This window comes from Nesoenas mayeri (genome assembly GCF_963082525.1).
Source record: "Nesoenas mayeri genome assembly, chromosome: 15".
Taxonomy (NCBI): Eukaryota; Metazoa; Chordata; class Aves; order Columbiformes; family Columbidae; genus Nesoenas; species Nesoenas mayeri.
The window spans coordinates 341097-402044 of NC_137559.1; the positions used below are offsets into that span (position 1 = coordinate 341097).

A 60948-nucleotide genomic window follows, 5' to 3' on the forward strand; every position below is an offset into this window, starting at 1 on the left:
CGGCGTGGCGGCTCCGCGGAGGGCCGTGTCCTGCCCCGCGGCCCCCAGCCCGGCCTGCGCCTGTGAGGACCCGTGCTTTGGGAGCAGAGTGCTGGTGGCAGCATCCCTGCAGGGAGCCACGTGCCAGGAGTGCAGTCCTGTAACTGCCTTCTGATTGCTTCTAGAGGAGTTATTTTTTAATGGATTTTTTGGCCAGGGCTGTTTCAAAGTGCTCCTTTGTGCTCATTATCTGTTTAAAGTATTATTATCTTTTTCAACCAGCACAGGGGCAATCTTATCATCTCAGTTTTCCCTCCTGAACGCCGTGGCTCGCCGGGGGAAGCGCCTGTCAGCCGGGGTGTCGCCCGCGCTCGGGCGGCGGCGCGGGGCAGACGGGCCGTGCGGAGGGCAGCGCAAGCTTGGGGAGGGCTGGGGGGCTGGCGGCGCGGCTGGCGTCACGGCTTCAGGTGCCAGCACAGAGTGTGTCCCAGTGGCGGCAAGAGTGTCCAGGGGCCTTTTCTCAGGAGCGTTTCCCGCTAGGATGGAAGGCAGAGCCAGCCAAGCACTGCAGCCAGTGCCTGATGAACCCGGGGGGCTGCGGGGGCGGCCGGCGGGAACCCGCGGGACCGCGGCGCGGCCGGCGGCTGACGGCACTGCGTGCGGAGCCGCGTTCCGCCGCTGCCCACACAGAAACGTAAGAGAAATCATTGCTTTTCAGAAATTCTACATGTCCGTCATCCGCAGAAACGTTTCAGGCACAGACAGTCCCTGTGAGAGGAGGAAGCCCTGGTTAGGGTGGCCGTGGAAGATTGCAGCTTTCCCAGCTTTCTGAACGGGTTGTTCACCAGCTGACGCTGAAACATTTCAAGAAGAATGCGATGGATAGATATTTAATACTGGCTCTCATTGCCGCTAGTGACATCTGGCAGAAGGGATACAAATACCGCTTTCTCCCCCTCAAACTCTTCTAAGAAATTACCTTTATTTTACATGAGAAAAAACTTCCCTCTCCCGTGTGCACCCAGCACCGTTTTGTGCCCCTGCGCTTCGGAACGTTGCCTACATAGTGCCGGCAACTGATGGGACCTCGATGGGGACTCTACATGGAAACTGGTGGCAGGGTATGACCTAATGAAGCTAAGTTAGGAGGAAGGCCACCTTCTGCTGAAACCCTTGGGCTGCAGGAGTCGACATGGGAATTTGGGCTCTGGTGTCTGTTTCAGAGAATGCATTTGATTTTAGATGCAATGGCTTCTCATTTTGCCCAGAGCTAATTCCACATATGTTAACCCCTCGCCCCCACTCTTCCCTTTAAAAATAGCACTGATTGCTGTTATTTCCCTTAATGCCTGTGGACTCTTGCCATTAGTTTGAACTTTTGTATGCGAATCACAGAAGGACGGAGTCTTTAAAAGTCTGCTTTGTTTTCTAAGAGGCTTCAACAAGGTGATTCCTTTTGTCTTCTGAAATGTTAAGGATAGACCGTGAACGTCAGGTGGTTTATGACTGTAGTCTGTGGGGCTGCATTCAGACCCCAGCAGCTGCTGGAGTCCCGTTTGCGCGGGACTGGGGCGCTGGGACCCCGGGCACGTGCGCTGCGGGCAGGATGGGTGCACGAGGACTCTCCAGCTGTTGACAACCGTTTCACTTTCAAGCCCTACCTTAGAGATTGCAAAAGCATCTGTCTGGTCAGTCTTACGTTCTTAAATACTGTAGTAACTTTCCAGCTGCCATCCAGCTTATCAGGGAGAGGAACTGGGGAGGTACTAAAATGTAAGGAGAAGATATCCCTGCCAGATTGTGAGGTTACCACTGGCAGCAGCTTAAAGCCGGGACTCGAGCGTGTCGCTGCAGTGGCGTGTCGGTGCCTGCTAGAGGGCTCTCTGATGGAACGCTCCTTTCTGCTTATATTCTTCCCATGTTTGATCTTAACTCTGCTAACGCCTGAAGTTACCTCCCCAGGTTGAAAAGCATATTAGGTCATCATAAGTTCTGTGATTGTTCTATAATATATTCCTGTCATTCTTCTTCAAGTGCTGACGTGAGTCGTGTGCAATAGCATAACAAAGATACACTAAACATTTGTGAATGCCCACTTTGATTTAAACAAGTGTGATTTACTGCCCTTCTATATGCCCGAGGTTGTTTCCCCGAATGCTTATGACAGGGATATCCACAGTCCCCAGTCCAGGAACAGAAATTACCTTCTATAACGTGTTGAACCCATTGTTAAATGACATGTGAGTACTGGAAGTGGAATATTCATTCAGCTTGTAATTGGTTTTGGGAATATATGACATGAAAGAAGTTGCATGAATGTAACTTAGTGTAATTGTATTAATGCATTGTGCTCCTGTCATTTGAGCAACAGAAGTCTTGGAGAGATCTGGAAATATTAGAGAGTGGTTTTAGGTTCATATTGCTTAGCCTGGTACCTGCAGACACCTCACAGCTGCCCCAGGGAGCGCTGGAGCCTGAAGGCAGCTCTCAGGGTGAGGAAGCCGTCCATGACATACACCGGCTAACATCGTTTGCTTTCGCAAACTTGAACACTCACAAAAAATGGAGTAATTTCTTTTTCAGCCGTTATTCTCATATCAAGCGGCCTTGACCTCTGAGGTGGATCTTCAGAGAGTCTAAGAATTTACAATGTGCTTTCCAACTCAGATTCCCCTTTCAAGTGCTGATTTACAAAATCTCTTCAGTCGTATTTTTCTTGCACGTGTGAAGCGTAATTTTTAAGCCAAGTGGATTGTTTGCATAAATCAGACATTTTGTGGTTCTGCACATCTGAAATCTGCAAGAGAGTTTCGATTCTCATTCCAAAGTGTGAAAGGAATATGATCCAGATGTAAGATGGATGCGATTTCTCAATCTGTAGCTTGAGATTCGTGTTTCTGAATTGAAACTTTCCAGTTCGCTTCCATTTCTGTTTCTTTCTGAACATGTTCATGCATCGATGCAGAAAGAAAAGGCTTCTTTTGAAGTTCCCATGGAATGGTTCTGAAAGGAGGGGCTCCGGGCTCTGTTCAGTCTGATGCAGTCGTTCATGAATGGACAAGGTACCTGAACCTCCAGAGGACTCTGTCCGTACTTCAAAAACTACATGCGGCAGGTGTCAGAAAGCCTATAGAATAGAGATCTTCCCTGCTTCAGTTCTGAAGCAAAAAGCTTACTAGATTTGGAGATATCCTAATAAAATTGCCAATAAAAAGGTATGTGTGGGATAATAATGTTTTTTGAGTAGAAAATAACATCAGTTCTGTCAGGGCAATCTTCTCTAGCTAAGTTGGAAGCGAAGGTATATTCTGCAAACACAAGTTCTAGTCAATACTTGGTCTATGTTCTGGTTGTGAGCTGTCTTCTTCAGCTGCGCTGCGGCAACATCCCTGAAGAGGGTCCCGTCACAGGAGCCGTGGCCTCCGTCCGTGTTCGCGCTGCGTCGCTCTGCTTTGTGAGCCCTATAAATAACCGTAGGTCGCAGCAAATATAGATATCTTGAAATTAAATCAGATGTTTTTCAGCCTGAGAATCCTGTACAGTCCTTATCACACCATGTAAACTGTGTGTCTCACTATAAACAGAAACAACTCCTCGCAGTTATGTAATTGCAGGAGCGTGAATTAAGAACTGGGTCATTATTCATGCTTACACTAATCTAGTATTGATATTGCTGAATAAAACAGTGCTTTCAGTTGTTCTGCTGGAGTCGCACGCTAGGGATATATATATTTCAAGGACAGATAGGTTTCAAAAACCCCAAATGCTGACTGACATGACCCTGACTCTCAGAGGCGCCCGGCGTGCGGGGCCGTGCCCGCTGCGGGGCCGGGAGCTGCTCCAGCCGTGCGGTCCGGAGCCTGGCGAGGGCTGCGTGTGTCGGCGCGGCCCCCACGCGCGGTTCCTGTCGCCAGGGCACGCAGGGGCGTTCCTGCGTCCCCGTCGGGCATTGCCAGCAAACGGCAGAGCACTGACAGCAATTACAATGAGAACTGTAGAAAAGTAAGCTGCATGAATATGGAAATTGGCACTAAAGACATAATGGCGTTGGATATGAAATCGTTAACTCTTCACAAACAAGAATTCATTGAGTATTTGAGAGCTAAGCCTGGTTTAATCAACTGGCGCATCAATAAAGTGATTCCACTGTTCAAATATTGCAGGGATGAGCGGGATGAAGAGACAGAAGCGGGCACTGTTCTTCCTGCACAGTGCTGCGTTGGTGCCGTAGCTCCTGACTCACACCGGAGTCCAGACAGTCCAGGGATTCCACGCTTCATTGTACAGTATGGAACAACACAGACAGCAACTGTGAGTTCTTATTGTTCTTTTATGGACAAAACACATTATGTTCATTATGGATCCTGTTAGCGAATTGCTGCAGTTGGGTGTGAAGTATTGTATTCTAGTGCTACATTCACATAACGGTGTTTCCTTGGATTGCGATGGCCTCCATCTAAGGTGGATTATAGCACTGATTGCACTTTACTAAAAGGATGCGCTTTAACTGGAAGCGGCAGGAGGAAGAGGCTGAGTGAACCTCAGGGCAGGGCCCCGTCCTTCACAGAAATTCAAGTCTGGCTGTGGCTGGTTGAAAGTTATAGCAGAATGTATCCTTAAATATCCAGAAATGGACCGCGAGCCCTTGCTCGCACAGGACGGGTCCTGCCCACGGTGAAGGGGCATCTGCTGTTCCCTGGGACAACTCGCTGGGTGCCGTTATAACACAAGATGACAAATTAGTGAACAACACTCTGGATACTGTTGGGCCTATCTTACCATTTTTGAAGAATTTGACTCATTATTTTTAACTTTTGCATTTGCATATGCTGCATAGCAATGTCCAGATTTTAAAATCCAGAAGGTGAGAGCAGAAGGTATCTCGCTGATTCCTGCATTCTCCATATTGGCGTGTCCTTCCCTGGCCAGAGGTGGGTGGAAGCAGGTGTTAAACAGAATATGCGCCTAAGTGCTTTGCTGAATTAGGAAATTAAGCCCATTTTGCGAAGGTATTGTATGTCCTACGCAGTGCTGAGCGGGGCTGTACACGCTGTAGTTCCGGGCAGAATTTGGCCCTTAACATTTTTGCTGGAATGTTGAGTACTTGTGTGCACAGTGTGATCTTACTGAAATTTGATTCTCACATGAAACGTGAGGCCTTTGCTAAGCAGTGCTCCAAAGCTGTTATTTCAAAATACCATGGCAGGGTAATTTCAGAATACCAAATCCCAGCCATTTCCTGAAAGTTGCAGCTATATAAAACTTTGTGTAACAGCAAGGTTGAAAAATGCACGCTAATCAGTGCAGAAGATCTTCCCCCTCACATAACCTTATAATTGATGGTGTCAGCAGCAGCAGAGACAGTCATCTAAATTATGAATGCTTCTGGTGATGAATGATGGATTTTCTTGGCACAGAAATTAAAATGAGTGCATTATTAGAACTAGTAGAAGAATTAAAGTCATACTTTGGAGAAAAGTACAAAGTTGGGCATGGTTTAACATTCATGAATATTTGAGTAACCAAATGCATTTTTCTATTAAATATGTGGGTATTAGAAAACAGATGTTAGAGAAGCATCCGTTGAAAATGTTTGCAAGTTGCCTAAGCCTTGTTGAAGTTGGTACAAAAGGCCATCTCTCTTAAGTTAAAGTATCTGCAGCCGTTCTGTGTGTGCAGGCAGCACGCCCGCCCAGCCGCTGCCTGCAGCGGTCAGCCCAGCCGCTGCCTGCTCCCTCTGGGGAGCTGCTCCTGCGGCGGTCAGCCCAGCCGCTGCCTGCTCCCTCTGGGGAGCTGCTCCTGCAGCGGTCAGCCCAGCCGCTGCCTGCTCCCTCTGGGGAGCTGCTCCTGCAGCGGTCAGCCCAGCCGCTGCCTGCTCCCTCTGGGGAGCTGCTCCTGCAGCGGTCAGCCCAGCCGCTGCCTGCTCCCTCTGGGGAGCTGCTCCTGCGGCGGTCAGCCCAGCCGCTGCCTGCTCCCTCTGGGGAGCTGCTCCTGCAGCGGTCAGCCCTCCCGCTGCCTGCTCCCTCTGGGGAGCTGCTCCTGCAGCGGTCAGCCCTCCCGCTGCCTGCTCCCTCTGGGGAGCTGCTCCCTCTGGGGAGCTGCGCCGGGGCTCCCCACGGGCCGTGGCTGCGGGTGCGGGGCAAGCGGCGTCCTGTGCAGGAGTGAGCGGCTGCTCTGAGCGCCTGCCCTGCTCACCTGCTGTGCACAGCAGCTCCAGAAGGACAGGGAGCTGTGCAGAGGGTCCAGCGCAGGGCAACCAACATGATTAAGGGCGTGGAGCACCTGAGGGGTGACCTCATTAATGTTTGTAAATATACAAAGAGTGAGTGTCAGGAGGATGGAGCCAGGCTCTTCTCGGTGACAAACAATGGTAGGACAAGGGGTAATGGGTTTAAACTGGAACATAAGAGGTTCCACTTAAACTTGAGAAGAAACTTCTTCTCAGTGAGGGTGGCAGAGCCTGGCCCAGGCTGCCCAGGGGGTTGTGGAGTCTCCTTCTGTGCAGACATTCCAACCCGCCTGGACACCTTCCTGTGTAACCTCATCTGGGTGTTCCTGCTCCATGGGGGGATTGCACTGGGTGAGCTTTCCAGGGCACTTCAACCCCTGTCACTCTGTGATTCTATGATTCTAGTTAGACCCTGGGTCTAGGGACAGCGTTCAGCTAAGTGTTGTTAGCCAAAAAAAACGTGGGAACTCATCTTCTGCGGATACAGCCAGCGGGTCGCCTTCCAAAAGGAGGATTTCCTTTGGGTGATTGGAATTGGATTTCACCCACTTTTAAAACTAGAAGTATGAAAAACACTATCTGATAATCAGGCATCACTTTGAGTGTATCTGGGTGTCCTAATTCTGCCAGTTCTTCAGCAACCCCCTCGAGCTTTCCCATAAAAACTGTGCAAACAATGACAACGGCAAAAATAGCAAGAGCTCTTAGAGAAACAAGACCAGTCAGTGGAATGGAAACTAAAAGTGCAGGCTTAGGGGTTGAAATGCTGTAACTTCCTTTCCACAATTGCTTTTATGCTATTCTATTGAGAGAAACAGCCGTAACTCCTGGAGATTGTGCTCTGGAGCAGCCCGTGTGGTGATCGCGGCTGGGAGGCGGCATTTGAGAGCTCTGACTCCAGGATGCGGCCACGGCGCTTGGGCCCTTGGGTCTCAGCCTCTGGTGAGCGCGGCTGGAGCCCGTGGCAGCGCCTGGAGCCCTTGGCAGCTGCAGAGGCTGCAGGGGCAGAGGCTGCAGCGGCGGAGGCTGCAGGGGCGGAGGCTGCAGAGGCTGCAGAGGCTGCAGCGGTGGAGGCTGCAGAGCCTGCAGGGGCAGAGGCTGCAGAGGCTGCAGTGGCAGAGGCTGCAGCGGGCACAGGGCAGCCAGCAGCCGCCGCTCCCAGCCTGACTCAGCTCTGCTGAGGAAGAAGCCTGAAGTTCAGCCTTCTCCAGAGAGCCCAGTCTGCTTTGAGCTGCTGCCTCGTGACATCTAACGGAGAAGAGTCTGAGATTTTTCTTGTTTCTGTAAAATAATCCGGGTGAGCCCCTTGAGGCAGAGCAGTGATTTCCCCGAAGCCATCCTGCGGTGGGTGCTGCAGAGTGCCGGCAGCCACTGGAGACCAGTTCCTACATCGGTTCTGCAGCCCTGCTGCGAGCAGTAGGACTAGCACTAAACATCCTCATCTGCTGGCTTGTGGTGACACGGGCTTGGTGTCAGGAGTGCAGAACTGAGCTAGCAGAGTTCCTCAGCCCCCTGTGTCCGGGGAGAGCTCAACACGTGGAGCAGATGGGAGAGGGTAAAAGAGCACAGAGTTAGAGATGAGAAATGTTCGCAATGAAAGTGACAGACATGCGATTTCTATGTATGTCTCTCTCCTGATTACTTTGAAGGGTGTTAGGGTGAAAAAGCCTTAACATACAAAATTATTGTTAACTCCATTTGGAATCAAATTAATTACACTCAAAGAATGCTTTTCCGAATGATCTTTGTTTCCCTGCACTCCAGCCTAGCAAAAGCACATCAGTGCGTTTAACTCTACCACTTAATTTAGGACCATTTAAAGTTGTCTGATGAATTTGGTAATTCAGCTTGGCCTCTACTGTTTCAGCTACTAAGGAAATTCCAGTTGGGACCTGCTGGATCAGATATCCTGTGTCTCAGCTGGCCCAGAATCCCCATGATGGCTTTAGCACCATTCCTGGGAGAACCACGCAGCCTTAGCGACTAACAGACTTGTTTATCTGGCCATGGCAGAGGATTTAATTGAAAAGATAAAACGGCATCAATGTTAGAAACCTCTGAATTAAAGGATAGTGTCTTGAATATTCCTTTTCTTTTTGCTGCTATTTAGTGCAATTCATTAATAACAATGAATTAAGCAGAAAATAAAAGAAGCTTAATGGATCCCTCTTGGTGGTGGGAAATTCTCTCCACCAAAATTGCGAGTGAAAAGCAAAAGTCTCGCTAGGACCCTTACATGTCTGTCCGACGCTCCGTTCTGTCAGGACCGTGTACCTGACTCACGTGGCTTCCCTGGGCAGAGCCGAGCGACGCCGCGGGAGCATCTGCCCGCGCTGGTGGGTGCTGGTGGGCGCTCCCGGGGCAGCGGCAGCGCAGAGTTGAGAACGGCCGTGGATGGTACCCAGGGTGTTCTGAAGGACGGGCTCTCGGCGAGCTGAACAGACCTCGTTCATGCTCAGACTGTTTGTTCGGACCCCGACGGGGTATAAAGTTACAGGCTGGTCAACGCAGATAAAGCTGACACATGCTTTCAAGCATAGCAACAGTTTGGGGCTATATTTAACAAAAACAGCGAGTTCTGTGTTGGTGCAATACGCTCTGCCTCCCCTCCCAACAGAGCCGCTGCAATCCAAATTCTCCCCAGCTTCTGCTGTTGACTCCGTCCTGCATACCGATTTCACATTTTACCAGGTCATGTTTGTTGGGGAAGGAGGTATGGTTTTGAGGTAAATACATGGAAGATATTTTCTTTAAATGCATCAGGTTTTTGACCCTCAAGGACTTAGTCTCCTCCATAGCACTGGTGAAAATGCAGCATTGTATTTCCTTTCTTTCTCATGCAGGTGAAAAAGTGCAACTTTGACAAGCCAGGGAGAGGGGACAAGTGCTGCAAGTGAAGTGTGTGTCCTGCACCGTGGGCACAAAACCCCTTTGGCCTTTGCCTCGTGCTTGATAACATCAGGCTGCTAGAGAAGTCTGTAAATATCACAGCAGAAGCTGCTGGTACAGTGGGAAACTTGAGCAAAGTGACTCTGAACGCTGAAAATCAAGCCCACTCCCCAAATGAACGTAATGCACTGTCTGTATTGTGTCAGCTTCTAAAGATATGCCATTAATGTTGTAAAGCGCGCTTCTTTGAATCGTATGTGACAGGAATGTTTCCCGGCTGGCACCAGCTATTTCTGCTCTGAGGAATGCCGAGCGCTTTGCAGATCTTTCTGAAATAGTTTGCATCATCTGGCACTTCTGCAGGTGGCGTTTGCTCAGTGGTGCATTGGATTGTGGGTTCAACAGCTGGGCAGTTACAGGAAATTCCTGAACAGCTCTGGTGAGGAGTCAGTGGGAATTTAATGAATACAGACTGTGGAATCAATCTCCTAATTTGTTTTGTGTAAAGTGCCTATATAATAGGGTTTTTGTATTGCATTAGCAAGGATTACAACAGTGAAATTTATTACATGCTCCTATTTATATTATTTTTCTTTGCTTTTCATTCTTATAAAACTTCAGGGTTTCTCAGCATTGGGATTGCGGCCTGTTAACTTAGTATTTATTATATATCTAAGTCCTCCCAGCTAAACAGCTTCAAAAGAAAGGGTCTTTTGAAGCCAGTGGCGCTTGGAAAGGATTTTCCCCAGTGCGTGAAAAGACGGGCTCTGTACGTGTGTGGTAGCTGTGTCAGATCTTTCCTTAGGATTTTGTAGCTTTATTTGGAGAGGATGCCGAGGGGATCGCACTTTATCGGTGTTTTTATCCTGCGGTAAGAAATCCCCCGACCAGAAACGGCTCTTCTGGGCGAGCGCCTCTGGCTGAAATGGCCACGCGTCCCGGCCGGTCCGTGCGCGCTGCCCGTGCCGGTCCGTGCGCGCTGCCCGTGCCGGTCCGTGCGCGCTGCCTCTGCCGGTCCGTGCGCGCTGCCCGTGCCGGTCCGTGCGCGCTGCCTCTGCCGGTCCGTGCGCGCTGCCCGTGCCGGTCCGTGCGCGCTGCCCGTGCCGGTCCGTGCGCGCTGACCCTGCCGGTCCGTGCGCGCTGACCGTGCCGGCCCGTGCGCGCTGACCCTGCCGGTCCGTGCGCGCTGCCCGTGCCGGTCCGTGCGCGCTGCCCGTGCCGGCCTGTGCGCGCTGACCCTGCCGGTCCGTGCGCGCTGCCCGTGCCGATCCGTGCGCGCTGCCCGTGCCGGCCCGTGCGCGCTGACCCTGCCGGTCCGTGCGCGCTGCCCGTGCCGGTCCGTGCGCGCTGCCCGTGCCGGTCCGTGCGCGCTGCCCGTGCCGGCCCGTGCGCGCTGACCCTGCCGGTCCGTGCGCGCTGACCCTGCCGGTCCGTGCGCGCTGCCCGTGCCCGCCCGTGCGCGCTGCCCGTGCCGGTCCGTGCGCGCTGACCCTGCCAGTCCGTGCGCGCTGCCCGTGCCGGCCCGTGCGCGCTGCCCGTGCCGGCCCGTGCGCGCTGCCCGTGCCCGTCCGTGCGCGCTGCCCCGGCCGGTCCGTGCGCGCTGCCCGTGCCGGTCCGTGCGCGCTGCCCCGGCCGGTCCGTGCGCGCTGCCCGTGCCGGTCCGTGCGCGCTGCCCCTGCGGGTCCGTGCGCGCTGCCCGTGCCGGTCCGTGCGCGCTACCCGTGCCGGTCCGTGCGCGCTGCCCGTGCCGGTCCGTGCGCGCTACCCGTGCCGGTCCGTGCGCGCTGCCCCGGCCGGTCCGTGCGCGCTACCCGTGCCGGTGCGTGCGTGCTGCCCCTGCCGGTCGCGGCGGCGACGCGGCGCTGGCGGTGGAGCCGCCCCGTGCCGGTCCGGGGACCGGGGCTGCGGGGGGCAGCTGGCCGGCCCTCACTGCGACAGGTACAGCGTGCGGCCTGCACAGTGACCTGGGCCCGGCACGAGCAAACTCCATGGCTCTTTACGGGGACTGGAGTAAGATTCAGTCTTCCAAGCAGAGCAATAAATTATAGGGGCAAACATAAGACATTTATAAATGCCGACTATACAGACACTTCCTGTTTCCATTGAAGTCAATGGCAAAATTCCCATTGACTTCAGGGCCAACAGAATCTGGACCACAATAAGACAAATGTTTTCCATTAAAATTATGATATAATTAGCATTGGTAAGCTGCTTAATGAGCTGGATCTGATTGCGACAGAAGCTGTGGGTCATTAGGATGAATTGAATGTTTCTTTGTTTCTCTACTACTTCAATTTAAAATTAAATAGTGTCCCTGTTTTTACCAAGCTCTATGAATTTTTCATCCTATACTCGTTGTGGTTAAAGCCATCCTAGTATTATTATTAGTGAAACATGCTTTGTGGTCTCTGTCAAAAGAGATGGAAGGTTCTGTTAAGGCGAGGTGGCTGTTGTCAGTGCTGTTTTCAGAACAGTAGCTCTATTCTTAAATCACTTTCTGCTCAGAAGAGGAGCGTTCCGAGCTGTGCTCAGGAAGAGGCGGCAGTTTTCAGTGTACAGAGGAAGCTCTTGAGACAGCGACGGCTGCAGGATCCCCAGGAGCGGCAGCGGGTTAATACCGGGCTGAACGGTTCGCGTGGGCTGAGTTTAGGAGCCGGAATGTGCTCTGTTAGGGATCGACAGCAAGCACAGGACTGGACCCACGACTCTGCGTTCTGCAGGTGTGCCACGTACCTCCTGTCTTTACAGCTGAATCATTCACGCTTTTCAGAGAGACCAACGAACACGGGGATGGGCTGTCTGAACCGTAGTTCTCACCTGGGTGCGCAGTCTCCCTGCGGCCCTGCAGAACGGCTGCTCCTCGTGTGCTGAGTCAGCCCTGCCCGTGCAGTCTCGCCCGCGTTTACGTGATTCGCTTTGTTCCCAAAGGAGCGTCAAGGAGAGGGGCCAGAGCCAAAAGGGCAGTGGAGATCCCGCCTCAGTGTGTGTTGGATAGATTCACGTGCTACAAACTGCCTCAGGACAAGGCAGGTGAACGTAGGAATCACATCCTACCCAGTCCATCAGACAGTTGTTCCTATACGTTAGTTAAGATGCTGTTTCTCTCTAAGTTAAATGTGTTTAATTTCTTTAATGACTTAAAAAGGTGTTGTGTGAACTTGCTAGTTACCATTAGTTCTGGAGATGAAACACTGTGCTGAAGAACAGGCCAGTCCTTCTAGTTTTCTGTAAGTTCTTCATTCATTCTAGTCAAAGCAATTCGGCTTGCCTTAGTCCCAAATCCATGCTTATCCCTGGAAGTCAGTTGAACTTTTGCCTGAATTAGGGCTGATTTATGATGGATTTTGTCCATGCATGAATTTTCCCAGTTACCAAGATGATAGGTGTTTTATTTTAAACAGAAATAGTCCCATGTGCTCTGACAATAATAAACAGCAAAATACTCAGTTCAGAAAAATAAAATTATTGGTATGTTTTTCTGGACTTAATTTTGCGTGATACAGTTCGTCTTGGGTTGGGGATTGAAACAAATATTGTTATGGAGAGCAAGAAAACAGTGCAAATATATTTACTATTTCTAATTTTGTCTTTGAGTGTTGAATTGCCCTGGGTTAAGTTGCATAATGATAAGTAAAGCAACTGGACGCAATCCAGTGCAAAGTGATGTGTGAAACCAGCACTTTTCCCCCCTCGTGTGTGAAAATTTGTATCAGCAGGAACCGATAGTCTAACTCGTATGTAGTTGGAGAACTGCCTGCATTTTGATACCTACGTGTTTGTACAATGACTCATTCTTCAGCGCAGACACAGGATCCCCATGTTGACACCGGGCTGCCTTAACCCTCCGTCTTCCCAACCTTCCCCGCACTAACGTGACCTTCAGCAGCGGTGACCCAAGCGGAGCCGTGTTCCAGCGCAGCACCGCGCTGTGCGCGGCGGATCCGGGGCTGGGCGGGGGTTCGATCTCACGCCCGCTGCCGTCGGGTCGCGGCCCCGGTCCGCGCTGCTCGTGCGGCTCCCTTGGGGGGAGCCGGGCGGCCCAGCTGGCCATGCTGTCCGACCACGTTTTGCCCAGAAGATGGGCCGGAGTGGCGCCGTGTCCTGGAGGGGCCAGTCACGGCTCCTCTGCGCAGAACGGGATGTGTTAGGCGTCAGAGGATCAACAACAACCACGAATGTAAATGCTTCGGGCAATGATTTTGTTTAACTTGCTTTTAAAACAACCCACCAGCATCAGATAGAGAGGAATCAGAATAATTTCTCTGTTTGTCCTTTTTATGTAAAAAATTTAAGGCTTCCTATTTTTAGGCAGCAGCCCAGCAGCTCCTTTCATAGAGCACAGGATAACAGTATTTGTGTGCAGAGGGAGAGGCTTGGTTCTAGAGCTAAGCTCCTATTTGGATCTGGCGGGTTTGGGTTTTTGTTGTGGGTTGTTTTGTTTTCAAAACCCACGTTCTCGGGGGCAGCTGTTGTACTGGGGCTTGGAGCAGTGCACGAATAAGTGTGTCAGTAATTCAGATTAGTCTCGGGATCAGGATAAGTTTTAAGTGACATCACAGACTGCGCCAGTGTGGAAATGCGGGTGCGGATGGGGCGGCCCGCTGCGCTGGCGAGGGCAGTCGCACCGGCAGGGGGCGCTCGGCAGCGCCGCTCCGGGGCTCCCGGGTCCTGACCCAACACACTGAATTAGCGTAAACCGAATTTTCTGTCAGCGATTCGAAAGATGCCCTGCCGTATTTCTCAGAGATTCGTGTCTCCGTCGGCAAACTTTAGCGTGTGTGGGGAGAAATGAGAGTTCTGTTCTAAGCCCTTCTTAGAGTGACAGGCACTCGGGAAAACACGGACTCCAACAGGCAGGTCTGTTGACCGGTGGTTGTAAACCCGGGTTTCTTCAGCTGTTTTTCCTCGGGAGCTGCAGTGTTGGAGCTGGGAAAGGTGCCTCCAGCTCTGTAGAAACTCGGTTGGGTCACGTACAGCTGAACGTGGGGGTTAAAAGCAGTGGCATTGGTTTGTCTCTGTCAGGTGGAGAAGCAAATGACTTTGTTAAATATAAAAAGACAACACAGAGGGAAAGACAAGGTTAGAGGTGAAGGGGTGAGGGACTGTGCTGCGGAGGGGCAGAGCGGCGTGTCTCAGCATTCTCACACACAGAAACTGATCTTGGTGCTTAAAAGCGACCTGGAATGAAGACCTTGGTTCTGTACCCAGCCCTGTTCTGATGCTCAGTGGCACTCTGGTTTGTAGTAAGCAAATTGTGCATCTTTTGGGGCTTTATTCGCAGTTAAATTGAAGACCTTTAACACCCCTCTGGCAGCTTGCTCAGTCTGCTAGACAATATTCCTTCCGCACCAATAATGTTATAAGAAATATTGAAGAAAACCAACTGAAAATAAAACCATCAACATCCTTTAGTTGATCCAATTATCTGCCTCTAAAAAAAGGTTTTAACACCTCCCACACGGAACAGCAGCTTCAGTAATTTGGCAATGATAACAGCGCATAATCAAGAGACGTGAGGCCGTGATACGTGGTGATACATCCCATTTTGTGTACAGGAAGAGTTGTGTTTAAGTAAATATATTTTCTTTTTAAGTACCTTTTGGATTACTTGGTGCTAGGTTGCTCATCCCATAGTTACTACAAATGTTTAACTGCACAAATTGTAAATGGGTGAATGGTAACCTTGCTGATGACGGCGGCCAGATTAGGCGTCTTTGGTTTTGGGGATATTCGTGGTGCATTTGAAGATCGGGAGGAACTGTGACTAACATGGGGAACAAAGGGCTGGAAGGTTTGGTTATTAAGCTTCTACCAGTGACTAATTCACAGCTAACCTAAGCGCACCATCGTTACCGACTGGTGCTCTGACACGTCCCTTGAATGACATACGTACTGCCATGCCTTCCCACAGGCCGTTACAACATGGTGCGTTATCGGCAAACGGCGTCAAAGGCCTAACACGCAATGATGGTAGGGTGGGTTGGGAAATAAAGCAGTCTGCTGTGTTTAAAATGCAGTGGGTTGTTTTCACTGTTGACATGAGAGCACCATTGCATTGCAGACCCGCTCATAGGCTACAAATGAAGTTTATGTCGGTAGCTGCTGTGAACCTTGACGTTCTTTGTGTCTGGAATGTGCATGAGGTCAGTGACAGGTCTCGGAAGTACCGCAGACCCCACACGCTGTACTGATGGGTAGGTTTGCCCATGTGGTTACACCACAGAAATACAGAGTACTTTGAAAAACCATCATTTAAAAATGTGGCTGTGATGTCAAGCAGGAGACACGTTCACAGCCAGAGGCCCCTGACGCCGTGCTCAGCGGAGGAGACCCGGCAGAGGGAGAGCGCGGGGCTAGCGGGGGTGGCTAACGTGGGGTGGCTAACGTGGGGTGGCTGACGTGAGGTGGCTGCTGTGGGGTGGCTAATGTGGGTGGCTAGCGTGGGGTGGCTGACATGGCGTGTCCGCCGGGCGTTTGCGGGTGCGCGGGCAGACCTGGCTGCCCAGCGCCGGGCTTGCAGCGGTACAGAGCTATTGAGATTGGGATGGTGGCTGCTTGTACATGAAAAATCCCAATGTGTTACATATTGCATATGACGTATCACTGATTTTAAAGGGAAAGGGCCACATTTTGCCTTCCCAGTCCATAAAATGTACAGCCAGATAGACAAGGAATGCTTTGGGACTGTATTGGTTTATATTGCTTTTAAAAAATAATTCTCAATAAGCAGCATAACGCATTGACAATAGTTTACTGAAATAATAAAAGAGGAGATTGTCTTCCATATCTTTATTCAAGTAAAATATTTCCCTTGGAAGAAAAACTAATTAGGACTTTTTTTTTTAAATGGGTCATTTGGTAGTACAATTAGTGTCTTCAAGCCAGAGAGAGGACAGGTGGGGCAGACAGACGTGGTGAGGAAGGTGCTTTGGTGGCAGAGTGGGACGGAGCCCCCGGCGCGTCAGCCCCAGCCGGGCGTTCCGCGCGCTCCCTTGGACAGCCTGCGCTCCCTGGACAGACAGCCTGCGCTCCCTTGGACAGCCTGCGCTCCCTTGGACAGACAGCCTGCGCTCCCTTGGACAGCCTGCGCTCCCTTGGACAGACAGCCTGCGCTCCCTTGGACAGCCTGCGCTCCCTTGGACAGACAGCCTGCGCTCCCTTGGACAGACTGCCTGCGCTCCCTTGGACAGCCTGCGCTCCCTTGGACAGACAGCCTGCGCTCCCTGGACAGCCTGCGCTCCCTTGGACAGACAGCCTGCGCTCCCTTGGACAGCCTGCGCTCCCTTGGACAGACAGCCTGCGCTCCCTTGGACAGACTGCCTGCGCTCCCTTGGACAGACAGCGCTCCCTTGGACAGACAGCCTGCGCTCCCTTGGACAGACTGCCTGCGCTCCCTTGGACAGCCTGCGCTCCCTTGGACAGACAGCCTGCGCTCCCTTGGACAGACTGCCTGCGCTCCCTTGGACAGACAGCCTGCGCTCCCTGGACAGCCTGCGCTCCCTTGGACAGACAGCCTGCGCTCCCTTGGACAGACAGCCTGCGCTCCCTGGACAGCCTGCGCTCCCTTGGACAGACAGCCTGCGCTCCCTTGGACAGACAGCCTGCGCTCCCTGGACAGCCTGCGCTCCCTTGGACAGACAGCCTGCGCTCCCTTGGACAGCCTGCGCTCCCTTGGACAGACAGCCTGCGCTCCCTTGGACAGACAGCCTGCGCTCCCTTGGACAGACAGCCTGCGCTCCCTGGACAGCCTGCGCTCCCTTGGGCAGCCTGCGCTCCCTTGGACAGACAGCCTGCGCTCCCTTGGACAGACAGCCTGCGCTCCCTGGACAGCCTGCGCTCCCTTGGGCAGCCTGCGCTCCCTGGACAGACAGCCTGCGCTCCCTTGGACAGACAGCCTGCGCTCCCTTGGACAGACAGCCTGCGCTCCCTGGACAGCCTGCGCTCCCTTGGACAGACAGCCTGCGCTCCCTTGGACAGCCTGCGCTCCCTTGGACAGACAGCCTGCGCTCCCTGGACAGCCTGCGCTCCCTTGGGCAGCCTGCGCTCCCTGGACAGACAGCCTGCGCTCCCTTGGACAGACAGCCTGCGCTCCCTTGGACAGACAGCCTGCGCTCCCTTGGACAGACTGCCTGCGCTCCCTTGGACAGACAGCCTGCGCTCCCTGGACAGCCTGCGCTCCCTTGGACAGACAGCCTGCGCTCCCTTGGACAGACAGCCTGCGCTCCCTGGACAGCCTGCGCTCCCTTGGACAGACAGCCTGCGCTCCCTTGGACAGCCTGCGCTCCCTTGGACAGACAGCCTGCGCTCCCTGGACAGCCTGCGCTCCCTTGGGCAGCCTGCGCTCCCTTGGACAGACAGCCTGCGCTCCCTTGGACAACCTGCGCTCCCTTGGACAGACAGCCTGCGCTCCCTTGGACAGACAGCCTGCGCTCCCTTGGACAGGCAGCCTGCGCTCCCTTGGGCAGCCTGTGTCAGCCCCAGCGGGCGTTCCGCGCGCTCCCTTGGGCAGCCTGCGCTCCCTTGGGCAGCCTGCACTCCCAGACCTGTTACGGAATCTTGACATAATTAGCCTTTTTGCTAAATTCTTTGGAAAATGGAAACCTAGTTTCTCACATTAATGGTATTTCCCTATTTCCTCACTATAGAGAGACCCTGATTCCTTAGAATTAACACTCCCATTTATGCTACTTAAAACCGTCACCTCATTGTCACGTACGCTCAATTCAGCAGAATCACAAACCTAACCCCGAATAACCATTCTCTCTGAATTCTGCGCTTATCACTCATTTACCAAGGTCATTTCCAGCCTTGGACTCGCACGGGCTGCGGAGCGCTCGTGTCCATTCCGTGCCCGACCCCCGGACTGCCCTCGGCCTGCGGGCGCGTTCCCTGCGGGCGCGTTCCCGCGGGCCCGGCGGGCGGACGCCGCGCCTGCAGGCGGCGCTGTTCGCGCTCTCCCGCGGGCCCTGCGCACGGGCTCAGCCAAGCCCCGCCTCCTGCTCCCGCCCTCGGGAACGGCGTCGCCAGCCGGTTGGCGGAGCGCGCCTTCAATCAGAGGGAAACTCCGTCCTCCTCACGGCGTTCTCGCGCCCGCAGCCTCCGCTTGCCCTAGCTGGCCTTGTGCGGAGTGACTGGCTGATCTAGCTGTCAATCACGGATTAGCCCCGTCCCAGCCAGTGGTCCCCCCTCCTGAGCGTGAGGCGCGCGTTGATTGGCGCATCAGGCTGTCGATCAGCAGCGCGCTCCACCCCCTCCCGGTCAGGTAGCCCGGAAGATGGCGGCGGCGGCGGCGTCCGCAGGGGCTGGCGGGGTCCTGTGAGGGGAGCGGGGCCGATGCCGCGGGCGGCCGCGCCGCGCAGGCGGGGAGCAGCGGCTGCCGCGGGGGCTCACCGGAGACGCTGAGAACCTCGGGCCCCTCGTTCGGCGCCGGGCCTCGGGCCGGGAGCGGACGGCATGCAGCAGCGCGGGGGGCTCGGCGGGGCTGCCGGGCGGCGGGGGGGCGGCCCGCCGCCCCTCGGGCCCCTGCGCCCGCTCGGGCTCGTCCTGCTGCTGTCGCTTCTCTCGGAGAGCGGCGGGGCGGCTCCGCTTCCGCGAGCAGGTGCAGGTGAGGCGCGGGTGGGGGCGGCTCCGCGGCGGGGCCTGCGGGGGAAGCGCGGAGCGGGGCGGCTCGGGCCCGGGCGCGGTGGCGGCGGAGCGGGGGCACTGCGGGATTCGCGGTGCCCGTCCCTCCCCCGTGCTGCTGCAGGGCTCCGCGCCGGAGCGCCGGGAGGGGCGCGGCGGGGGACGGGGCTCCGCGCACGGCGGGGGACGGGGCTCCGCGCACGGCGGGGGACGGGGCTCCGCGCACGGCGGGGGACGGGGCTCCGCGCACGGCGGGCTGCGGCTGCCGGCCTGCGGGCACGGCCGCTGCCTGCGAAGGGGCGATAGCCCGCCCTGCGCATCTCGGTTTCCTTCAGCTGAGCTGCTTGTGCTCTCTCCGTGTCTGCCCGCGTACGTTATTTCTGTAGTGGCTTCCGCTCTAACCTGTACGGACCGCGGCGTGGTTTTCCGTATTTTGACAGTGAATCACCGGGACTCCCGTTCCTGGGTGGAGGCTCCTCAGGGCACACGGTGCTTCCCCGCTTTCCGGTCAGATCAGTCGGATTCCACCCGCCCCCCTCTCCCAGTCTCTCTAAATAGTCATGTAGTTCACATTTATTTGTCTCTTATGTTAGGTAACGCTAACTTCCTTCTATTTTCTTGCTTGTTTTCCTGTTTATCTTCAAAGCACAAGCTAAAAAATACGTCCTCTCAATTGTAGGAGTTACTGATCAGAGGTTTATTAGTACTGATAGTTAACAACCATAAAAAGAGTTCTTTTTGGTATTTCATTGGGGCATGCACACACAATATGGTATTGGGACTGAGGTTTGTTAGGTTTGGTTTGAATGTGTGCTGGGGTTCAGGTCTGGCCATGAGGAGCAGAAGTAGACAATGTGTTCAGGAGGAGGTGCAGTGAGGGATCTGAAGCGCAGAGATTAGGCAATTTGGCTGCTGTTCCACGGAAAGTATCAAAACTGGGAGTGGAACCCTTGCTGCCTTTATTTTTGGACCTATGCCTCTCTCCCAATTATTTTTGTTCCCAAGAACAATTCTGAATTGTTTAAGGGTTCCTCCCTCTGTCAGCCTTCTCTTAGGTCGTTCGTAGTTTCTGTAAAAGTGCTCTGAAAAAAGAGAAAACTGTCAGTTAAATCTGTATTTCCTTTGAGATGAAATGATAATTTTCTCGTGTATTTGTATTTACTTAAAGTTTGTTGAAATAATATTAACATGTCATCAAATTGCAAGTAGCACAGCAGAATCCGTTCTGTGTCGACGTCTTTTCCACCTTTTCTGTGTCTTACTTTTCCTGAAATGTGGTTAATTTTTCTGTTTACAGGCTGATGTCAGAGTATCTGCATCAAATAGTCTCTTTTAAATCTTTTTTAAATAAAAACTCCTCTTTGCTGTGAGGATGATGCTACATACCTTACAAAGCTGGGAGATTAAAGCATAACATCCATGACACTGGTAAAACTGAGTTCTCAGAATGAAAAGTTGATTGGACAAAAATGCAAGAGGTAGAATTGAAGTGTTGTGGGTTTTGTTAATTTATTTTTTTAGAGACCGAATCAGGTATGTTAAGTGCAGTACTGCTAGGAGAAGTACCTGTGATGTTGTAATACTGGACCAGTACAAAATTAATGAGGTATTGTAATTTTATGTGTTGTCTTGGCTTATAACTTTAGCCCAAAGCATGTATACAGGAGATGTTATCTGAAGTTCAGCAAGCTGTGCCACATCCTGTCATTGGAAACCCACTGAACTCTGGGAAATGGAACTGCCACTTTCTACTGTATCAGTGTCCATATAGTAAAAAACTATGTATTTGGATTATTTTATTTACAGATATTTAGAATTTAAATCTTTAAGACCTCAAGAACCTTGGCAGCTTCTCCAGTTCACCACAGTGCTCAATCTGATAGATAGGACTTGTAAACTTATGAATAATTGAATGGGCTTTTTGCAAAATAATTAATAACTGGTTTCAGAATTACTTCAGTATCCCGCAGTTCTTCACCCAGCAGGAAAGGTTGCTTCTTGACCATGGAAAACCAGCTCATTGCCCTGAGCTGGTTACAAGAAAGGTGGGAATCCACAGAGAAAGAGGAAGATGGCTGTAGTTGTTGTAGTGAGCTTTGCAGAATTGTTCATGGAATGTACCCATAGTAAATTAACTTCTCTTTTGAGGAGGAAGCTGGAAAGCAGGAAGGGGTGGTGGGCAGGTTGCAGCAAGGCTGCACTGGATTCTGAGCTCAGAAATGCTCCGTGTAAGGAGAGGAGGTAAAGGAAATAAGGCTTTAACTGTTCCCCTGGTAGGGTTCATAGCAATTATTGTAGAAAATAAGAAAAACAAGATGCTGAAGATGCTAGGAGCTAAAAATACTTTGACCAACTTAGATTTAATTTATTCTGTGAATGGAAAAGGGGGCACTGCTATGTACTGTGATCGTTCTGAATTCAAGGTTTCACTTTATGCGGGAGCTGGGAGCTGAGGGCAAGTGTACTGGGAAGTGGTTCGTAGAATGCAGTGTAGTTATTTTGAGCCTGTGGAGTGTTAGTGATTTTCACCTGAATGCACCAGGCTGAGGTGACTTCCACTTTCAGAGCTGCGTGGCTGAAGGGGGCCGTTGGGAGCCCGTCTTCAGCAGTGGCAGCTGCAGCCAGACGTAGTGCATTATCATCTGCCATGTCTGCTTCACTGTGCTAAAGCTTTGCATTTACATTCAGGCTCTTGTTCTGTTCTTCTGACTTGGATTTCCATACTTGACCTTAGTTCAGTTGCCTCTCTCAGAAAGCTGAAAATATGAATCAAAGGTGTGTGATGTCAGCCAAAGTATTTCCATCATTTCTGTGCTATATGAAGTTTTTGCAAACACAGAGTAACAGGGACTCAAAAGTACTCGTTTTCCTGTAAAGCGTGAATGGTGGTAGCATTTTTAGCAAGCATGGTCACTTTTACGTTTGTGGTGAACTCCATAGCCTATTCGTTGAAGTTGAGGCAGCTGGACTGGTGCCTTTGTGCTTTCTTGGTTTGTGCTGAGAACCTCAGTTCTGGGACTTCTCTCCTGGACCAGTTGAGTGTCGTGGCAGAGAGTCCTTGGGGCTTGGTTGTGTATGATCCAGGAAAAGATGCTTATGAATTGGTACATAGTATCTGGATCATCTAGATGTTCATGCAGCTATATCTAGCATAGTCAGCTGGCCATAGATGTCAAGTTAAAACACTGAGATTAAGAAGTAATCGCTTCCTTTTATTTGTTAAGGTGAGTTCTGTAGCCTATATATACTCTTGGGGATATTGCTGCTTTTGAGTTGCTTTGGCTTGTTTCAGTTGGAGTTCTGTCAGACTGGTGCCCTGTTGTGGTTGTGGCCTGTGGCTTGGAACAATGTAAATAAATGTCTGTGACACTTGCACATAATGAGAAAAGCAATTTTCTAAGCATATGCAAGTTAGTGACTCGGGCCACTTGAAGTTAAGAAAAATCTTGCCTGTAAAGTTGGGATTTTAATTAGTGATTTGTACTTTTCTTGGGAGTGGTCTGTTCTTCCTCGCCCTTTCAAACGTGAAACTTGTTTACTTCGCACTGTATTTCTTTTTCTAAGTTTCCATCCCAGACGCCTAATAATTGCAGAGCTGGAGCTGCCCGGTTGTCTCTTGTCTTTCGCTCTGTGGGTGAGTCTGTGCCTCTGTCGGGAAGCCAGCTGTGGCGCTCCGGCCCGCGGGGGCGCTCCACGCCAGGCTTGTTCGCAGGTTGCTCCGCTTCCTCTGGCTCTGAAGTGTCCGGACTTTGCTACAGCCAAACAGCATTATAGGAGGAGGTCATTTTCTGAGGTCGTTTCTCACGTCTCGAGTGCTTGGGTGTATTGGATCATTCCCGAGGTGTCACTGCAGCACAGTAAGGTAGCGCCGAGCAGGGACGTCCAGAGCTGTGCAGGTGCAGGTCATTAGTTTGGAAGGGCCCATTAGTTAGTGCTGATGTTGCCCGGGATCCTGTATCAAAAAGGAGCGTGTATTACACAGTGAGATCCAGCCTTCTATTTGAAGAGCACAGAAGGCAAATTTATACTTTTGGGGGCTACTGACCTGCTGTCAGGCAAGCAGGAGCAGCGGTGGCTTTCTGCTTTGGTCTCAGTGCTGTCCAGTGTGGTTTGCCCGCGCAGGATGAAGGGCCCTGCAGTCAGCGCGGTGCCGGAGGCTGCAGGAGTTGTAGTTCTCTGTCTCACTCCCAGTGCTCCGGTTGTGCAGCAGGACAGCACATGGCGTACTGGAGTCTTCCCTAGACTTTATTTTGGGTCTGTCTTTGTTCAGTGTGTGTATCTCGTATCGGGAGCGTGATATGGTTCTGGATACAATTTGCAGTATCTTCAATGCTTTTATTGCTCTGTATAAGCTCTTTGTTTTCATTATACTGGTGTTATGAAAAATCTTGAGCAAAGTCAGTGATAGTAGAAACATTTTGAGACACTTTTACAATGGGAAATGTCCAAAGTGTGTCAGGATAGCTGTTGCCATCTACATCCATAGTTTAAGCACAACCTGTATGTGTCGAGGTGTTGTGCCACATCTAGCTCAGGCACGGTGATGGTGCGAAGCAACTTATGCCAGTGAATTGTCTTCTGAAGGATTTTCAGTATGAAATGCCGGTACAAAGCAACACCTTGTCCAACACTACTAGTCTTACAAAATCTTCCTTAGTGCAAAGGAAACATCACTGAAGTGACTTAATAGTGACGTGGCTTTTTTTAGGACTATCTTTGCAACCAGAGACTTTTTTGGTATGAAAGAACTGTAGAAAGTGAAGCAGTAGACTTTTGATTCCTGACTTTTAAGCTTTCAGCCTGTAGACTAGATCCAGCTCTCCAAAATCAGTCATCCATCCTGGGGTCCATTCTTCTTCCCAGGGATCCTTCAGCTATGAGTAGGGATGAGAAATAGAGCTCAATGAGCTCATTTGGCAAAATGCTGCTGCTTGCTTTCTCACATTTCTCAACCCAATCATCCATCAGTTGTAAATGCATCTGCTGTAAAACCAAGATTCTAGAAAATCCCATCATATGAAGGTTACATGTATGGATTATTTTCACATGAACAGAAATACATTGGTCTCTTCAAAACCAATGTATCTTAATAGGTTGTATTCCTGCCAAAGGGTGAGGGAAGGAGATACTGATGGCTTGCTTTCCATACTGCAGGTACTCCCTATGGTTGGAGATACCATGACGTGTAATCTTCTCATGTGTCTTTAGATGGTTTAAAAAAACGCACAACTCCCGTGGCTCACAGTTGGAGAAATGCTGTCGTGGATGCGAGCATGCCGAGCTTGAACAGGAGCTGTCAAAACCAGCATCCAGCAGTGCACTGTGCTCTGCAGAATTGGGGGGTGTGTGTGTATATATATGTATATATACACAGGCACACTTAAGAATCAGATCATACCTTTGCAAGATGATAATGCTACCCAGATTTTCCAGAAACACTGCCATGAAGGCATAGGATACATAATTATTTAGCACGTGTATTTTTTACCTTGTCTTAAGATGCCTTTGTGCAAACATGAGACTCTGACACTGAAATTTCAAACAGATCTCACTCTGTAAACACTTGAAGTACCAGCCTATATTTAGTCCTTATTAAAATTGAGCAGTATGCTGTTGTGTGAGTAATTCTTTGACATTAGTGGGAAGGCTTGTAGCATAATAGGACAGAAATGCAAAACTAGCCCCAGCTCCCAGCTTTGCTGGCTGCTGACTGTCCAGCCAACACTCGGGCCAGGACAAGCGTTCAGAACGGACGAGGGCCGGAGCTGTGCTGTTCCGGGGTGCTGTACTGCGTGAGCATCCGCTGCTGCCCGGCTGTTCTTGCCGTAGGGTATGGAACCTGTGCCGCCCTGACGTGCGAAGCGGGCTCCAGCAGCTGTACGAGCTCATTTGAAGCACACTGCAAACTTAGGGGAGCAGGGGCTGAAATAGTTTGAAAAAGCGTTGGCTTAGATTGCAGGACAGGCTTCTTGCATTCTGCATGAGGACTGAGATTGTTTGCCATGAACTGTTGGCTTCCGGAGTTACACATCAGGTTGTGATATGAAGTATCTAATGTTTCTTCCTGACGGAATCGTAACTTGCTGCATCAGGACAGTAATGATTTCAGGGTCTCTTGTCCACAAAACACATTAACTACGAAACTGGCTTCTGTCGCTTTAGAAACATACGCAGAACACAAGGTGGGTTGCAGGATTGTGCTGGGGCGGGTTCTTTATTGCTTCATGGGGAAGATCTGCAGGAAGCTGCCGCTTGCTGTCCTCATTACCTTTCCCATTGAAGATTAACTGTCTACAGAAGAAAAGCGGGTGTTTTTTTCGCAAGAACTGTCTGCACACGTTGACCTTTCATCCTGCCCACCTTCCTCTGAGGGACCTCGGGGATAAGACAGGATCGCCCTGGGCGTGTGGAATAAAGGGGTGACATGTTTCACAGTAACAGAGTAACCTGTGTGTGATTTTTGATTTGATTTGATTCTTTTGTGTTGCTGCATGACCTCTGAAACTCTTGTCGTCTTGCCAGTGTCTTTCTAAGCGTTTGATTTAGGCCATGTAACACAATTCAGATGTAGGCAGGAAATAGTTTTATTGACTGTTAACTACTACTTCTTGTATTCAGAAAGGTCAAATAGCGATGTGCACAAGTAACTTGGCCAGCTGTAGTTTTAAGTACTTGAGACTCTACCTGGTAATTAGGATTTTCTGTAGCTGTAAGGAAGAAGGAAAGATAAAAATACAATTTTGCATACAGATACATGTGTAATATCCATACTGAAGGTTACTTCTCTTAGTTATGCAATCTTTGCATTATCCAGTAGAAAGATAATAATGTCATGAGATTATAGGCTTTTGAAATAACTTTCTACAATTAATAAAATTATCAATAGCTTATTCTGGATTTTTATTTTTTTCAAGCTTTATAAACACTTCTGTTTTCTTCGAATGGAAGTAAGTATGGTACTAAAAATGTGAAACCTGAAGCGTTTGGGTATGAGCTGAGGACCTCACTGAAGTTCCTTCAGACGGCTGGATGTGTGTGTCCTTAGGGATGTGCTGGGTGGCAGAACACGTCCAGTCTGCTTGAAATGCTTCGGGCATTTGGAAGGTTCGTTTTCATTGAGGTGCTGGTATTATGTTAAGGACGCCAAGTCACCAAGAGTCGTCTGGGATGTTGGGAGCGTTGTGCGGCCTCGTGCTGGCGGCGGCCGTTCCGATCCCAGCGCCGGCTGGAGTTCGGAGCGCCCCCATCCGGCATTCCGTGTTTTCCAAAGAGTGTCTGAAGTGCAAACAGCACTGCTCAAAACTTGTGTTAGTTTTTGTTTGCTTGTGCTGTGTTGATGGTGATTTGAATGCAGTTGTAATATAGCGTTTTAAAGCCTATTGTAATACAGCATTGCACAACTGAATGATGGTACTGCACACTTCTCTGCTGAAACTTATTCTCAAAAATGAGTCTGTTTTCGGCTCAGTTGTTAAATGAAGCATAGCAGGAAAAAATTGAGATGATGGAACGAGGTAGCTAATGGAATGTGTTCTTTAGGGCTTTTTTGTGGAATACAGGAGCTACAGTGCATGTTGTGCTTTACTTTGTCACACGAGTCAGCCATTACCCGACAGATGTGCCTGAAATTGCTTTAGTATTCTACTGTTACCTGTAGGCTTTCAGAATTTACAGACCTGCTTGTATCTCTATTGGGTTTGTGCCTATTAGCAGCAAATCTCTGCAGATTTCAGGAGTAAATAAATGCAGGAGAAATGCTTTGTGGAGAAAAGATAATGATCTGAACCTGGCTGGTGAAGAACCGGGTAGGAGTGGAGAACGCTTTCCCACTCAATTGCTAGCACAGGAGAGAATGGCAGCATGATGCAGGGAAGTCAGGATGGCTTCTAAAACCATCCTAATAAGGGTGATATTACACTTTTTAATTTGGTTACATTAGTATCTGCTGAACGCAGAGTAAGTGATGAAGCTTATGAAAGATACTGCAGAAGTGGCAAGGGAGCAGAGTTAGATTTGGTCATTCCTTATTATTTTAAAGGCAGCTCTGTTCTGCCTTGGTGTTGTGAGCTAACGTCTCAGTTCACGATCATATAATTTGCGGGTGTCCAAGAGACAGTTCAAGTGATTGCTGTCACGCTCGGTTTGTGCGGGAAGCAGTTGCAGCTGTCAGTGCAGAAACGCCGTCTAGAGAGCTCTGGATTGAAGAGGCGCTTTGCAGCGGGGCTGGTGTCGCATAGCAACTGCTGTGCTCAAAGCCTCACGTCAGATGCTCCCTTGAAGTTCACTGTTCCCTAATCATGCTTAATTTATCTGGGCCTTGCACTGCCTTTATCACAGCAGTGAACGTCTTTTGGGGGTGTACTCAGTAATGTCACTCACGTACAGTTACTTTTCTTTTTCCTCAAGCTTAGAACTGTATGGTGTCATGCATTATTTAGCCCTATTTCCTGAAGGCTGAGACCTCAATAACATGATTGATCACATTGAGCCAAATTCAAGAGAGTCAGCGTTGAACCGTTGTTGTAGAAGAAAGGCAGAGCTGCGGCCCTCACGCGGGCAGGCGGCTTCACGGCCCCGGGCCGCCGAGTGGCGCCGAGGAGGGAGCCGAGGAGGGAGCCGGGGGGCCGAGGAGGGAGCCGGGGGGCCGAGGAGGGAGCCGCGGGCGCGGGGCCGTGCCGAGTGGCAGCAGAGGACACCATGGCCGTCTGCCAGTGTCGTGGGCACGCTGGGAAACCCGTCAGAGAACAAGACCGGTTCTAGTGAGAACTGTTTGATAGTTATTGCGCTTTGGAGTCGGTGAACTACCTTATGACGGAAGTAGACTTGAAAGACACTTAGGGAGGCATGGGGAATTCTGACCTATACAAATTGCTTTGAAATATGCTTTGCATGAAAAGAACATTTTTCCACTCCTTGAAACATGCTAATACATACTGAAGTGTATGTTCTCATGTCTGTACTTGATCTGAGAATGCCAGCATAATTTGTTGTCATTGCTCCTCAGCGAGCATGTGCATGTCCTCGCCTGTGTGCAGGGTTTGACTGCCGATGGGCGGTGCTCAAATGTAGATGTTAGCGCAGAACTTGCTTATCAGGTGGCAGTTTTGAGAGGTGCTGAAGAACGTGCTTCAGTAGCTGTTAATGCAGTGCCCACCTCAGCCAGGGCGTTGACTTGTTCATCGTACCCGGTGCTTCTAAAGAACAAAAGTCTGGATAAAACCAGCACAGAATCGGTACTCCGTACTGGGGGCTTTGGGAAGAAAAAGACAGACCTTATTTTCTGTGTTGATAATTTAGGATCATCTAGATGCCATTTCAAGATGAAACATTTGCTAGCTCAGAGCTCTTTGTAGAGCATTATGTTGTGTTAATCTTGCAGTAACACATGTAGTAACACAGACACTGCTTCTCCTGCTTATTTTAATGTTGTAGTGATATAATCCAGGCCACCTCCTCCTGCTTAAGTAGTTTAGATATACCAGACCGAAGTAGTCTAGACTGTTTGTATTAACTGCAGGAAGCCTTATATCATTGGCATTTTATATATACTATGTTTTGGATCTGTTCTGCAGGTTCTTTCCTAACAACAGCTTCTGACTTCTGGATAGATATTAAGGTGTAGTAGGTTGTTACTGTGTGGGGTTACGTTAAACATGATGGGTTTTTAGATGGAGATTATATGCAGAGTAAATTTATGAAGTCCTCTACTTCTAGAATCTGTCGTGTTAAGATTCTTAACTTCTGCATTCATTATTAAATTCTAAGTGATACTCGTTCGATATTTTCTAGGTTTAAACGAAAATTAAATTTACACTATATTTTAAGTTAATTAATTTCTTTCTGGTTGCTTTTTTGGTCAGTATCTTATAACAAAGAACTGTCATTCCTTCATACTTTCACAATTTACAACTAAAAGGAGGTGTTAAACATCTTCTACCTCTTCAGCTCCCAGTCACTTTACTAAGCTCCAGTGACTTAGTCATTGCATGGGAACAGTTGAAAAATGCAGAAGAGGTTATACTGCAGCAGATTTTTAACACTTTGTCAAACACCTGCTCCGATACTCAATCAGTGACTTCTGTCACTGAATATGTATTTATGCAAGCTATTAAAATAACTTCACTTATACTAATTTTTAGCCCAATTATAGGTTGCCATCATTTTATACTTATTTTATACTCATTTTTTCAAAAAGAAGTGCAAATTAAAAAATATCACTTATTAATGGCTGTGTAGAGACTTCGAAGTTTATCCAAGTAGCAGTGGCTTCTGTAACTCTTAGTAAGGAGCTCTTACCTGGTGACTCACCTGAAACGCTGTTCTGTAAGTGGTGCAGAAACCTGCCCATGATAATCGACATTTTTCTTGTATTAGAGCATCGTTTATAACTTTGTTTGTGACATTTTGCTTTTAGAAGTTTAGATGGCTTCCATTTTAATGAACTGTTAATGGTAAGCTGCCGCTTCAAAGGTGAGCTCTGCTTCCCTTTTTCTTTAAACTTCATTACTTTATCCAGTTAATTGCTGTCAGTTCACACACTTCTCTTGGCAATTACAAAAGGACTGTGAGGTAACTTAATGACCAGCAGCAATAGAAGGACGTGCTCCCTCATGGGGAAGAGTGTTATTTCCATAAACCACTTAGATTTTAGATTTGGTAAATGTGCAATTCCATTACGGAAGGAATTCCAACTGAATAGGTTATCTTTTTGATATGAAATAGCTGAATACATGTGCAGTGGATCTAACGTGTACGATAAATGCAGCTTATGATTGTTAGTCCTCATTATGTCTCATTTTGAGTTAAATAAACCAGAAAACAGGCATAAGACCAGCAGGAGCTGGGGTGCTCCTAGTTGTGTTTGCTGTGAGAACGTGGAACTGGGGGGGTCGGAAGGGGCCTCCTGCGCTGGGGCAGCGACGCCTTCGGGGGCGCACAGAACACCTTGCCCTGGATCGGCTGATGCAGTAAACGGACTGTCAGGTAAGTGAGCCCCTTGTCAGGTCTTGAGAAGAAGCACTAAGCTTGGAAGTGGTAAAGGAGATGTTGAGAAATGGCTCCAGGCTTCAGTAGAGGCTGGTCAGACAGACCATCCAGAAGATCCGGTGTTTGGGGCTGGGGAGAAGCTGATGAGCAGCGATAATGCTCGTCTCCTGTGGTGAACACGGAGACACTAACATTCACATTGGCCGTGCAGGCATCGAAAAGGAGACAGCGTGCCAGAAATCCAGAGTGAGAGCTTGAGAGCTTTTGTGGTGGTTCGACCCGTGACAGCCGAGCTGCTTCCCTCCTAAGGACCTGCTCTGGAGTTAGTTTGCCAACAGCCGTCTTTGAAGACACACTAGCGATGTATCTTGTGAATAGTGAAGCGTGCTGTTGGTACAGTTTGTGTAGTGACTTGCTGTTGCTGACTCTCCCGGTGTGTCCGGTGCGCTGGGTGGAACGTCCGAGGGGCCCGGGGCAGTGTTGCAGTTGTGGGGGTGCTCACGCGTGTTTGTTCAGTACGTGGCCTGTGGTGCCTTCTCCTTTTGGTGGAGCTGGTGGTGAAGCTGAGGAAGCTGTTTGGAAAATATGTGGAGTGGTTTTGGAAAAAAAGCCTTTAAAATAATAATTTTAATTAGTAAAATCTGGTAACATGTTTCCTTTTTTTTTTTTTTTCTTTGTAGTAAAGCAACCTTTTATTATTTGGTTTCAGTTAGAGCTTCAAAGGAATCTCTTACATTTTATCTAAAGCTATATTACCTGTGTGTTTGTTACAGTAATTTAGCTAATGATTCACAAAATGCTTATATTTGTGGCTCAGGCAATTTTCAGTCTACATGGTGAGGTTCTTCATCAGTCAGCCGTTGCCTTCCCCTTTTCTCGTGTTGACGGTGGCAAATGGAAACGTGCGTGCATGTCATCCAGAAGACTTGATGTAGATGAACAGCGAAGGTTGCGTTGAGAGCCCTCTTCAGAGGGTCTCCTCAGAGCCTTGAGTAGAGGTGATGAAGCACAGACGTACTTCAGCAGCACGTCTGTTCTGTTCAGTTTCCTCTTACTTTTGATCATATCTACAGAGTTTAATTTTCAAACTCCATCTTTTAAAGAAGTGCAGATGGGTAATATGTTTTGAAGGAACTTCTTATAATGATAAATATTTATCTAATGCTACCTACGTGTTTATTTCTAGGAGGAGCTACAGCTGAAGTTTCCTCCTCTTTTGTGGTTCTGTCCCTGTGCACTCTGGTGGTACTGGTGATACTGCTGGCAAACTGCGTCTCCTGCTGTAAAGACCCTGAGATAGATTTCAAGGTAAGCATCGGAAGTTACGCTGTACTACAAGCGGTGTTTTTAGCTGCGTTCTCATGTCCAGAACACTTGCTTGATTCTTCGTCCCAATGCTCTGCACTTGCTGACGCTTCAGCACCACGGTACGTCCTGTCTTCTGAAACAGCCAACAACCGCATTTCTACACGCTGTGAAATACCACCGCAACCATTTAAGTATTTGGTCCGTGCTGCAGTAAAGATCTTTAATGTCTTTTCAAATCATTGCTAGGTATCAGTAATTAAACTATACCCTTGAGACAGTTTTGTTGTAAAGAACCTTTTTGTTGTTTTTCTTAGTCTGCTGACGGAGTTTAAGACACTTTTGTGGGATAAGAATACTGAGCATACATACCCACTGTAGCAAAACTCCTGAGGAGAAGTTGTTACCATCAGAGAACAGTTACTTTTGGAACACAAGTTATCTGTGTTCCTAAAACTGGATTTGCTCTCACTGCTAAATGTTTGACCTCGACAGTTCATGGTAATTCATTCAAAGCTGGGGCAGCATTTAAAGTAAAAACCAAACCAGCCAACCAAAACCCCCCTTTTTTGTTAAAAGCAATACTTGATATTTTAATCTCTTTAAATCGGTAACAAAGTGAAAGTAAGCAGTAGAGAACTAAATATCTGTCGCTGTCCTTGGAAAAAGCTACGCCCCCTTAACATTGCTCATTCAAACTAAAATCCATGTATTGGAACTAATTTAAGACGAAGGTCAGCTTGTTTACTAAGCTATATGTTGCAGGAGTTTGAAGATAACTTTGATGATGAGATAGACTTCACGCCCCCGGCAGAAGACACCCCGTCCGCGCAGTCCCCAGCAGAAGTGTTCACACTGTCGGTGCCCAGCGTTGCTCTGCCCGCTCCCGCCCCGTTTCCATCTCGTGCAGGTGAGACCCGGTTTTCAGAAGCCAGAAGCAGGCGGTCGCAGTGTCAAGAATGGAGTGTAGCTCATTAGGTTCAACTTGACTGTAACAAGCTAATTGTTACAAACTTACACAAACTGAGTAAATATATTTTGTGGAGTATAGGATAAAATGTGAAATATTACTTCAAAAACGTGAACTTCCAGCAGGATGCCATGTAAGGTAGCTGAAGAGAATCCAAGTGGCTTAAAGAAACCTCTCCAGAGTACTCTCTTGGTGGCTCTGTGTACATGAGGGGTTCGAAGGACTCTGGGGCGTTAGTGGCTTCTGCTCTGCAGCGGTTTTCTTCATGGCTAAGTTGCCACCAGACTTCAGCCGTTAGCCCTCAATGGAGGTGCGAGTGGATCTGTGAGCAGCGCTGCTGTCCCAGCTGCGTCGCTTCCTTAAGATCAGTGTAGACGTTTCGTGCTGTAAGTGTGGTGTTGCTAAGATAGCATTAGATTTCCCCGTGCGGAAGGTTTTTTGGAATGTGTTCTTTAAAAGACAGTTTTTGTCAAAACTATACTTTCTGTCACTAGAAGTTATTTTGGCAGCAGCGAGGCAGTGTACTCGTAAGGTACGCTGGCAGAAATGTAGTTGTACTGATACAACATTGTCCCTGCTTAGGAGCACACTGGCGGTGTATTATGCAGCTCCAGCTGTCCCGGTGAAACAATACTGGGATAAACGCGGTCTGTGGAACTCAGGCTGCGGGTTGGCGTTCTCAGCCAGGCGTGTTCCCGGTACGCGGTGGGAGGCGTTTGCGGCCGGTCCCGGGAGCCCCCGGCTGGGAAGCGTCCGCCCTCCAGACCGCAGCGGGAAGCGGCGCTGGGGAGTGGAGCAGTTGAACCTTTTATCTTGAAATGGCAACTATATAACTATAAATGTTAAATGTACAAGCAATGAGTGTTGTCTTGGGTTTTCTACTTTTGTTTCCATAGGAAGCTTTTGTAAGTAGGTTATTTACTTGACCAAACTACAGGATATGATACACTTCCATCTTGGAGCTAGAACTCAGCCTTTTTGCTTTCTTACGAAGTGTGTTAGAAAAAATCAGAGGTTTACATTTAGTGAGGAGAATGAGTGTGTTTTGTAGGGAGCGTATTCTAGTGTGGGGACTGAGAAAAATGTCACTTGGGTGCTGTTGTCACCATGTTGCCTTCTTACTTGACATGTGCCAAACCAGGTTTGGTGCTTCGTCTGAACATATGCGCGTAATTGGGAGTAAATATTGCAGGAGCTTGCATTGTTTCCTCAACAGGTAGGTAACTTGGGCCATCTGAGTGGTTTAATACGCATTATGTTTATTTCTTTTTGTGTGACAGATGGATCAAAGTCTCACGTTGCACGTCAGAGTCTAAACTACATCCAGGAAATAGGCAACGGCTGGTTCGGGAAGGTAAGAAGTCCTCTGTGCTGTTCTGCGGTGTGGCTGATTCCCAGCAGACTGGGCTGCCGCAGCCCCTTTAAAATGGTGCTCTAAAAACCCCACACTTAGTAGCACAGGAAAAAACTGAAGTTGAAATGAGATGTTTCATTGTGTTTTTTAGCTAGTCAGTGCTGCTCTAATTCAAGTGTAGTTTCTTACCAGAGCTACTTACTAGGTAGACATTCCGCGTCCATGGATTTGAATTAATACGTTCCTGTTATTACCAATTCTTTCTAGTTAAAAAAAAAAAAAAAAAAAATCTTAAGTGGTGTTCACTAGAAAAGACATTTTCTGAAAGTTGGTGTGTAGATGAGTTGTCACGTATGGGCGTTTAATTATCAAAACATTGACGAAAAAGCCAGAAGGTCCTTCTGACGGCGTTTGTGGCTCCTGCTGTTCTCTGCAGGCTAAGGACGCGATGGTTGTCTTCTTTCAGGTTCTGCTTGGAGAGGTCTACACAGGCAGCAGCGTCGCAAGGGTCATAGTGAAGGAGCTGAAGGCAAGTGCAGGTCCCAAGGAGCAAGAACAGTTTTTAAGAAATGGAGAACCATATTAGTAAGTAATGTTTCACAGTGCGGTTAATTATACACTTCATATGACTGCATACGAATTGTGGACGTTTCTTTTGTTCAGTGTTATTGTCTCTACTTGTCCTCCCTTGTAACTGATGTGCTTGTCTTTAGACAATGAGAATACAGTCAATACAGTCAATCCAAAGTGAGCAAAGTTGAGTTTGCTTAGAAAAAAAAAGCAGCTCTTTAGCGAAGTGTTCGGTAGTTGTTGTTCGTGGTGGAAAACACGCTCGGTTCGGTTTAGCAGATTCTCTTCTACAACTGTTTGGAACAAACTCGTCATCTTGCAGACTAACCTTATGCCTAATTACCTGCCTCTGAGAACTGAGGTTTAAGGCCTGTACTTGGCTTTACTGTTAGAAGCAGGGGATCTGGCAACACTTTGTCTGCTATCAGCCGCACATTAGTTTATTTAAAGTTTCCTTTTTCAAAAATTAAATGTAACATAGTGATAAAACTGTTTTTGTTCAGGTAGTTTGCAAGGAGGCTCATGCATACGAAAAACGCAGGGTTACTCTAACTTCAGTCCAATAGTACTGTAGAACTGGGAAATCCTCGATCTGACTGGAAATGCCAATGAGCCAGGATTGTTTGGTGTTCTTTTCCTCTCGTGTTATGCTTGGAGGATACTTGCTTTAGGGGATCGAGCCTTTGCATGTTGGAAAGGAATTTGGTATGTTAAAGGGAGGATAGTTTCTCCCCCCATGTTTTGGGAACAGTGAGCATTCTCTGAAGAGCCAGCTGCCACAAGTGAGCGGCTTGTGCGGATGAGTGGGAGAGGGGCGCGCTGGAGCTCCTGGACACACCTCGGTGTGTTTCACCTTGCCTGGGTGTGCTCACGGGCAGCTTGCTGTTCTTCATGCTTTCTAATGCCCTAGTTAGATTTGCATCGAGGCTTCAATTGTTGCCAGTTGTCAGAAGAAAACATCTCAGGCCTTCTGCTGCATTGGCACAAGCGTTTTTGAAGCAATTTAGGCAAAGTAACCAAGCTGGCTGGGAGCTAACCTGGCTAAAACAAGGTCTAGACTTCAGCCAGGCCAGCTCCTCAGGGCAGTTTGTGAACCAGTTGCATGCTCTGCTTTTTGGTGCCAGGGTGGTGGGAGGGTGGGTGGGACTTTTGTGCGGCAGCGCTGGATTTGTGGTTTTGAGACCTGAGTTTCAGCTGCTCTCAATGGCAGCGGCAGCAACACACAGGAGGTTCAAAGGTGCGAATGGAGTCGGTGCCTTTTGGATGCTTGTGCGGTCTGTTCGTGCTGCCCCCGCCAGTGCCGGGTGCTGAAACTTCTGGTGGGGATTTCGCTGTGGTGTTGTACTGCAAATCGCGTGTACTGTGATCTTTCTGGATCTAACTGTGTTTTTCCCTCCAGCATTCTTCAGCACCCGAATGTTCTCCAGTGTATCGGGCAGTGTGTGGAAGCCATTCCTTATCTCCTAGTTTTTGAGTTCTGTGACTTGGTAAGTGCGCTTATACAAAAGGCTGCAGTTGCTTTTCCACCGGTGTGAATTGTATCAGGTGTACTCGCTGCCCTTCGCTCACTGGGTGATTTGCGTTGTTCTTGGGAAACTTTCTGAATAGGCAGAATTTCAGCAGACAGACAGCAAGTGTCATGTTTTGTTTATAACTCTTTTCGCTGTGTAAGTTCTAGGTGATAGTGGAATGTTCTGAAGAGGAAAATAGCTGTTATGTCTTTGATAATGGAATTATTAGTCTCATCTGGTCTGCCTACGTCATGTAACATGGAGCTTGGAGGGGAAGGGAGGTCAGAGAAGGAAACTCACTATTGCAGCCCGAGTATCACGTGCACATGCTCACAATCACATCCTAAATTCTGTTTGCTGTCTGTGCAGCCTTAGTGTGCTTTTATTACCATTTCTGTGAAAATGTTAATTGAGGAAACAGAAGGAATTTCCTTCCTTCTGCCTCCACCCCCTCCAGAGTGCCTGCATTTTACCCATGCTGTACAGCTTTGGGCTGAAATGCACCGGTGGGCTCGCTTCCAGAATCGGTGGTGAGTGCGTTCTCCTAGCTCGGTTTTTCAGTATCATCGTATTCTCTTTCCGTGGCCGTGCTCCTCTTCCCCTCTTCTCCCCTTCTTCCCCCACCCCGTCCCCGGCAGCTGCCGTGTGGTGCTTCCTGAGCACCAGGGCAGCGCTGGCAGGGCGCGGGGCGCCCGCCGCTCCCGTGGCTCAGCGCCGCACGGGCGCTCAGCATCGCGGAGCCACGGCATGTTAGCGGCCGGAAGGACAGTTCACAGGACCTTCCTCGGCCCCCGTGTTCTGGGCGCGTCTGGGCGTTTGCGTGAACGTTGGGAGAACGGGTTGGTGTGCTAGTCTAGAGACCTCGAACCAGGCCCGGTGTACAGAGTCCTCAGAGACCGAAATTTGGATGTGGCGATGGATCCGTGGTCTGGAAACACTTGAATTGCGTTATTGTAGCATAACGTGTTATTAGAAACCAACCCAAGCCGGAACTCAGGTGGCTATCCAAACACTGTCTGCTTGGAAATTTTGTGGTCTAGATATCATTTAAAGCAGAGTTTCTTGAAAAATGGCAAGATGGAAATGAACTGGGAAGTGCATACATATGTTATTAAGAACTAAGTTTTTTAGAAGTAAGATAGTTTGCATTGATAAAATTCAGCAAGATCCCTTTTTGTCAGCTCCACTGCTGTAGAATTTGCCTTTAAACTTGGAATACGGTTCTAGTTGCATCCGTTCCCTGAAGCAATTTAAATAGAGTTAACATGAACTGTTGAGTTTTCTTGAGAAACATCAGTTAATCTGTGACCTTAAATAACTGTATTTTCATTACTGCTCTTTTGCTCAAATTTATTAGCTATGGTAAATTAATGAGGCAAAAGTGCTTCTAAATGGAAGTAATGCCTGAACTTCTTAAGTGAGTGATCAAAGTGAAATGTTCCGGTTTTGCCAAGAATTAAAAAGTAGGTGCCAAAGGTTATCCAGATAATGGTTTTTATAGATTTCATTATGTAGAAATGGAATACTTCTTACAGGTGTTTAAACCTGCTACTCGAGTTGGAAGTTCTTTAAAAGGACTCTTGAAAGAGAATTGCGTTTTATAGAGGCTAACAGATACACATCCAAATGTTTAATCAGATTTAATTGCTGTCATGTCGTTAAATACTTGTGCTATTTAATCCAACTTTGAATTTGAAGACAGAGTAACTTTTCGAAATTGCCCTACTTTAAGTATCCAGCAGAAAAAAGTATCCTTGTGTGATGCCTTATGATTAATGCCAGAAATTGTCATGATCCTGCGGAGTCATCTGGAAAGGATTTTACTTAAGGGAATAAAATAATTGTCACTTTAGCTGGGGGCAATAAGCTTGACAGCCAAAATGATAGTTTTATAAATTCAAATGTATTTAGGTAATTTCTTCAAAATGGAAAATAAATGTCTGTGCTGATTTCTATTCCCAGTGAAGTAAAACTTGATTTTAGAAAATTATATATTACAGTGAGTTAAACATGCCTTCCCTACTGAAAGTCTGGCTTGCGTGAAGAGCTCTTGCCTGGTAGAGCTGCGTGTCCGTAGGCAGCGCGGCGTTTTGCTCCCGGTGCACCACGCAGGCCGGGCGGGGGACAGCGGTGCCGGCTGGTGCAGGGCCAGGAGTGCCCGGGCACCCCCCCAGGCTGGGCAACCCCCAGCCGGGCCGGGCACCCCCCTGGGCCGGGCAGGGCACTCCTGGCTGGGCTGGGCACCCCCCAGCCGGGCACCCCCGCGGCCGTGTGTCTGCTGGCGGTGCTGCCGGCGCCAGCGAGGGGCGGGCAGGGACCTGGAGACCGGAGCGACGGACGGAAGGTGGGCGGCGCATTCGCGGTAGAAGATGCGGCTGGGTCGCTTTTTGTGGGAGACAGGTTTTCAGTGGGGCATCAGGAAGCTGGTATTCTAGAAGCTGCTTTTTATCGCTGTGCCTGGAGTGGCGGTGGCTTGGATTTTTCAGGGTTTTAATAAGTGATCTCAAAAGCTGGTAGCTTCTCTTATACTGTTTTTCTGAAACTGGGAAAACTGGGGGCTGCGGACGTGCCTCCAGAGCACGCCGGGGTCTGCGTGCTGGACAGAGACCGGCAGGGCGGGCGCGGCGGGAGCGCTGGGTGCAGGCCCCGGTGCCTGAGGTGCCCGCGTGCTGTGCGCGTGGGAAGGAGTCAAACGTGCTCCTGTTCTGCTAGCGGTGCTATAATGTTAAAGCTCTTTCCCTGCTGTTATTGGTGCTGGATATGTATCCACAAAAAGGAATAAACTTGGTTTAATCCCTTGTACTTACGTGATTAAGAATTTGATGGTTAAGGAAAAAAAAGTGACAGATATGTCAACTGTGTAAACATCTTCAGATGACAAGTTCTTTTGCGGTTCATTTGGTGATGTAGCTCTTTCACTTTGCAAGTCTGGCATGTTAAGCAATGAAAAATGTGGCTGTTGTACTGACCAGCACAGTCTAGAGCAGGGTGCCCAACTGGCTTCCACCGGGGCCGCATCAGCCTCGCGGCTGCTGTCAAAGGACCAAGTGTGGTTTTAGGACTGGATAGATATAGCTACTGCTCCATTACCCATTGAAACGAGTTGGGACCCCTGGCGCTCCCCTGCTCTAGAGGGTACCGTGCTTGTCTTCACCTTCCTTCGCATTCGTAGCCTGTCACAGCAGGTCTCCCTGTTGCGACTTTTCTTGCTGGGATCTGTAGCCTTTTCGGGGCCACGTGACCCTGTCGTGGCTGCCCGGGCAGCCCTGCTGGCTCTTGGTGCCCGGGCTCCTGGCGCTGGAAGCTCTCGGTGCTGCGAGCGGCAGCGCGGGTCCCAGAGCGGGCTGGCGTGGCAGCAGCCTTGACTGTCATACAGGTTAACTTGTTTTCTTGGCGGTATCAATGGCTTATACGCTTCTGCCACTTCTGTTACTTGAGGTGGTTTGGTTGTATATGCAGTCACTGTATTTGCTACCATTTAGCATATTTTGTAATGTAACCCAGGTTGCTCTGTGACCTTTGCTTGGCAGAGCTGGGCAAGGAGCAAGAGGTCAGTTGCACATAAATGATTTAAGGCTTTTAAATCCTTATTTTCCTTTGCCTGTGTTAAAATTGCTTTTAAAATGGTAAATATAAAAAGAAATACTCAATAAGTTCTTAAACCAGCCCCCCACCCCCCTAGTATTAGTTTGCTTAGTACATTGGTGCAGTCTTCTATGAATAGTTAACTGTTCACTGTCAAACATTGTAGAATGATGCCAGGTTAAAAATAGTGGTAGCTGGCTTATTAACTTTAATATATGACTGAGCCATGTGTGGCCAGCGTTTTGTCAGCACAGCAAATCCTCTGATGGATTGGCTTAATTAATGAGTAGAGGAAAGCTGTTCACGTGTGGAAGTAGCGTGTGCACTATGAGGCTGATTTACCTGTCACGTTCATTAAGGAATTTGTCAAGTCCTCGGTGTCTGAGCAGCTGCGAGGGGCCGGGTGCCCGCGCCAGGTGCACCCATGCCGGTGCCGGTGCCCGCGCCGGGTGCACCCATGCCGGTGCCCGCGCCGGGTGCACCCATGCCGGTGCCCGCGCCGGGTGCACCCATGCCGGTGCCCGTGCCGGGTGCGCTGGTGCCCGTGCCTGTGCCCGCGCTGGGGACGCTGCTGCTGGGAGGTGCTGCAGTGCTTGGGTCGTTCTTCGTTTGGGCTTTTTCTGATCACTGCCGCTTGAAAACATCATTTCAAATAAAAAAAGAATTCTTAATCAACGAGTTCAGCAAATTTATTTAATAGTGATAGTCAATATCATTATGAGGCAAATAGTAGAAATGTCAATGATGTGTGGTTTAAAAAACGGGGGGTTTTGCCAGTGGGTGGCATCTTCAGAAATCATGTCTGTTGGGTTCAAAGACTCTTTGTGCTTTCGGAACTGTTCAGTATTTCATGAACTTACACATGCCTAAACAGATTTCTGGTGGCCTGGGTGCTCTGTTCCATATGTTGCTTTCAGGCACTTCAGTGCTAGTGATTGCAGGTACTTAAACTGCAAAGCAATGTCGAGGGGCAGGATTTGGGCTTGTCTGAGAACTGAAGAGCAGGGGTGGTGTGGTGGTGTGTGACTCGGTGGGAAGTGTTCAGCAGGCAGAATTCGGTAACCTTTTCACACTCCTAAACCCTGTCGTCAGGACCTGCTGGTTCAGAAATCAGGTCTGCTGTTTGCTTGGGGCGGCACATGAGCCAAACGTGGAGTTTGTGCAAACAAGAAAACTGCTGGAGGGTGGTGTCTGTAGATGCGCCCCCGGCTTCTGGCTCTTACAGAGGTGTTACACTGTTTCAAGGTGCCGGATTTCATACAAGTTGTATTTCCTACAGAAGTGTGTACCTACATGAGTTATTTAGTAAATAAGGGTACCACATAGCACTGCTGTTCTGATGCATTTAAAAATCAAAAAGTAATTCCTTGGTGCATTTCAGACGTCCCAGGAAGTTAATCCACCGGGGACAAACTCCGAGTAACCAGTCACTGTGTTCTGATGACAGTTGCTGCCCTAGTTCGGGCGTTTGCTGCCGCCTAGAGCCGGCTGGGCCCGCGCGTCCTGCCCGCCCTGCGCCGTGTGCGCGTCCTGCCCGCCCGTCCTGCCCGCGCTGCGCCGCGTGCGCTCCGTGGCTCCCGGAGCCGCGCTCCGGTCAGTCCGCTCTGCCAAGGGAGAAGGGGGGTTGTGCGCTTTTGTATATGATGTCTATACTTATATATCTGGGCCAGTGTGATATTAAAGCTGTAATTGTAAGGCAGAAATATCTCCTGGGAAACATTTTAAAAAATACAATTCTGTTGAATACAAATACATAAATGTTACCTAATTAGTAGCTAAAAACAGGATAAAGAGAATGTAATGAAAGCTTCTACAACATTAAGCAGGGTTGGAAGTTGTATATGCTTTCCCCAGGGTTGTATAGCTACTTGGAGCATAAGCAGGACATATAAAGCAGATGAAAATAGAGTAGCTGCTTGTGTGTTCTATGGAATCTATTTGTGTTTTACATAAAACTTCATTTTAATTTTTTAAAGTAATGTCTGCTTTCAAGTAGACTGTCCCATTTTTATTTTATTAAGAGTAACGCAGGTCGGTCCAGCCAGTCACCTCGGCTGTCACCGCACTGCTGGGTTTCAATGCACCACACAGACCTCTGCTGCTTGAACTGACAGAACTCTAGATTGTCGTCGTCAATTAACCACACTGAGGAGAACTCAGATGCTTTGGGTGCAGCTCCATGAGGTACAGGAGCGGCGGGCAGGACGCCGGGTGACGTTTCGGGCCGTGTGCGGGCAGCGCGTGGTGCTGTAACGGCTTGTGCAGCTCAGGACGAATCACGCTCTGAAATAACGCGCTAATCTTACAGGAGGTCCGTATTTTAAATAAAATGTAGGAGTTCTAGGTTAAAAGTTCAGTTGTGGAAGTAGGGATGGTAGAGCATGAGAAGCTTGTTCTTTTCATTTGCTTGGGTTCTCTGACTTTAGTCCTACTTTTCCTGAACACTTGACATCTTCCAGTTACTTTCGCTCCATTTCGAGGCCATTCTCGTTGTGGCGGTGTCTGGAGCTCTCTCTGGCCCCGCTGCTGCTGTGGCTGCTGGTCCAGCGGAGCTGCCGCCGTCCTGGGGACTGTCACTGTGCTCTCTGTGGCTGAAGCTCGGGGGAGCCCTTTGCTCCGGTCTCCTCGCTCCTCGCGTGTTTCAGCCAGCCGTGCTCATTTGGAGAACGTGAAAACTCGTCTCGTTTAAAAACAGAAGCTCATCAAAGTCTGCTTTTTAACGGAAAGTGTTATTGTCTGGGAGTTTCGTTTTATGTGGCTGTCTGATCTATGATGTTAATTACTCAATGATTTGACCTAAAACCCTTAAAAGGACAATACCATAATCCTTAAATAACTTATTTAAGAATCCTTATGGAGACTGGAAACCTGCAAAGAATCTTTTTATGAAGCACAAATGTGTTTAATTGGTTCTTCAGTAAATATTTTTCAGATTCAACCAACATACAAAGCTGACAAGTATTTTCAACTTCTTTTACAGGGTGACCTAAAAACTTACATCTGCAATGAGCAAGAACACGTGAAAGGAGATTCTCAAGTAATGCTGCTCCAGAGAATGGCGTGTGAGATTGCTGCTGGCCTTGCTGTAATGCATAAACATAATTTTGTGCATAGGTATGATCTCCAGATAAATCGATTTTAGTTATGATGCACGGTAAAGTTCACGTAGATATTCATTAAAATCCTGGCGTATGGAAGGTTGTGTGTGAACCAGCTTCCAGCCGGTGCGCGGATCCCAAGTCAGGAGGGCGCGCTGGCTGTGCGGATGCTGGTGCAGGGGTGGCGCTGCGGCTCCGCCGGGCTCGGCACTGCGGTGCTGTGGCTCCGTCTGGCTCTGGCTGCGGCTCCGCCGGGCTCGGCGCTGCCCACGGGCCTGCTGGTTTGCGGCGCTGGGACACAACCCGCCAAGCCAGTCCACAGGATGTAGTTTGATTAGTTCTTGGTCCAGTTAAATTTGTTCTGTTTTTGGGGGGGATGTTAGAATGCATCTTGCTGGCTGTGTGGCTTTTAAAGCCGTTCAGAACTTGGTTTGATAATGTTGTCTTAGTTACTAAACATGGAAAACCCCCTGGAAATGCTGCCTTTCTAGTGCAGTAAGGGAGCAGCTGACTTCAGGTGGGGAATCTGCCCGAAGCAGCTGTTCTGTCACTGTACCTCGTAATGGAGGTACACAGATTTACAGGAATGACAGTGGGAGAAAAGATCGGTTTTAATCGGGGGAAAAAATGTTGGATTTATTTATTTTTGATTAAAGTTAATGCAGTCGACAGTGAAGGGATGGCAGCGGTACTAGTAGAAGGCAGGGGAAAAATGTATTCATGAAACTAATTGCTAAGAAATAGGCCAAGATTTTTTTCTTTTGCTTTAAACGCAAAGGTGTTAAGGATCTGGAGGACATCAACCTTAGACTTGGAATGACCAAAATATTAAATAGTACCTGATAGAACCTCGGGTAGAGCTTATCAGTGCACATCCTGCTGCTTAGAGGAAGCACAGACCTTTTGTTCGGGGAGAAGCCGAACTATTAAGCTAAGTCTGAAAAGGCGCGAGTGTAAAGCAAGAGCAAAGCCCTGAGAGCCCCGACGCGGCGGGCGCAGAGCTGGTCTGGTGACGGCTGGAGCAGTCCCACATGCCCCAGTCGAACCTCCCGAACCGAGCGATGGCTGTGTCCTGCAGTGCAGCAGCAGAGCCCTGTAGTATTAGACTTAACAGTGAGTTCAGTGAAATACACTTAACCTGGATAAATAATTACTCTGCGCATCTGCAAGATTCTCGTTGTAAATGTTTACTTCTAGCAACACTATCCTGATGCTGTCAGAGTAAGTGATAAAGCTCCAGCATCAGTGATTTTGTTGTTAGTGGTAAATTCAAGCAGCCAAAAATCTATTTTTTTTTCTTCCAGGATATTTATTTTAAAAGCATAAAAGAAGTTGGGAAGCTTTTGAGGGTTACAAATGTGTTTCTGACCTGTATAGTTCAATGATTCTGGAAAGGAAAACATTTTCCCCTCTCTTTGAAGCAGGGAAACTGTGGCTTTCAGGTTCTTTGTACTGCAGGGACTCTTTTCAAAGCCCCACAGAGCAGTGTCGGAATCCTGCCGGTGCGCTGAGCTGCCTGGGCCTGTGTGGGACGGAGGAGCGAAGTGCTCGAGCGGTTGGTGGCGCGCAGTGGCAGCGCCGGGCAGAGGAGCCGGCGTGACTCCTGGTGCGCCGCCCGGTCATCTGCAGCGCAGGGCAGCAGTACAGCGACATGATCGCCTACAGTTCTGCGTGTAATTGCGATACTCACTGAACGCAGTTTGAACTGGTTTTGAAGGGCAGCGTCATAGTCCAGGGGCTTTGTATAGAATCTTCAAGTGTGATTGCCTTGTCGCTATGTCGAGTTCTCTCTGGACTGCAGAACACAGATTCTGCTTCATTGTGTGGCTCAAAATTGATTCTCTTTTGCAAACGTTTTATTTTAGAACTCTGGTGGCTTTTGAGTTGATAGTTTAAGCTGTGGGCTGAGTGTTGTAAGAGCTGTCACTGCTGTTACCCCTCGTCTTCTTTTGCGTCGAAGGTTTCTTGGTTTGGTCTCATTATCTGTTTGTTTGCTTTTTCAGTGACTTGGCCTTACGGAATTGCTTTCTCACGTCCGATTTGAATGTCAAAGTAGGAGATTATGGTATAGGATTCAGTAGATATAAGGTGAGTTAATCTAGTCATGTACCGCTTTTCTTAAAAGATTTGGGGCCTAAAGGTTATAACAAGCATACCCTAAAGTTATAAACTGATACAAGATTGTCCTTTATCTGAATAATGGACTTTCAGAGTGTAACTGGCAAATAACCGTAGCACGCTCATGTAACAGAACAGATGAGCTTTCAAGAGATGGGCGGAATTTATGCTTGTAGAAGGAAGCTTCTGGTGAAATCTGCCTTTTTTTAGGGCCTATTTACAATAGTCCTACAACAAAAGAAAATTTAAATTGAATTTCTTAACGAAAATGTTCAAAGTACTAAATGTATCAAGAAAGTGAAAGAATCAAGTCATTAATTAAAAGTGTTTGTGGAGTACAGCCGAGCAGCAGGTGGCGTTTGGCTCCTCGGCTGCGCCGCGGCCGCCTCTCCTGTCGCAGTGTCCTGCGCTGCCCGCGCAAACCGGCTGCGTTTGAATTCTCGTTGTGTGCATGAGGATCACATGAAGCCGGATGAAGGACCGTCACCTTCTGGAAGTCGATCAATGTTTGTTCAGGCTTTTTCAGTCGTTTTGTGTGTTTAATCATTTAGGAAGACTATATTGAAACAGATGAGAAGAAGCTTGTTCCTCTGCGATGGACTGCACCCGAGTTAATCACAAGTTTTCAAGACAGACTGTTATCAGCAGAGCAAAATAAATACAGTAACATATGGTACGTAGTAGCCTTTAGAATAACTTCAATGAGAGATTCTCGAACATATTTTCAAATGTTACACAATGGAGTAAAAAATATTTACAGTTAAGTCGAATATAGGCCTGATGCGCTGCTCTTCTGTTTCAGCAGACGTGCAGTAGATGCTAGTGTTGGACTAGCCATAGGGGTTATTCGTCTTGCTTCTCTAAACAGGCATGTTCTACTTTCTTAATGTGTGGGGGGTTCTTCCATAGGTGAATTGTTTGAGGCCTCTTGTATTTTGTTGCCTTCACTGGTGTTGTCTCCTTCATTGCCTTCAAGCAACTTCATTCTTGAGGCTTCTAGTGTTCTATAAAATGAAATGAGTTAACAGGTTCTGAAGTTATTGAGCCAGTAGGAGGGTGATATTTGTTTCTTCTTGCAAATTATGCTTTGCACAACCCCGACCTGCCCGGCCGTGCCGCGGCCGGCGGGACGCTGAGCGCTGCGCTGCCATTCTGCAGGGCCCTGGGGGTGACGCTGTGGGAGCTGTTCGAGGAGGCGGCGCAGCCCTACGCGCAGCTCTCGGACCGCGCGGTCCTGGCCCGCGTCGTCAGGGACAGGCAGGTTAAGCTCCTCAAGCCGCGTCTGGAGCAGCCGTACGCTGACAGATGGTAAGTGTTAAATGCTTTTATTTGTTCTTAAAGCTGCCAAATAAGTTTGAAATTGCTATATGGAACCTGAATTGCTATATGGCAAAGAAAGCCTAGATAAAAAGGAGTTGCTACAGATAGAAATTCCTTCCAGTGATATTGTTACTCCTTAGCCTGTTAGATATCTGAATTTTATAAATTCCTTTTCAGTGTGAAACCTACTGAATCGTGGTTCTTACTTCCGTAGGTATGAAGTTCTGCAGTTCTGCTGGCTGCCTCCAGAAAAGAGACCGACAGCGGAAGAAGTGCATAGGCTTCTAACTTACCTCCGCATGCAGAGCCAAAGGGACTCGGAGATCGATTTTGAACAGCAGTGGAATGCTCTTAAACCAAACACCTCAAACAGAGAAACAAGCAATTCTGCGTTTCCAATCTTGGATCACTTCACAGGAGACAGGCTCGGCCAGGAGATGGAGGAAGTCCTTACTGTAACAGAAACAAGCCAGGGTCTCAGCTTCGAGTACATCTGGGAGGCAGCTAAGCATGATCATTTTGACGAATGTGGCCACGTGAACCCTGATGAAGCGATGACTTACACAAGTATTTTCTTCCCAGTGGAGGTTTTTGAGAGGTCCCTTTCGGAGCAGGGGCCGGGAGCGCAGGACGGCAGCGGGCAGGAGGCGTCCCTGGCTGTCCCCGGGGTGCTGCCCGTGTTCGACGCGCACAAGCTGTCTGTTGGAAACGACTACTACATCCAGTTGGAGGAAAAAGGAAGCGGCTGCAGCATGAGCTTTGATAACCAGTCAGTTGTACTGACTACCGAGGTTGATCATCAAGACGCTGTACAAGAAAAAAGTTCTCATTTCACGGTTCTCAGGGATCTTGATGTTGAAGAATCCAGCACTGACGGGGACTTCTTCCACTACAATGCAGATCCTAAAGAGGATTTTCTGCCTGCCGCTGGGAGTCCAGACAGTCCTTTCCAGAACATCTTTAATGACATTGACAGATCAGAAGAACTGACAAACAGAAAAATACTTGGTTTTGCTGAAGCAAGTGATGTTCCTAAAGACTTCAAACCAGTTGCTGTAAACTCAAACACAGATGCTAGGAAGGCCGCAGACCTTTCTGAGAAGGAGCATTCTAGTCATGCTTCTGAGAATGAGAGAGTTTCTGCATGTGAAAATCTCTCTAACCAGTCTGACTTGGTAACCTTAGAAGAACTTTCTGATAACTTCTTATTTCTTCAAGAGAAAAACTTGTTAACAGGGTTATTGTCTAACAAAACCAGTGGTGATTTGGGGAAGAAAACAGATTATGTTCTAAAAAGTATATTAGAAACCTCAAACAGAAGCTCTGTGGAGCCCGAGCCCGTGTTCGCTGGAAACGCACAGGTCTTGTCTCTGATCCACGGAAGCCGTGGAAGAATGAAGGATGAAAATTGTAACCCCGTGGCAGTGACTGAGGAGCTGAGCAGCCGGAGCGCCGCGGGGACGCAGGCGTTCCCCGCTCCCTCCGCAGCGCCAGAGTCCTCTGGGCAACGGGCGCGTCCTCCTCGTTTGGAGGACGACGGAAAGCTTGTAGACGTGGAAGTCAGCACGGTCGTGTCCTGTAACGCTGGTGTCCTCTGTCAAGAAGAGCTATCCAGTAATGCCCAGAACAATAACGGTGGAAACAATCCGTATTACAGTGTTGCTGTCGAAACAGATGAGTGTGATGCACAGATGAAGCTGGGAATGCTTGTCAGGCCTGATGAGGAAGCTTTCAGTAGAGAAAAACGTACTGAGCAGGAAGATACAAAAAGAAACTTGCAAGAGAAGTCTCCCACATTAAAAAATGGTGAATGTTTACTGGAGGAAAACCAAGAAATACCAGATAATTTTGAGAACTGTAAGGATGTCCCTGAAGAGGTGACCTTAATTTCTGTTACTGCTTCAGACTGTACCAGTCAGGACAGTCTTCTGGAGGACAGCCCGCCTCCTGCGCAGACCGCGGAACAAGCCCTACAGACGCCAGATTCCTTGGATTCTTTAGATGTGAATGAGGTTTTAGAATCTTTACAGGCTCAGAGTCCTCAGAAGCTTTTGCCACCTGATAAACCTGCTGACAGCGGCTATGAAACCGAGAACCTGGAGTCTCCAGAGTGGACTTCCCACGTGGCTGCGGAGGACGCCGCTGGCGCGGATGCTGCTCTCTGCGCCCTCAGCGAGAGCAGCCGCGCTGCTTTGCCTTCCCATCCAGTCATCATCGTCTCAGAAGCAGCAGCTGGTTTGGATGCTGTGAACAGCAATTTTGAAATAACCCCGAAGGTTTTTTTAGGTGGAAATCAGAACTCGTATAGAGACTCTGCCTATTTCTCTGATAACGATTCTGAGCCAGATAAAAAACCAGAAGAGACTGTGAATCTGTCAGGAGAGGCTGTGTGTGTTGTCCCTTCAAACAGAGGAGAGGATAATGCTGAGGAGGATTGCGGTTCTGGAGACAGACAGCGAAAGTGTGATGTGAGGAATTGCCAGGAGATCAATAACCCCACTGCAGAGCCAGAACTCACTCACCACTCGGAGCCGCAGGAGGCGGGTGCGGGGGCGCGGGGCTGTGCTGGGCAGTGGGCCGAGGCGACTCTGCGTTCCCTGGACGTATCAATGGAACATAACCTAAGGGATGAAGTAAAAGTATCTGAGGCTTCCCATAAAACCGTCTCTTGTGTTGGCACTAACACTTCAGAGCTTCTTTTGCACAGAGACTTAAAGGCTGTGCATAACATACAGAGTCCTCTAGACCTGAGCAACAGCGAGAAGTCCTTCTATCACATCGAGGGACAGAAGCTGAAAGAGCCAGATATTGAAGGAAAGTACCTCGGCAAACTCGATGTTTCTGGAATGCTTGATCTCGAAGATGGCGATGATGCGGATGAGGAAGATGAGAACAGCGACTCTGAGGATGACATGAGGACTTTCCATGTGCATAGTCTGAGTTCTGACAGCGAAGATGAGGCTGTTCACCAAGTACCCGAGATACTTAGCGACAAGGATGATGGGAAACATCTGAGAAGCTTGTTGAAACTTCCAAAACCTCTTAATGAAAGGCAACGTCAGCACTGGAAAAATGAGAAAAAGGCTGTGACGTTCTTTGATGATGTGACAGTCTATTTGTTTGATCAGGTATCTTTTATTTTAATTATGAAGTAAAGTTTGTGTTGGTTTGGACTTCTGCAACAAGATGTGGTAGAATAGCTTAATGTTTGCGGGCCCACGGTTACAAGACTCGTGTTGGCAGGCTCAGCCCTGTTTGGCGTGCGGTGTTTCTCGGGGCCGGGGGCGCGGGTGCGTGTCGGCACTGATCCGGGTGACGGGCTTTGCTTGGGCAGGGCTGGTGGCCACGTCCTTTTGGAGCCCTGACGGCATGTGCCGAACGCAACGCGGCGTTTACACGCTGTGTGTGATTAATGTGTGAGACAGCAGCATTATGGACCGGATTTGATGCATTTATTTTACCAGAATGTTGATGTAACTTTACTGAAGAGTTTCTGTTTAATGAGTTAGAGAACTTTGGGTTTGATTTCAAATGCCTTTACAAAAGAAAAGGGGGGTGGGGGTGTGCAGAAAACCCAAGGTTAGTTGACATTAAGGTAAATTTACCTTAAACCTTTATCGAAGATGAGAACAGTATTTAGATGGTAATACTTCTTGTTACTAATCCAGTGTGACTGAGGTTCGATGCAGCACTGGTCTGCGTATGAATTCAAGGTTACCTTTGTTTCTCTATCTGCTTTATCAATTTGTAACTTGTGTAACGTGATACAGAGGGGATTTCTATTTTAACATTATGGCACCTAAACTAGTATAGTGAGTTTGAAAGAACAGTCACATTGTCAAGCTTTGGAAGTGTTGCTTATGATGACGCACATAAATATTGGAGATAATTGTGCTTTGGAATAGAAAACGGGTGCTATACTTGTGTGCAGGCAGTCTATAGAATAGTGATCCTTTTGTCAGAGGGGAAGGAAAAATAGCTGTGTTTGAACTGCTCTTAGTTGTTGAACCCTTATCGTCACAGTCGCTGATGAAGGGCTGCTTCAAACAGTACCGCTCATACACAGTCTTGATAAAGGGCTGCTTCAAACAGTACTGCTCATACACAGTCTGCCGCCTCGTCCTGAGGCGTGATTAAGGAGTAAAAAAACCTTCGAAAATGCTGGGAGATGGGATAAGGCTTCATTAAGTACAAAAACCTGCCTGTGTCACACTGATAAGGAAACTGTTCCCAATTGGAAGATGTTTTAGCTTTGTTCCTAGAAATATGAAACTTCTTCTATTGTAAATAATGTTTAAATAGTAGTTTCCTGCATGGATTTTAGCATTGACTTGATACCACTTTCTTTAGAAGTAGAAGTTAGTGCATGCAGTTCATCTAGAACTCAAAGTTTTGTTGTGTGGTAATAACTCAAGCGTTTAAAGATCATGCATTTCCATCTGGTGGGGAGCGTATCCCGTGGTTGCGTCCATGGGCACAGGTGCGGTGTGTGTGCCAGAGGTAACTGGGTTATTTGTTTGCCGTAGGAAATGCCGACGCAGGAGCTGGGGCAGCGCGCGGCGGACGTGAACGGCGAAGGCTCTCGCGGCGCTCCCGTCCCCGCTGCCGGCTTCAGTTACTTAAACAGGTTCACCAACTCAGAAAGCTCCACAGATGAAGAAGGTACTTGAATGCGTTTACACACAGCGGGGGCTGAGACTGCTCTCTGCATAGTTCTTAATTGCCATTGAAATGATACGGCATTTGTCAGTGCTCTGTACCGTGTCGGCTTCAGTTTGGCGTCCTGAGCGCGGGCCGGCGCCGGGGGCCGCGGAGGCGGAGCCGCGCGGCTGGCGAGGTGTCGGCGTCACCCGTACCTTCAGAGTGACAAACCTTGGTGAGCCCCGGGGCCAGAGCAGAAAAGCTACACGTTTCATTTTGGGTTAATTCAGCCTTCCAGGGCCTTGCTATTAAAACTCACAGAGTAAAAAGTCACGTAGACTTTACATTTCTGTAATTTGTTGGGTTTTTTCTTTTTCTCTTCCAAAGGTGGGGGGTTCGAATGGGACGATGACTTCTCTTCTCCAGAGCCATCCTTCCTGTCGAAGGCAGCTAATAATCTCATCAGCTCTAAACCAGCTCTTCAGTCAAAGTACTTCTCTCCGCCGCCGCCCTCCCGGGCGCTGGAGCAGAGCTGGTCGCACCCGTCCCCGTACTCCAGGTTCTCCATCTCTCCTGCAAACATGGCAAGCTTCTCTCTTACGCACCTCACAGATTCAGATATGGAACAGGGAGGTAAGTGACTTAGAACTAATAATAATCATTTTAAACTACAAATTAAAAACTTTATGCAGAGATATAAGCAATAAATATGGCAAATATTGTTCTATATTAAATAGGAATGTATTTTCAGTGCTATCAAACTTGCAATTGAGTATTCAACAGAACACTCAGAGGAGCAGCTCACGATTTCCCTCTTCAAAAAGACCCAGCACTACATTCCTAGAAATGAGATCTGTGCAGTCCGTAGGCACTGCACTTCTGTTTAGCTGCCACGCTGTGGCAGTTGAATAACTGTCATTATTGCGCTCTCGTAAGCCGCAAGTTTCTTCTCGTTGCACAGGGTGAGGTTACTGGGATCATGAGCTGATTTTCCAGTTCAGTTTCCGTTCATATTGCCTTCCAGAAAGCGCAGTCCCAACATTCTCTTAAGAACTGCAGCATGTTTCCTAGAGCCGTGAGCTGACGGTTTCTTTTAGGAGAATTCATAGCATATTGAGTCCTAGCATTGCTTATTAACAGAAACCTGCTTTGATACATTTTGAGGGTTAAGAAAAGCAAAAATAAGCGAACTTGAATCAGTTAGATATATTTTTAATCTTGATTAAATGTTGCATTATTGAAAATTTTACTGATCACTGAGCCTTGCTAATGGTGAGTGTCTATAAAAATACAATCAGTGTTTATTTATAGGGTTCCATTGTTCTCGCGTTGTGCCTATTGATTAGATAATGTTTGCTGCTCGGTAACTTAGAGATAAGAGAGGTGGTGCTGGGGATGCCGCATTGCCTCAGGTGCCCCGAGAAGTGCCGTGAGGTGTGGGGTTCGGCAGGTGCCCCGAGAAGTGCCGTGAGGTGTGGGGTTCAGCAGGAGCCCCGAGAAGTGCCGTGAGGTGTGGGGTTCAGCAGGAGCCCCGAGAAGTGCCGTGAGGTGTGGGGTTCAGCAGGAGCCCCGAGAAGTGCCGTGGGGTGTGGGGTTCGGCAGGTGCCCCGAGAAGTGCCGTGAGGTGTGGGGTTCGGCAGGTGTCCGTACAGGTGCCGGTGTTGGCAGTGGGCGGAAGCGCTGGGGCCGATGAGGCAGAGCGGGCAGGCGCTGAAGGGCAGAGCGCCAGGGGCAGGAGGAGCTTTACAAGACGGGGGTTGTGCAGAAGCATCTCACTGAGCCTTGTGACCTTTCCTCTACCAACAGGAAGCAGTGAAGATGGAGAAAAAGATTAAATTAATTAAAACTTCTCGGACTGCATACGTAACACACACAGATGTGTCTGAAACCTCTCTGTCTAAACTCTGGATCCTGCTGGAGTAACACAGGTAATCGAGAAGTACCAAGGAGTGCAAGTAAACACTGAAAGCAATGTTTAATCAGGACATTAATTTGAATGTGTATTTAACTTTGTAATGTATTTTTAAATCAGTGCAATTTTGCTTTTCATTGAAAGATGATTCGCCGCTGTTTTCAAGTACTTGAAGTATTTTTCAGATAACTTAAGAAACAAGTAAAGCAATTACACTACAGTCTGGTTTGTGTATGAGATTGTATGATATTCTTTTTATATTTTTCCATGTAGTTCGTTACTTATTTGAACGTCCACCTGCTGTAGAATTGTGTACAACTGTCCTGTGCAACAGGTGGCTGTGTTGCTGAAGCTGTACGGATGATAGTTGAGCAGTAGTGAGCCATATTTATTCAAAAAGATATCACTACATATTACTTTGCTTATTACAATTGCACTATGGATTATTCTTCCTTTATTTCCTGATGATGTACAGAATCAAGATCTTAAATCTTTCAAAGAAAATAAGACAAGTTGGATTGGCCCAGGTATCCAGTTCAGTTTGTCCTTTTTGTAGCCTTTGCTATGCACGGTACTTGTAAAATGTACATAACTTCTGAGTGTTACACTAGACTTGCTGAAATCTTCTATTCAGTACCATTTCTATATGATAATGATTATAGATTGATCGTTAGTGTTCATGTTTTATAGGAAACTGGAAAAGAATATATGATATACTCTGGAATTTTTAGATGAAAGAGATAATTCCTGTTAATTCCTGAATATGATCCTACTGACTGCTTAAACTGTAGTAGCATCTGACTATATCATAATTAAGGGCCTTCCAGTTTTTATTACAATTTCTGCCTTGAAGAGAGAAGAGGAAAAATGGGCTGTACGAAACTGTGGCGTTTATGAATCCTACACAGGAGTAATCCCGGCAGCCTGGGTCTGGGCACGCTGGGCCTCCCGCTGCGCGTTCGGTGCGTGTCGAGGCTCCCTGCTCTGCACGCTGGGGCTGCCGTCCGGAGGCCTGCGGTGAATCTACCTCTCTGTGTCGTGACCATCAAGAATTAGATCAACGGTTAATGCCCAATTTTGCACCCTTTGTAAGGCCATGCCTGTTTTGAGATGCCTGCGAGGCTCCGTGGTACATCTGGAAATGCACGCTGACCCAAAGGTGCGATGGCACAGTTAGCTCTGTCTGTAGGGAAGAGAATACGACGTGCTTGGGTTTGTCCGTCCTAGTCCACCATGCGTGCAGCTGCGGGTCTGTGGGAAACGCGGGCAGCAGCAGTTTCCCTGGCTCGAGTGTACTAAAATACAAAATAATTTGTAATTTAGTGGCTATTTTGGCAGGGCTTCAGTGTAATAGTGGTCCAAGTGCTCTGTGTTCACATCCAGTCAGAATTTTCATCATGTCCAGTATGGCAGGACTAGGTATTTTCAGATGTGTAAAGTTTGTTCCTGTGCCACTCTAAATGCGTTTGGATTTTTTAAAGTATGTTTTAAAATTACAGGAATACGTTAATTGCTTTTTCCCCATCATTCTTTGGCCGTTAACCAGAGTGGTTTATGTACCGATCAAAAGGGAATGATTTAGTGATGAAGTTATTTGAAGTTGCCCATGTATCGTTGGGAACTGTTGGTGAGGCACTCGGGTTCGTAGTCAGAACCGTTTTCACTGTGAAGTGAGGAACTGGAGCTTCATGGACCTTTCCCAGAACGGGGTTTAGGAGGCGAAGCCGCGGGGGTTACAGCGGGTGCTGTAGGGGGTCCAAGGAGGCCGTTTTAAAATAGGGACACTTTGTACACAAACTATTGCTCAGAAGTTCTGTCATTCCCACGTTAGACTCTCTGATACAGCGAGATCAGGAGATCGCATCTGTCTTCTCTAATTCTCACCATGGTAAGAATCAGACTCCTTAATGGTCTGCGAAGGACGTGTGGTGAGAAATTACTGGGTCAGGCCTGGAGTTCAGCATTAGTTTTAAATCAGTTGATTTAAAATATCGTCCAGGGTCAAAAGCAGAATTTTACAATTTGGTCCTACATTTTGTTTCTTATAATTCTGTAAAATCGGATGTTTCTCTTGTACATCAGGAGTTTCCTTTGCTTGATGGAAAGAAGACTTTTGTTCTTTACCGGGGTTTAAGGAAAACCCCCCATGGGAAGTGGGGGTTCGGTGCTTTGTCCAGGGGGACTCGCTGCTCGGGGGTGGCCAGAGGAGCGTTTCCTCAGCCGGTCGGGTGTGAGCGATGCTGAGCAAGGTGACGTCCTTTTCGGCTGCACGACTGAGAGAAAGGGATATTTAGAGCTGGCTCACCTCACTTCAGCGGTGAGTTTTAATTCTAGTAATCCACTAGGCTGGATTGCAATAATATAACGCGTCTTTTGGAAAAAATTCTAGTTAAAAATCTGATAAACTACTAACTGTTTAAATACCTGCCTAGCAGTCAGTGGCACAATGAAGATGAATCAGTAATTCCAACATGTTACATGATAATTAGGGGATTTGTTACAAATCATTCATTAACCTAGATGTAATTTCTTGCACTAGCTACTGAAGCATGGTTTCTGTTCTAGAAGTACATGTATCTATTTTCAATGGTTTATTATGAGGACTGGTTGCATTTTAGTTCCTTCTCTGGTGGAGTACACCCTGACATTTGACCAGCGGGGCATGGTCTCACCGTGGCCGCTGAAGCGGCTGAGGCAGCTGGTGCAGCTGGGGGGGAGCAGCTGCGCCCCCGATGAGCCGCAGACGCGGTGCCTGCGTAACTCGGTTCATGGAAACCGCGGCCTCATGGAAACGGGCGCATTAAACGTTTTCTCATATCCGTGTTGATGCACTAACGAAAACCATTTAAGCCTCATTCTTTTTATCAGTATTTTTAGCAGATTTTTGTGTCGTACTCCATCTTTTTCACGAGGAAGCTGGTTGGTAGAAAGACCTTTGTTTTCCCTTCTTGGTTGAGCGCTATGCTAGAGCGTCGGCGTTGTCAGGGGTTAGTGACGCGGCTGCTTCAGCTGGAGCTGGTGACAGGTGGGATCCAAGTCTATTAGCCTTACAAAAATAGCCTTAAATAAGAATGGAGTATACAAAATCACTTCAGCTTTAAGTCATACAGAAATATCCTTGTGTGTTAATGATTTTGGTACAAGACTGGAAAAAATCTAGAGGGGAGTCAAACATCATATAAACTTATTGAAAATAAGTATTTGTAATACCAGCAGCCTGTTTTTCAGAAACTTGAATATCTGACTTACAGTTAGTTTTGTTTATGAAATTGTTTGAACTTGCACAGATGTAGGTGTAACTTAACTGATAAATGGTACTGATGTGTGTGTATATATACTGTTTAATTCTATTTGTAAATGAGAAACTATGTAACAAAATCGTAGGTATGAGGTTTTCCTATTGTAATTTAATACAGGTATGAGGTTTATGGCAATATATCATAGTTAATGAAATTTCAGGTCAAAATGTCTTTAAATTGTGTACATTTTTAAATTGTAATTTCTACTGTATATTGATTATCATGCATAGTGTGATTCAAGAAACTGCTTGTAATTTAAAAATATTTAATATTAAAAATAAAATACAATTATATATTTATAATCTCTTTGTCTGTGTGTTCATTCTCAAACAGATGCCAGCAATGGACAGGCCCAGTGTAGCTGTGCTGAGGTGTGTTAGTGTCAGAGCGGCTGTCCCAGCAGGAGTCCGCACTGGGTAGCGTAGTCCCCTTTCACTTCCCCTGATACCACCGGGTGGGAACGTCAGGTAACGTGTGCGTGCAGTCGGCAGAGAAGCAGTACTTGAAATACAAACAGTGTCATTCTAAAAAACCTGAATATTGCTTTTAATCTTAGAATTAAGCATCTGTAGGAAGAATGAATGTTTCAGAATTCCTAAGTACCCTTCAGAAGACAGGTTAATTCTATGTTTTCTCAGTATTCTTTGAATTTATTTCTAGAAGATGATTTTATTGTGTGGTGTTTTGTTTTTTAAACCAAAGTGTGTGCACTGGATGGACCTAAGATTGCCAGGTGTGTATTCCCGTGGGATGGGGGCTGCTCAGCCTCGCTCTGCGGGGCACGAGGGGCCTGCTGGTGTTTGCCTCTTAACCTGGCGCTGCCAGGGTTGTGGTGACACCAGCTGCGGTGCCAGCGGTGGGGGTTGTGTTGATGCCGGCCGCGGTGCCAGCGATGGGTGTTGTGGTGACGCGGTGCCGGCGGTGGGGGTCGTGGTGACGCGGGGCCGCGGTGCCAGCGGTGGGCGCTGCGGTGCCACTGGTTGGAGGAGACTCTTGTGGAAGCCCCTGTGTGATATCGCAGCTGTTTGAGTCCTGGCAGCCCTTGAGATCTGGGAATGAGAAACTGATACCCATATGACTTCGTCAGGTAAAATGTAACTGCTGGGCTGAAATTTCACCAAGCTGGTGGTGATTGTTGAGAACAGATGTAAAAGATCCCATGGCACTAAACTGGTCATCTTACATAGAACCTGTTATCAAAGAATTTGAGCTCTTGCCATGTGTATCATGAGCAGCCTTCTTGCAAGGGCTGGAGGGGCTTTGTCTGGGGGCTTTCCACAGAGGTGCTGGGACAGACTTGTTCCTCCTGCGCTGGAGGACACCCCGGCGGCGCTGGTGCCATCGCGGCTCCGGGCTGCGCCCCCGCTCTGGTGCCCGCAGCTCCGCAGCCGGGCGGCCGCAGCGCTGGCTGAGCGCGCTGCCCGCTCCTGCGCCGCCGAACCGCCCGCCCTCCCGGGGGACGCGAGACCGGCCCTGGGCTGCGGGACCGGGGGCCGCGCTTCCCCGCCCGCACGGCGCCGGGCCCGCCCCCAGCGCCACGGACACGTGTCGCGGCGGCGCAGACACCTGCGGGCGCGGGGCCGCCCCTGCGGGGACCGTCCGGTGTGCGGGCACCGTCCGGTGTGCGGGCACGGCGGCAGCGCCGCCCGGGGCTCCCGCCAGCGCCGCCCGGGGCTCCCGCCAGCGCCGCCCGGGGCTCCCGCCAGCGCCGCCCGGCCCGGCGGCTTTTCGCAGTCCCAGGCGGGTCCGCTGCGCACCGACCCCGGCGCGGGGCGGGAAGCGCCACAGCCCCTCCCGCTGTTCCCGGGACTCCCGCAGGTCTCTGCCCGGGCACCCCTCGGCCCCGGGCACGCTCTCCACCGCTGGTGGCTGCGGTAAGTCACAGAGGAGGGATGGCACTCCTGGTGGGTGGGTGCAAAGGATGGAAAAATGGTTAGTTTTTGGCTACTCTCTCACTTCGGTTTCTCTTGACCACCTAGTCTGTTGCTCCTGATCCCCTCTCCATCTCCTCCTTGCACACCCACGGGAGTCCTAGCAGTCTGGTTGTGGCTCCATGAGGCTGTTTCTCAGGGCGCAGCAGTCCGAAAGCAAACCTCTGCCAGCCAAGCACCCTCTCATCACACGTCATCCCATTTGCCTCCCCCAGCCTGCAGCTTTAAAGACTACTTTGCTCGTACAGTTGGCTGAAGCTCCTTTTTCTTGGACTTTTTGCCCAGCTTGCTCTGCTGGCCGCCCCCATGAAGCTCTTCTTCACCAGGTCCTGCAGGCTGTTTCTCTTTCAAACCGCAGCAGCTCATTTCTCTGCTGGCCCCAACAGCACTTACTACGCTGGAGCGGGGAAGTTGACTGGTCTCCCTTGTGCCCACCTTTACTTTTCTGTCCTGCAGTTGTGCCTTTTCTGCTAAGTGAGTTAAGAGTCCAAAACAAACCCAGTGCTTGGCTTCAGTCCTGTTTTCTTGTTTAAGACACTTGTGTGTCTCCAGCATTTCTAGGCTCCCACAACACAAGCTATTCGGTGCTGTCTTTTGGTGTTCCCCAGCTGGTGCTATCCTAACCAAACTGCTTGGTGAGCCCTGTCCCCTGGGGCACAGTGTCCTCCCCGGGCGCCCTCCCAGGCAGGGAACGTGCAGCCGAGCAGCCGAAGGCATCTCTGCAGAGAGGAGAGGAGGGGCTGTGTGCTGCAGCGCGCCCGGGGCTGCGCACCTGCGCCCGGTGTTCTGTACTGGGACAGTCAGCACCTGTGGCTACTTCTTTTTTCCATTGGCTCACCAACTCTAACCAGCATAAATATACATATATTTTTTTAAGACCAAACCTTTCTATGAAGAGATGACTGGATGAAAGTGGAAGGAAGCATTTTGGAGGTAAAGCCTCCGTACACTGCTTGTTGGTGTTAGCAGCAGGGTTGCTGTGAGGCTGCTGTCAGGGGTTGCATTGGCACCGGATCAGGGCTGGGGAAGGGTAAAAATCTAGTGCTGCCTTCTGCCTTGCTGACACCTTGCTGTGTCTTTGGATAACCTGGAGAGTAAATACAGCCCTCCTGCTGTTGAGCTGGGGCAGGAGCTGCAGTTAAGCCCCACCACTGATTGTTGTTGGAAGAGGGAAATGCTTTTGTGGGTGTGCAGTGGGGAGCAGCCCAAAATGCAGATGTGCTGTGGCAATGGGTTGCTGGCCGGGAGTTTCTGAGCCCCTGCACGAGTTAGTGTGTCGTGTTTCCCTCTAGTGGACTGCTCATAAATACAGTGAAAACCAACTCCTGCAAAACGCAGTTGCCAGGAGTTCAAGGAGGAATGACTTCTTGAGTAAGAGCTTGGGGATCCTGTCTAATACCCTGCACATAAGCCTGCCTATGCACAACGAGATGGTGTATGGGTTTAACTCATGTTAACTAAAATGGGGAGAAAACAGAAGGCTGTGAGATCAAAAAAACAGGCAGTGTGTTACCAAACCTAAATGACCATTGTCCTCCTGATATTTGTTTTGAGTTGTGGCTCATTCTTCCCATAGGAAGACTGGATCAGTTTTGAGACCATTTTCTGAGGACAGATCTCTCCAGTTTAAGGCCTGCTGATGCGGCAGCAGGGAGGTGTCTGTTCCACCCGCCTTGCCGGGGGTGAGGACGCCAGCAGGTGATTCCCTGCCTTGCTTTCGGTGCTCCCCTTCCCTTGGCCGCTGCTCCCTCCGTAGCCTCTTCCTTCTGCTGAAGGTTCTGCTGTTCTCTAAAAAATGACTTTTCCTCTGCTCGTCTGCACCGATCGTCTTGACTGATGACGTTCACGACTTCTAAAAGGAACACCACTAAATTAAGAGAGGCCATTAAGGTTTTCTAGTAGTAAACAAAAATATCAAACCTGCATCAGATCACTTGTTCAGCAGTGCAGTGTGCAATGGTTAAAGATATTGCTGTCATGTTTTTACAGCATGTTGGTGCTTAATACCAGTGCATCTACCGAAACATGAAGACTAAAGCCAAAGGGAAGAAGCAAACGCGTACTGTTGACAAAGATGCGTTTTCTGAGGAGTCAGCACTGAGGAGAAAAGAACTGGTGAAGTGTTTGCAGCACAGAGAAAGGAGGAGCGGGGGCAGTAAGAGCAGCCAGGTCGCTGCAGCCAGGGCCCAGCGCCCCTGGAGCAGCCAGGACAGGCGCCTGCGGCGGCTGGAAAGCAACGAGCGGGAGAGGCAGAGAATGCACAAGCTCAACAACGCGTTCCAGGCCTTGCGGGAGGTGATCCCGCACGTGAGAGCTGAGAATAAGCTTTCCAAAATAGAGACTCTCACACTGGCCAAAAATTACATTAAATCCTTGACCTCCATTATACTCAATATGTCCAATGGACACTTTCCAGCAGCAGAAGGGATGGGGGGAGCCTGGGGGTCCAAACTGTACCAGCATTATCAACAGCAGCGTGGGGATGACGAGCATGAGGAACATCTACAAAAATATTCCACATAGGTTCATAGCTTCAGCACAGACACCTACAGTTAATTATTACTGTCATTCCTTTTCCTTCCTGCACAATAATGTGTGTCAGTGAATGGAGGTTTAAGAGATTGTTTTTGCCTCTAGCTATCCACTGTTTTCTCTTAAAAAGAACAACAGGTAACACTCGTGGCTATAGCTTATACAGCACATTAAAAAATTACCTTAAATTCTAATAATTTTTCAGCTCTTAGCGGTTATATTTGTGTGGTGTGTCAGGATCTGGAAACCTCTCCTGTAACACTGCAGTTGATTTGAAGGTGAAGATTCAGTGACTTGTGAAAAGCACCGTCCCCAAATCGCTGTGAGAGGAGCGTTGAAGGCCCCGGGTTTGCTGGAATGGAGAGTCCTGGCTGCCGCGCTGTTCAGTCAATCGGTTCCTGTCTATCCCACGGAGGAAATGAAAACTGGTGTGACGACGTTTGTCCAACTTGATGACTGAAGAGGCACATATGGGAAATTTGCCACCAAGTTGGAATATTTATTTTGAATATTTTGCATCTGCTGTGATAATTCTGAACCTTACAAAGCACAAAAGCCTTTAACGTCCTTGTTAACGTAAACATCTACAAAACTTGCGTAGATTGGAAGCTCTCTGGAGTGCGGACGCTTTCTGGTCTGTGGTTCCAGTGCATCCAGCCTCAGGGAGTTTTTCTTCAGTGGGTCTCTGGGTGCCATTGTAAATACAAATAATGAATAAGGGACAAATGGCTTATTTTTGGCAAAACTATGATCAAAATGCTGTAGTATAGTCATCGAATTACAAATTATTTGCTAATGAAGCCTGTAATGTGATCAGGATTCTTTCTGGGTTAGTGCTGGATTCTGGTACTATAAAACATAATAAATGAAGCAGGAGCTCTTCAAATAAGGAAAATAAGCTCCTTTTTTTGTTTCTAATCTTACTGTAAAAAGCTTTATGACTCTGAGCTCTCGCTTCCTCTCGTACCCTCACGCCTGAAGAACAAGCCGGGGGAGCCCGTGCTGCCGGGGCTCTGGTTGCTGTGGCTGTGGATGGCGAAGGCAGAAGGGGCGCCTGGCGCCCCGGGAGCGCGGGTACCGCGGTGTGCCGGGGCGCCT

The 60948-nt window shown here is 48.7% G+C and overlaps 2 protein-coding genes across 3 annotated transcripts; both read left to right on the forward strand.

The window, feature by feature from the left end:
- Positions 1-18422: 18422 nt before the first annotated feature.
- On the forward strand, positions 18423-56087 carry LMTK2 (lemur tyrosine kinase 2). Of its 2 annotated transcripts, XR_013922868.1 has the most exons (15): positions 18423-18701; positions 30891-31012; positions 31775-31919; positions 33260-33333; positions 33800-33918; positions 35303-35390; positions 41980-42113; positions 44101-44185; positions 44767-44888; positions 45374-45523; positions 45750-48663; positions 50062-50197; positions 50564-50809; positions 51983-52104; positions 55721-56087. XR_013922868.1 is itself a non-coding variant. In XM_080353862.1 (14 exons), the coding sequence occupies exons 1-14, from the start codon at positions 18551-18553 to the stop codon at positions 52009-52011; spliced, it is 4515 nt and encodes a 1504-aa protein (XP_080209988.1). In that variant the 5' UTR covers positions 18423-18550; the 3' UTR covers positions 52012-55626. The 2 variants fall into 2 exon arrangements, 1 of the variants encoding a protein (XP_080209988.1); XM_080353862.1 differs by lacking the exon at positions 55721-56087 and having other exon boundaries at positions 51983-55626.
- On the forward strand, positions 55764-60674 carry BHLHA15 (basic helix-loop-helix family member a15). Its single transcript, XM_080353863.1, has 2 exons — positions 55764-55854; positions 59308-60674. Exon 2 carries the CDS (start codon positions 59344-59346, stop codon positions 59839-59841), a length of 498 nt encoding a protein of 165 aa, XP_080209989.1. The 5' UTR covers positions 55764-55854; positions 59308-59343; the 3' UTR covers positions 59842-60674.
- Positions 60675-60948: the final 274 nt, after the last annotated feature.

Excerpts from the sequence above, each read along its gene's own strand:
- LMTK2 (XM_080353862.1), top strand. The coding sequence starts at position 18,551 with ATGCAGCAGCGCGGGGGGCTCGGCGGGGCTGCCGGGCGGCGGGGGGGC. Across the intron at positions 35,391-41,979 it reads TTTTTGAGTTCTGTGACTTG|GGTGACCTAAAAACTTACAT; the intron begins GTAAGTGCGCTT and ends CTTCTTTTACAG. Across the intron at positions 44,186-44,766 it reads TAGGATTCAGTAGATATAAG|GAAGACTATATTGAAACAGA; the intron begins GTGAGTTAATCT and ends TTAATCATTTAG.
- BHLHA15 (XM_080353863.1), top strand. The coding sequence starts at position 59,344 with ATGAAGACTAAAGCCAAAGGGAAGAAGCAAACGCGTACTGTTGACAAA.